At 46.8% G+C, this 71,536-nt stretch overlaps 2 protein-coding genes across 5 annotated transcripts; one reads left to right on the top strand and one right to left on the bottom strand.

The window, feature by feature from the left end:
* The first annotated feature begins 956 nt into the window (after nt 1–956).
* On the top strand, nt 957–25,326 carry LOC115136969 (centrosomal protein of 164 kDa-like). Its single transcript, XM_065024582.1, is given in 31 exon segments — nt 957–1,145; nt 2,522–2,611; nt 2,891–3,002; nt 3,641–3,872; nt 5,493–5,636; nt 5,776–5,892; nt 7,588–7,665; nt 7,946–8,050; nt 8,870–10,241; nt 10,292–11,001; nt 13,779–13,835; nt 13,945–14,022; nt 14,296–14,369; nt 14,645–15,085; nt 15,290–15,421; nt 15,769–15,964; nt 16,205–16,288; nt 16,443–16,565; nt 16,709–16,852; nt 16,978–17,061; nt 17,159–17,227; nt 17,301–17,560; nt 21,516–21,680; nt 21,814–22,012; nt 22,198–22,305; nt 23,196–23,310; nt 23,537–23,662; nt 23,665–23,835; nt 24,001–24,073; nt 24,172–24,294; nt 24,393–25,326. Coding segments are annotated over 30 exon segments (5,874 nt in total). The 5' UTR covers nt 957–1,145; nt 2,522–2,526; the 3' UTR covers nt 24,490–25,326.
* A 959-nt stretch (nt 25,327–26,285) lies between these two features.
* LOC115136971 (SID1 transmembrane family member 2-like) lies at nt 26,286–54,895 on the bottom strand. 4 transcript variants are annotated; one of them, XM_065024579.1, is made up of 27 exons: nt 54,602–54,895; nt 54,141–54,322; nt 53,654–53,778; nt 47,006–47,170; nt 46,616–46,661; nt 46,036–46,137; nt 44,654–44,737; nt 44,343–44,508; nt 44,074–44,167; nt 43,901–43,959; nt 42,934–42,981; nt 42,439–42,513; nt 42,160–42,222; nt 41,632–41,750; nt 40,806–40,879; nt 40,524–40,590; nt 40,243–40,316; nt 40,009–40,132; nt 36,970–37,087; nt 36,583–36,719; nt 31,967–32,075; nt 30,043–30,119; nt 29,400–29,446; nt 28,726–28,831; nt 27,209–27,319; nt 26,683–26,796; nt 26,286–26,449 (listed from the first exon to the last, which is right to left on the bottom strand). In XM_065024579.1, exons 1-27 carry the CDS (start codon nt 54,627–54,629, stop codon nt 26,387–26,389), a joined length of 2,577 nt encoding a protein of 858 aa, XP_064880651.1. In that variant the 5' UTR covers nt 54,630–54,895; the 3' UTR covers nt 26,286–26,386. The 4 variants fall into 4 exon arrangements, with proteins under 4 accessions (XP_064880651.1, XP_029528778.1, XP_064880652.1 ...); XM_029672918.2 differs by having other exon boundaries at nt 54,141–54,894; XM_065024580.1 differs by lacking the exon at nt 43,901–43,959 and having other exon boundaries at nt 44,045–44,167; nt 54,141–54,895.
* Between the last annotated feature and the right edge of the window lie 16,641 nt (nt 54,896–71,536).

A 71,536-nucleotide genomic window follows, 5' to 3' on the forward strand; every position in this document is an offset into this window, starting at 1 on the left:
CAACACCATCATTAAGTTTACTGATGACACAACAGTGGTAGTAGGCCTGATCACCAACAACGATGAGACAGCCTATAGGGAGGAGGTCAGAGACCTGACTGTGTGGTGCAAGGACAACAACCTATCCTCAATGTTATCAAGACAAAGGAGATGATTGTGGACTACAGGAAAAGGAGGACCGAGCGCGCCCCCATTCTCATCGACAGGGCTGTCGTGGAGCAGGTTGAGAGCTTCAAGTTCCTTGGCGTCCACATCACCAACAAACTAACATGGTCCAAGCACACCAATACAGTAGTGAAGAGGGCACGACAAAACATATTCCCTCTCAGGAGACTGAAATGATGTAGCATGGGTCCTCAGATCCTCATAATGTTTTACAGCTGCACCATCGAGAGCATCCTGATGGGTTGCAACACTGTCTGGTATGGCAACTGTTCGGCCTCCGACCGAAAGCCACTACAGAGGGTAGTGCGTACGGCCCAGTACATCACCGGAGCCAAGCTTCCTGCCATTCAGGACCTCTATACCAGGCGGTGTCATAGGAAGGCCCTAAAAATTGTCAACGACTCCAGCCACCCTAGTCATAGACTGTTCTCTCTGCTACCACACGGCAAGTGGTACCGGAGCGCCACGTCTAGGTCCAAGAGGCTTCTAAACAGCTTCTATCCCCAAGCAATAAGACTCCTGAACAGCTAATCAAATGGATGCCCCCCCCACCACTCTGTTATTATCTACACATACTCACTTTAATAACTCTTGTAAGTTTGTAAGTAAGCATTTCACTGTAAGGTTTACACCTGTTGTATATTCGGCGCATGTGACAAATACAATTGGATTTGATTTAATTTTATACTCCAGTGTAGTAGGTAGCGGTAATGCAACATATGTTGGATGCCAACCGCCGTTAATCCTCATTGAAGAAGAAGAAGAAGCAGTCTACGTGGTTGCTAGGGTGTTAGAACCAGATACTGAATAAAGCGTCCCTGGAAGCTCCATCAGCGGATTCTGTTTTGATATGTTGTGGTTGTTTAGGTAGCAGACCCAGTGCAACTGTTATACTCATTTGTAAGGGAAAATGTCGATTATAATCGCACTTGATTGATCTTACCCTTACTGGGACAAGAGAAGAACTTGTAGTTAGAAAGGTAAATCGTATCATTTGTTTGTCTAAGTTTAAGTTTCTAGCTAGCTAATATGCTAACGATAGCTAACTACAGTAACAACTAGCTAACGTTTTCCTCTGAGATGACACCACCCTGCCTTGATCTGTCAGGGAATTTAACGTTAGCCAGCTATCTAGCTAGTTATTCTAATTTAAACGGCCAACTAGCTAATGTAGCTAATTAGCTCATTAGGTAGCTAAACTGACGTTAGCCAACTACATTAACGTACTAGCTAGCTAAAAAGCAAAGTTAAAACTACTATACTGTCGTTTTAACTCGCTAAGTTAGCTAATTCATGTTAACTCCCGCTACCCCGTTTAGTTTTATATTGAAAAGGTTTCCCCTTTTAACTGTGGTAAAGGGTTCTTCATTGTGACTAGATACACTTAGCCAGCTAGCTACCCAACTATTATAGCTAACGTTAACGTTACGTGGATAGAGTTTGCAAAACCCAATAATAGCATAGACCCACATAGGCACTGGTGTAAAGTACTTATATTTTGTTTTATATATATATATATATATATATATATTTAAAAAAAAATGTAAACCCTTATTTTACCAAGTAAGTTGCCTATTCCCCAGCAACGACCTGGGGAATAGTTACAGTAGAGAGGGGGTGTGATTAGGTGGCCAGACTGGGAATTTAGCCAGGACACCGGGGTTAACACCCCTACGCTTATGATAAGTGCCATGGGATCTTTAGTGACCACAGAGAGTCAGGACACCTGTTTAACGTCCCATCTGAAAAACGTCACCTTACACAGGGCAATGTCCCCAACCACTACCCTGGGGCATTTTTAGACCAGAGTGTGCCCCCTACTGGCCCTCCAACTACTTAAGTCGTTTTTTGGGTAATCTGTACTTTACTATTTATATTTTTGACAACCTTTACTTCACTACATTCCTAAAGAATGCTTAGCAGGACTGGAAAATGGCCAAATTCACGCACTTATCAACATCCCTGGTCACCCTCTGATCTGGCAGACTCATTAAACACAAATGCTTCATTTGTAAATGAGCTGCTACAGGCAGTTAGATTTGGGTATGCCATTTTAGGCGAAAATTTAAAGGGTCCGATCCTTAAGAGTATATTTAAAACCAAGTACCTTTATACTTTTACTCAAGTAGTATTTTACTGGGTGACTTTTACTTGAGTGATTTTCTATTAAGGTATCTTTACTTTTACTCAAGTATGACAATTGGGTGCTTTTTCCACCACTGCTCATAGGACTGTACACAAATAGAGGTCCCATATGGGATTTGGTTTGTAGTGATGCATGCGCTACTTGCAAATGCAATTCAACCTAGCTAAAATGTTCAAATAGCATCTACAACATGACTATTCCCCACTTTAGTAACCATGACAGCAGCTGCTGCTCTACAGATTGGAGACCAGCTGATCCTGGAAGAGGACTACGATGAGAACTATATCCCCTCCCAACAAGGTAGAGAGGAATGATACAGAAGGGGCAGTATGGCTCCCTTTCTAGTTAACAGATCAATAGACTGTACACCACATTGCTGAAACAGAACTACACAAGCATGGTGCAAATTATTGTAGTGGGCATCAAACACATAGGCACGTCTCAAAACCAAGCAATGCTCTGTTTTCCATAGACATGCTATGCTTCATGACACAGTCACTAACCTATTTTGGTTGTGTGAGGGGTCATGTAATGTTAACTGGATATTTTCCTCACTGCTTTCTTCCCCTCCCCTGTCAGAGATCCATGAGTATGCACGAGAGATTGGCATTGATCCCAATCAGGAGCCGGAGCTCCTATGGCTGGCCAGGGAGGGCATTGTTGCCCCACTGCCTCCCGAATGGAAACCCTGGTAAGCAGGCAGGCGTCTGCCACTATACCAGAAATGGAGTCTGAACCTGGTGGCGTCGGTCGGTAACATCCACTCAAGTGAATTTGAAACCGAACACAAATATTCTCACCTGTGTGGTGAATTTGTGTATGGATGGTCAACATATTTGTAGAGGGGGGATGCTTTTTGTGCTACCCCAATTAATTGCAGTAAAACAGTACATTTTATTTTTAACAATACTTTTTTGATGGTGATTCATTAAGCAAAAATAACACAGATTTGGTCATACTGACTAGTCACAATCTCACCTTTCTCTTGCATGGATCAGTTGTGTCTTGGTCGGGGTCTCGATTCACAGTCTTTTTACTGTGATCTGAGTTTGAAGACACCTGACATTGACTCCATCTCTGGCCCCTAGCAGTGTATCAACAGTGGTAGACTGCCCAGTATTCCCAGACACCATATACACCTACAATATACCTCTTTAGAGGAAAACCTCTTTCTTACTCTCTAGATCCTTCCTAGCTGGCCTAGTTCAGTAAGTGGTTTCTCAAATCCCACCTATTAGTCCCACTGTTATTTTAACGTTCACTGGTCTCTTCTCCCTTCTCTGGGTTCTGAGGTGCTGAAGTGACCCCCTCCTCTCCCTCCTCTCGCAGTCAGGACGTGTCGGGGGACGTGTACTACTTCAACTTCTCCTCGGGCCAGTCCACCTGGGACCACCCGTGTGACGAGCAATACCGCAGCCTGGTAAAACAGGAGCGCGAACGAGCCGGCACCCAGCCCCACGGGCCCCCCACCACCGCCGCTAAGAAGAAGGAGAAGAAGAAAAAAGACAAGAAGGAGCCAAAGAAGAAGGCAAAAGACCAAGAGCTCCTGAAGCCACCAGGAGTGAGTAGGCGTTGTTATGTTCTGAAATACACCAAGCGCATGAAGTGACTCACAGATGTCTCAGAACTCTGCAGTGCTGTTGTGTGTAGATGTATTGGTCTGGAAATAACTTCAACTCTAAATAATGTCAAAGAAGCACGGCTAGGTTGCAATTGTAAATGAGAACTTGTTCTCAACTTGCCTACCTGGTTAAATAAAGGTAAAATAAAATAAATAAATAAAATTCCACATAGTCACTGAGGCGTAGCAGAAAATACTGTATATTGTAGAGAGGAAACAAAGTACAAAGATGAGGCCTTTTAGAGTGGCTTGGCTGAACCAATATATTATTATATTATTGTCTTGGTCATCAACACGACAGTCACATACTCATGCTTGGTTGCTTCATGGCCCTAAGTTGCTAAGTGATACAGTTATACCGATATAGGGATTGTCGTAGTGATAATAGAGTTGTAAACAAGTAATTGTCCCAAGTCATTCTCCATTTGCTATGTGTATCCTTTCTTAACAGTCTGTAAACAAAGGGGAAAGTCCTGCATTGAAGCAGAGCCAGACAGAAACAGGGAAGGCCACTCTCGGATTACAGGGACCCTCTGCACCCACCCAGCCCCCTTTCTCCCCCCTGAACACCCTCTCTAATACAGCACCCCCCAGCTTGGCTCCACTATCCCACCTGTCCACCCTCCCTCCTCTCACCTGGGCTGTATCTCCTCTCTCCCCACTGGGTGGGTCTGTCCGCTGCAGTAAGGCCCTAGCGGATGCCCAAGAGATCCTGGGCCTTTCTCCTGGCTTCTCTAGAGCTTTCTCTGACCCAGTCCCAGAGACTCAGCCTCCACCTGCCTCCTCACACCCTCCCAACACCCCTGGGAGGGGGTTCGAACTGACTTGGGGGCTAGGCCCATATGATGAGGAATGGGACAGGGCAGTGGGGTTTGGCCTAGAGCCCACTGATGATACACAGAGCCAAGCTGATGCAGTTAGTCATGGTAGTATCGAGGGGGGAACAGAGGGCTTTGTCACTGAGGAGGTGGTGGAATGGAGGGAGGCAGCAGAAGCGGGCAGGGAGAGCAGTAATGATTTCAGTGACAAGGTGGTCTGTTTGGAAGTGGAGGTAGAGGAAGGAAAGGCTATTGAACCCCAATTGCCTTCATGTGGTCATTCTACACCTGGGGCAGTGATGACCGAAACATATGAGGGAATAGATAGCCAAGCCAAGCAGAAGGGAAAGTTCATCCCAGGTGTTCACTTACTTGATGCCAGGGACAGTGAGCAGGACCTCGTCACCTACCTGGCCCCTCTCTGTCTCTCCCCGGGGCCCATGTCCCCCTACCTCTCAGCCGAGAGACAGGGGATGAGAGAGAGCATGACTGATCCCGCAGGGCAGGGCAGTGCAGGGAGTCGGCAGGTAGGACCACAGATTAAAGACAGGCAATAGTAAAACAGGCTCAGAGCGTAAAGGACCTGTTGTAGTCATAGAAGGATTGGTAGAAGCAGGTGAATGATGGGAGCAGTATACCAAATTTGACTCCATGATCCTTGAATATCATGATAATTACTATGAACCTGACCCCTCTCTATACAACAGATTTGTTCACGTGTGTCTCTCTCTGTCTCTCTCAGCCGTTGAGTTTGGCCCTTGGACCTCTGCAGGCCCCATTGGGTAGCCTGGGGAGCCTTGCTCCTCTACGGGGTCTTGATGGCGCAGCCTTGAGGGGGTCCCTGGGCAGCTCTGGAGGGCTGGAGTCCCTGAAGAGTCCGCTTGGGGTAAGAGCTTTCACCTTGACGAAAAATCATGATAGTTATGTACTGTATTACCTTTATGCTTATAGTGTGCTGTTCAGAGTCCTTAACCTTTTACCTATCTCTTTCTCTCCTCCTTCACTTCCTCCCTCCCTCCCCCAAGGGTCCTCTCTCAAGCCTGGGGTCCAGCCTACTGGGAGGGCGACAGGAGGAGCGCGTGTCTTTCTCTCTGCCTGGGTTCGAGGATGATGAGGGTAACATCTCAGAGGATGAGCAGCCGGTACGTCTTTCAACTGGCAATGTGCATACCAGCCCTTTCAGGGCACTTTGAAGCAGAATGTTTTAGAGAACAAAAATGTTTCATTTGTGGAGTATACAGTGCCTTGCAAAAGTATTCATCCCCCTTGGCGTTTTTCCTATTTTGTTGCATTACAACCTGCGATTTAAACAGATTTTTATTTGGATTTCTTGTAATGGACATACACAAAATAGTCCAAATTGGTGAAGTGAAATGAAAAAATATTACTTGATAATTATTATTATTTTTAAATAAATAAATACGGAAAAGTGGTGCGTGCATATGTATTCACCCCCTTTGCTATGAAGCCCCTAAATAAGATCTGGTGCAACCAATTACCTTTAGAAGTCACATAATTAGTTAAATAAAGTCCACATGTGTGCAATCTAAGTGTCACATGATCTCAGTATATATACACATGTTCTGAAAGGCCCCACCAAGCAAGCGGCACCATGAAGACCAAGGAGCTCTCCAAACAGGTTAGGGACAAAGTTCTTGAGAAGTACAGATCAGGGTTGGGTTATACAAAAATATAAGAAACTCCCACGGTGCACCATTAAATCCATTATTCAAAAATGGAAAGAATATGGCAACACAACAAACCTGCTAAGAGAGGACTGCCCACCAAACTCACGGACCAGGCAAGGAGGGCATTAGTCAGAGAGGCAACAAAGAGACCAAAGATAACCCTGAAGGAGCTGCAAAGCTCCACAGCGGAGATTGGGGTATCTGTCCTGTCCATAGGACCACTTTAAGCCGTACACTCCACAGAGCTGGGCTTTACAGAAGACTGGCCAGAAATAAGCCATTGCTTATAGAAAAAATAAGCAAACAAGTTTGGTGTTCGCCAAAAGGCTTGTGGGAGACTCCCCAAACATATGGAAGAAGGTACTCTGGTCAGATGAGACTAAAATGTAGCATTTTGGCCATCAAGGAAAAATGTCTGGTGCAAACCCAACATCTCTCATCAACCCGAGAACACCATCCCCACAGTGAAGCATGGTGGTGTCAGCATCATGCTGTGTCGATGTTTTTCATCGTCAGGGATTGGGAAACTGGACAGAATTGAAGAAATGAAGGATGGCGCTAATTACAGGGAAATTCTTGAGGGAAACCTATTTCACTCTTCCAGAGATTTGAGACTGGGACGGAGGTTCCAGCAGGACATTGACCCTAAGGATACTGATAAAGCAACACTCGAGTGGTTTAAGGGGAAACATTTAAATGTCTTGGAATGGCCTAGTCAAAGCCCAGACCTCAGTCCAATTGAGAATCTGTGGTATGACTTAAAGATTGCAGGACACCAGCGGAACCCATCAAACTGGAGCAGTTTTGCCTTGAAGAATGGGTAAAATCCCAGTGACTACATGTGCCAAGCTTATAGAGACATACCCCAAGAGACTTGCAGCTGTAATTGCTGAAAAAAGTAGCTCTTCAAACTATTGACTTTGGGGGGGGTGAATAGTTATGCACGCTGAAGTTTTCTGTTTTCTTGTTTGTTTCCCAAGAAAAAATATTTTGTATCTTAAAAGTGGTAGGCATGTTGTATAAATCAAATGATACAAACCCCCCACAAAAAATACATTTTAATTCGAGGTTATAGGAAAAATGCCAAGGGGGGTGAATACTTTTGCAAGCCGCTGTAAGTTAGATGTATTACTGTGATGCTGTTTGCAGAGTCCTCTTGGCTCGGCCAGACTGTTACAGAACTTGCACCTGGACTTGGATGCGTTGGGAGGAGGGCTGCAGTATGAGGTACACCCCCTTCTTCACCATGCACAACAACACAGCGCAAGAACATCAAATAGGGGTCATTCCACACTTATACCAGAACACATACCATGCTCATAACATTACATAGCACACCTACCACTCACCTTCAACTGTGAACCATTTCCCTGAAAATGTCTATTTTACAGCATAAACCCCTTAGGACTTTTCACCTACTTTCAACTCCATCAGTGATACCAGTGCAGACAAGTCTGTGTCATTATTACATTAGAAAACCTCTCTGTGTGTGTTGTGTTTCTAACAGGACAGCGAGGCCAGTGGAGTGGCCCCACCAGAGGAGAGGACAGAAGCAGAGCTACGGGACCTGGCCCTGTCTGGAGAGCACAGCCCTGAGCCCCCCCCTCAACAGGTAACATCAACACTACTGATGTGGCTCAATCTATTATGTCTCTCGCTGTCTCTTTCTCTCTTTTCATCCCACTGTCAATCCTGCCGTGTATGTCCGTTGTAGGACATTCTAGTAGTTTAAACTACACACTTAGATATATTGAACCGTCTCAAACTCATGACTATGCTATCAGATCGCAAGATTGCAGACCTAGATAGAACTGCTCTTGTGTACTAGATTGATTGCCTTGAACCAAAACCAACGCTTGAGGGATGGAAAGTGTAAGCTATCATTGGGAAACGATGTAGGCCTGTTCATTCATTGAGACATAAAATCTTTGTCATTTATCAACTCTCATAAGTGTGTGTGTGTGTGTGACTCTAAACACGTGTTTCGGTTCTTGTCTCGATCTCTTCCTGGTTGTGTAGCTGCTGTGTCAGTGGGAGCTGTGCTATGGTCACGGCTGCCACTGTTTCTTTCTGTTGGTCCTCTTGTCCTCATACGGTCACTGTTATTGCTTTGCCGTCTGAGTCGTTCATTTGATCACCCCTCCCCTTTAGTCTTAGTTCTTTCTCTGTGTGTGTGTGTGTGTGTGTGTGTTTAACTGTGTACTTCCTCTGATTTTGTCACACTTCTCTGTGTTGTTTGTTGTTGTTGAGATGACGGTTCTCTTTCGATTACCTCTACCTATGGAATGCGTGAGTGGTTTGCATGCTGCTCAGGTCCCTGTGTCTTCTCCTTGTCACAATATTTTGTCCCCCTACTTTCTTTTTGTGTTTGTCTATGCACGCCTTCCCTCTCTTTCTCTCCGGGTGCCACCATCCTCCTCTTCCAACCAAGGACTCCCTTCGTGGACGCCACCTCCCCTCCTGTCCACCACGCGGAGGCAGCAGGGACTGCCCCCCTACCCCAGACCCCCAGCATGCTAAAACTAGAGACAGTGGAGAGGAGGAGGAGGAAGATTATGAGGGGTGGGGAGAGGATGGAGAGAGTGTGGTTGAGGAGGAAGGAGGTGAAGAGGAGAACCAGGGAGAAGAGGGACAAGCGAGTGAGAAGAAGAAAGGAGAGGAGGAGGAGGAGGGCAAGGACGTTGGAGCTGAGGTCACTGAGGAGGTAGAGTGTGTAGAAAAGTTGGAGGAGGCAGAGGAGCAAAGTGATGAGGTCATAAAGAGGTGTGTAAAAAGTGATGAAGGGGAGGAAGAGGGGACTGGTGACGTAGTTGAGAAAAGTGTGGAAAAAGTCAATACAAAGGAGGAAGAACAAGGAAGTGATGAAAAGATAGAGAGATATCTTGGAGAGCAAGAAGAGAGGGATGAGGTAGTAGAGCAATGTGTTAAAAATGAAGAACTTGATAAACAGGTAGAAAAAAGAAATGAGCTGGTTGAGAGCGGTGTTAAAAGTGAGGGAGAACAAAAAGCAGAAGAGAGTGATGAGGGAGTTGACAGATGCAATACAAGTGAGGAAGAAGGAGAGGAAAAAGAGGGGGAACAGGAGGAAGAGAGTGATGAGGTAGTAGAGAGATATTTGAAAGAGATGGAAGGAGGCGATGAAGAAGAAAGTGAGATAGTGGGGGAGAGAGATTTGAAAAGCAAGCATGTGGAAAGGAAGGAAGAGACTGTCAGAGACAGTGTAGAGGAGAAGAAAGAGGAGGACGATGAGGCAAAGGGAGATGAGGATAGTGATGAAGTGTTTGAGAGGTGGTTGAAAGAGGAGGAAGGCAAAGAGGAGGCTGAGGAGGGTGAGAGTGAGGTGGTAGAGAAATGTGTGAAAAGTGAAGAAGAGGTGGACGAGGAGGGTGAGAGTGAGGTGGTAGAGAGATGTGTGAAAAGTGAAGAAGAGGAGGGTGAGAGTGGGGTGGTAGAGAGATGTGTGGAAAGTGAAGAAGAGGTGGACGAGGAGGGTGAGAGTGAGGTGGTAGAGAGGTGTGTGAAAAGTGAAGAAGAGGAGGGTGAGAGTGGGGTGGTAGAGAGATGTGTGAAAAGTGAAGAAGAGGTGGACGAGGAGGGTGAGAGTGAGGTGGTAGAGAGGTGTGTGAAAAGTGAGGAAGAGGAGGGTGAGAGTGAGGTGGTAGAGAGGTGTGTGAAAAGTGAGGAAGAGGTGGAAGAAGAGGGTGAGAGTGAGGTGTTGGAGAGGTGTGTGAAAAGTGAAGAAGAGGGTAAAGAGGAGGGTGAGAGTGAGGTGTTGGAGAGGTGTGTGAAAAGTGAAGAAGAGGGTAAAGAGGAGGGTGAGAGTGAGGTGTTGGAGAGGTGTGAAAAAGTGAAGAAGAGGGTAAAGAGGAGGGTGAGAGTGAGGTGTTGGAGAGGTGTGTGAAAAGTGAAGAAGAGGTTAAAGAGGAGGGTGAGAGTGAGGTGTTGGAGAGGTGTGTGAAAAGTGAAGAGGGTAAAGAGGAGGGTGAGAGTGAGGTGTTGGAGAGGTGTGTGAAAAGTGAAGAAGAGGGTAAAGAGGAGGGTGAGAGTGAGGTGTTGGAGAGGTGTGTGAAAAGTGAGGAAGAGGTGGAAGAAGAGGGTGAGAGTGAGGTGTTGGAGAGGTGTGTGAAAAGTGAGGAAGAGGTGGAAGAAGAGGGTAAAGAAGAGCATGAGAGTGAGGTGTTGGAGAGGTGTGTGAAAAGCGAGGAAGTGGAGGAAAGTGACAAAGTCTTGGAGAGATGCTCGCCGAGTGAAAAACGAGCTAGTGAAGGAGTGGAGAGCAGTGAGGAGGAGGTGGAGGGGTGCATCAAAAGCCAACAAAAAGAAAAGGAAGGAGACAAACTTGAAGAAGACAGTGATGAGGTGGTGGAAGAAGTGCAAGCCTCACCGAAACCCAAAACATCCACAAGCTCAGACAAAGTAATCGAGAGATTTGAACCACAAACGGTCCAAGTTAGGTCACTGGGGCAGAAGAAGAAGATAGCGGACCTTAAACGAAGTGACAACATGGAGGTGTATGTGGGGAAGAAGAAGAATGTACCCAAACAAAGCCCTCTACCAGCAGAGGTAGGGGTTTGGTGTGCTTTGACCATGTCGTGGCCCCTGCCCTGTGTGCTCCCCCTCTGCATGCACCTCGCCCCTCTCTCAGTCAAAGGAGACACCAATCCACTCCCTGAGGGGCTGTGTGTGTCCCAAGTCCCAACCCTGGTGAATCCAGCCCCCCATGGTCTCCCTCGCACATCACATTGGTGTCTTTGGTCTTTACACGCATTTTTGCCCGTCCAGTAAACCTCCAGCCATTGGGCTTCTAACACTTCAGCCCCTGAGGACTGGATTGGAATATTCTGGTCCCCTTGTTGCCAGTTTTTCCTCCATCCCTCTTCCTCCAGAGCTGAGCACTGCAGCCCCACCCTGTCAGCCAGCCCCATAGGCAGTCCCATCCTCTTCTCCAGCCCCAAAGGCAGCCCTATCCTCTCAGACAAACCTCTTGGCAGACATATCATCTCAGACAAACCTCTAGGCAGCCCTATCCTCTCAGACAAACCTCTAGGCAGCCCTATCCTCTCAGCCATACCCAAGGCAGCCCCATCCTCTGTCAGCCTCCTAGCCAGCCCTATCGTCTCAAACAGCCCACTTTGTGGCTCCATCCTCTAAGTCTACCACCAAGGCACTCTAATCCTTTCATCTAGCCCCCAAGGCAGTCCAACCTTTTCTGGCAGCCCCACCCCCTCTGACATCCCCCAAGGCAGCCCTGTCCTCTCATTCTAAACTTGCAGTACTGTAGCCTTTGTTTCTCTGTCTCTACTACTTGCTTGACCAGCCATGTGTTTGCGTGGTATGGGTATTTTGTCTGACTCTTTGACGCTTGTCTTCCCAAGCTTTGCTCATCAAGCCATGGGATGGCTGCTCTGTGCTGTTGACTAGTGTATTGTCCCTTTGCTGCTGTACTTGCTTTGCCCTACTACGAGAGCCTTCATAGTTGCTGTGTGTCCTCCTGTGTGACTGGGTGTGTATTGCTGAGAATGGCAGCATACAGTGCCTTGCGAAAGTATTCAGCCCCCTTGAACTTTGCGACCTTTTGCCACATTTCAGGCTTCAAACATAAAGATATAAAACTGTATTTTTTTGTGAAGAATCAACAACAAGTGGGACACAATCATGAGGTGGAACGACATTTATTGGATATTTCAAACTTTTTTAACAAATCAAAAACTGAAAAATTGGGCGTGCAAAATTATTCAGCCCCTTTACTTTCAGTGCAGCAAACTCTCTCCAGAAGTTCAGTGAGGATCTCTGAATGATCCAATGTTGACCTAAATGACTAATGATGATAAATACAATCCACCTGTGTGTAATCAAGTCTCCGTATAAATGCACCTGCACTGTGATAGTCTCAGAGGTCCGTTAAAAGGGCAGAGAGCATCATGAAGAACAAGGAACACACCAGGCAGGTCCGATATACTGTTGTGAAGAAGTTTAAAGCCAGATTTGGATACAAAAAGATTTCCCAAGCTTTAAACATCCCAAGGAGCACTGTGCAAGCGATAATATTGAAATGGAAGGAGTATCAGACCACTGCAAATCTACCATGACCTGGCCGTCCCTCTAAACTTTCAGCTCATACAAGGAGAAGACTGATCAGAGATGCAGCCAAGAGGCCCATGATCACTCTGGATGAACTGCAGAGATCTACAGCTGAGGTGGGACACTCTGTCCATAGGACAACAATCAGTCTATTGCACAAATCTGGCCTTTATGGAAGAGTGGCAAGAAGAAAGCCATTTCTTAAAGATATCCATAAAAAGTGTTGTTTAAAGTTTGCCACAAGCCACCTGGGAGACACACTAAACATGTGGAAGAAGGTGCTCTGGTCAGATGAAACCAAAATTGAACTTTTTGGCAACAATGCAAAACGTTATGTTTGGCGTAAAAGCAACACAGCTCATCACCCTGAACACACCATCCCCACTGTCAAACATGGTGGTGGCAGCATCATGGTTTGGGCCTGCTTTTCTTCAGCAGGGACAGGGAAGATGGTTAAAATTGATGGGAAGATGGATGGAGCCAAATACAGGACCATTCTGGAAGAAAACCTGATGGAGTCTGCAAAAGACCTGAGACTGGGACGGAGATTTGTCTTCCAACAAGACAATGATCCAAAACATAAAGCAAAATCTACAATGGAATGGTTCAAAAATAAACATATCCAGGTGTTAGAATGGCCAAGTCAAAGTCCAGACCTGAATCCAATCGAGAATCTGTGGAAAGAACTGAAAACTGCTGTTCACAAATGCTCTCCATCCAACCTCACTGAGCTCGAGCTGTTTTGCAAGGAGGAATGGGAATAAATTTCAGTCTCTCGATCTGCAAAACTGATAGAGACATACCCCAAGCGACTTACAGCTGTAATCACAGCAAAAGGTGGCGCTACAAAGTATTAACTTAAGGGGGCTGAATAATTTTGCACGCCCAATTTTTCCGTTTTTGATTTGTTAAAAAAGTTAGAAATATCCAATAAATGTCGTTCCACTTCATGATTGTGTCCCACTTGTTGTTGATTCTTCACAAAAAAATACAGTTTTATATCTTTATGTTTGAAGCCTGAAATGTGGCAAAAGGTCGCAAAGTTCAAGGGGGCCGAATACTTTCGCAAGGCACTGTACATCCATGTCTGTCTGTCTGTCTGTCTGTCTGTCTGTCTGTCTGTCTGTCTGTCTGTCTGTCTGTCTGTCTCTGTCTGTCTGTCTGTCTGTCTGTCTGTCTGTCTGTCTGTCTGTCTGTCTGTCGAGGTGATACGGTGGCACTATGCTTCCTGTCGGTGACTGAGTGTGTGTTTACATCAGCAGTCCGAGGCCAGCGAGCACATGGAGGTGGCCTCCTCCTCCACCAAGGACCTCAGGGTACTTTCTATGGCTTGACAACATGCTTTGTAATGTAACATTTAAACAGATATTATCAAGGGGTGTGTTTAGTAAACACTAATAGTGTTCTGTTCCATTTTCCCTTTAGTCTGGTTTTGGCTCCAAGTTGTCAGAGAAAGTCCTGGACCTGAAGGATCTCTCCCCTGCTGTTAGTCTACTCTTGCAGGTACCACACTTTCTCCTCCTCTCCTCCTCTTCCTCTCTTTTCTTTTTCTCCCTCGCTCGCCCCTCTTCATCCTGGCTCTCCTCTTCACCTCCTTCCTCCTCAGCTACAGTCTCTCCTTCCTCACTGGGATGTTCTCAGTCACAGTGGTTCTCTGTAGAGTCTGTAGGCACAGTTTGTACCGTTGTTTTATTTTGAGAGTAACACTCACATCATGCCACGTGGAGTTAGATGTTAGCATTTGCTATTCATCTAAAAAAAAAAAATATTCCGCAGGATGAAGAGGGCAAAGTGAAAGTCAGTGCGGCAGAGGAGAAGGAACGGAGGAAGAGGGCAGAAGCTGCAGAGAGGTTGGCAGACAAGACTTTCTGATTCTGATAAATGCCCATACTTCAGTATAATGTCCTCTCTTTAATTTGAAACACACATTGTGATACAAGCCTATTGTCACTGTCACTGCTGCAGTAGTATGTCTCTCGTACAGATCTGCAGTCTAGAGCTGAGCCAAATCATTTATCTGACTTCCCTCCCTCGCTGTCTCTTTCTCTCTCTCTCTCCCTCCCTCCCTCCCTCCCTCCCTCCCTCCCTCCCTCCCTCCCTCCCCCTCCCTCCCTCCACTCTGCAGGCGTCTTCAAGCTGCAGGCAGAGAGGATCCAGAAATGGAGGACAGGCACCCCAGCCAGTCCAGTGAATCCCAACAGGACACAGGGTCTTCCCATTCTGAGCCGGAGCCCCGGCCGCGGGCTGAGGGGGTTAGCACCAGCGCCAGCCTAGGGGTGCCAGGGGTCCAGGGGGTCAAGCGGCCTGACACCTCCAGAGGCCGCTTAGTTAGGAGCCCTCACAACCACTACAAGGAGGAAGCCCCCAGGCAGGGGGCGGACAGCAGAAGGGCCCAGGAGGAGGAGAGGGACAAGGAGAGGAGGGAGACTGAGAGGGAGATAGAGGAGGAGAAGGAGCATGCGCTGCGTGAGAGGCTGGAGAAGGTGCGCCTACTTCAGGAGGAGCTGAGGCGGGAGGAGGAAGAGGAGGAACAGAGGCTGAAGGAGGAGAGCGAAGAGAGGGTCAGGTAGGCATCCAAGCAGCAGGCCCCAGAGTGGTCAACCTCCCTCAATCTCCACTAATGTCCACTTTTATAGTAGTATTTGTGAGCTGTGATGCTCCCTGTGATAGTGAGAGGATATGACTCAGTATTGATGCTTAGTGCTGTGTGACAGTGCTGCTTATCTCACCCGCTGCTATGTGTGTGTTCTGGTCCTGACCGGTCTTCCAGGAGCCTGAGGGAGAGGCTCCAGAGTAAGGGGAGGGAAGAGGAGAACAGGCTGAGTGTGGAGTCTGAAAGCAGGCTACTGGAGCTAAGGGAGATGGCCCGGCGGGAGAGAGATAACCAGCAACGCAACGTTAGGTGACTCATCTCATCTCTCTCTACAATTCATCCATCTGCTTAAGCACACACACACACACACACACACACACACACACACACACACACACACTTATTCGCATGACAGCTATCGCCCTGGAGTGCTCCAATGACCCTTAGATCACACGCCCAGCGACCATAGCCGTATGAATATGACACTACTTCACATAACTATTCTGTGCTAAGGCAATACATTCTTACTACACATACAGTAGGTATACCATACCGCTTGGCCACTGGAGAAAAACAAGACCCCAAAAATATTTGAGCTAGGAAATGATTGTGTGCGCGTGCTTGCTACGTTCGCGTGTGTTTGTTGTTTTTATCAGGGAGGAGGGCGAGGCGATGCTGAGGCAGCTGCGTGCCACCCTGGAGGCGGAGAGAGAGGCGGAGCGAGAGAGGATAGAGGCCCAGAGGAGGCGGGACCTACAGCAACTGAGGGAGGAGTCAGAGGAGGAGCTACATGCGGAGAAGCGGAGACTGCTTGGGGAGCGGGAGGAGCAACTCGACTCCCTCAAACAGGAGGTGGGGGAAGGGGAGGTGGGAGGGGGAGGTGGGAGAGTGGCGGTGGGGGTCGGAGAAGGGAGGGGTGGAGGTATAGGAGAGGGGCCTTCCAATACACACGCGTACTTGAAACAACTGAATGTGTACTGTCTGGACTCATGTGTTTGGGTTTTTGTGTGGGGAATGCGTGGAGGGAGTCTAGGATAGTGTGGTGTGTGTGTCACACTGATGATGGTTGAAGACAGTGTGTTGTTGTCTTAGGGGAGAAGCAGTGCCAGTGAGAGGCGGAGGGAGTTGAAGAGCCCTCGTAGCCCAGAGCAACATCTAGCAGAGTACCAAAAAGAGGTGATAGAGAACACACACACACTACTTCCCACCTTTGGTACACAAACTTTTAGCCCCTCATCTCACTGACGACATATTACCATAACAGTGTCAGTCTAAACCCTATAAAGTGTTGTGACATTATGTATCCCTCCCACTCACTGTCTTGGTCCAGTTGGGAGACGTGCTCCAGGAAGTGAGGGAGGAAGTGCAGCGTGACCACGGCAGGAAGCTGGAGCAGCTCAAAGACGACCACCGCAGAGAACTCAACTCAATCAGAGACAATTATCTGGACCAGGTGAGACACAGTTCAAGGGTCACAGCTTCTTGTAACAGGCCTGCTGCTAACGCATTATCTATTTGTGTCTGTGTGTGGGTCTGTTTGTGTGTGTGTCTGTGCGTCTGGATGTGTCTGCATGTGTGTGTGCGTTTGTCCTCCAGGAGGCTGTCCAAAGGGAGCAGTTGCTGTGTGCCCTGCAGGAGGAGAGAGATCGCCTGCTGGCCACCCACAGCGCCCAGCTGGAGAGACTCCGTACACAGCTAGACTCCCAGCTCTCCAAGAGCCGCCAGACGCACACACGCAAGGTGAGGACAGAGAGACACACACGTGCGGCACGAACACACACACACACACACACACACACACACACACACACACACACACACATACACACCATGTATCATCTCCAAACACCTATGTCATCCCTTAGGAGGCAGGGATTCAGGAGCTGGGGGACAAGCTGGAGCTGAGAGCCAGAGAACTGAAGACCCAGGAGGCAATACTGAAGACCCAGGTAGTCTGGAAGACGTAGGGATGGCCTAGGCTATGGAATGGAATGAACTGTATGTGTGTGGTTGGGCGCTGTTGATTAAAGGAGATGCACCTTTCAGGCAGCGAATTTGAAGAAGAGGCGGCAGCAGCTTGGGGATGAAGAGGATGAGATAGACAGAGGAATAGAGGTGAGGATTCATCACCATCGTCACCACCTCTGTCTTCGTCATGCTGTAGATTTTAAGCCTGTGATGTTTTCAGGCTCTGCCTGGAGTCATGCAGGAGAGAGATGGACTGAGAGAGGATCTGGAGCGGGTGGAAGGACAGAGGGACAGGGCGAGGCAGGAGGCGGAGAGAGCGAGGGAGGAGAGGACCAAAGTGAGAGACGAGTTGGAGACAATTAGGGAGGAGAGGGACAAAGCGAAGGAGGAGAGCAGGAGGATGAAGGAGGAGCGGGACCGGCTAGAGAGCAAGGTGGAGCTGCTGCAGGAGCGCTGTGATCGGCTGTGCCGCAGAGTCAGGTACACACACACACACACACACCTGGCCTGTTAGTTCGGGTCAACCTCCGTTCACTCCTGTTTTATTGTCAACTTGCAACTGACAGTAGCATGTCTTTCAGACTTAGTGGGAGACTTCATGTCTAGCTTGCCAGACTACTGAGCTATTTGTCAAGCGGTTGATCTAGTCATCAAATCAAATTGCATTAGTCACATGCGCCGAATACAACAGGTGTAGACCTTTCAGTGAAATGCTTACTTACAAGCCCTTAACCAACAATGCAGTTAAAAAATATGAATAAAAATAAGAAATAAAAGGAACAAGTAATTAAAGAGCAGCAGTAAAATAACAATAGAGAGACTCTGTACCGGTACCCCCTGTATATAGTCAATGTGCGGGCGCACCAGTTAGTCGAGGTAATTGAGGTAATATGCACATGTAGGTAGAGTTATTAAAGTGGCTATGCATAGATAATAACAGAGTAGCAGCGGTGTAAAAGAGGGGGTGGGGGGGTGCAATGCAAATAGTCTGAGTAGCCACAGGAGTCTTATGGCTTGGGGGTAGAAGCTGTTTAGAAGCCTCTCGGACTTAGACTTGGCGCTCCGGTACCGCTTGCCGTGCGGTTGCAGAGAGAATAGTCTATGACTAGGGTGGCTGGAGTCTTTGACATTTTTTAGGGCCTTCCTCTGACACCGCCTGGTATAGAGGTCCTGGATGGCAGGAAGCTTGGCCCCAGTGCTGTACTGGTCTGTACACACTACCCTCTGGCTTTCGGTCGGAGGCCGAGCAGTTGCCATACCAGGCAGTGATGCAACTCGTCAGGATGCTCTCGATGGTGCAGCTGTAAACCTTTTGAGGATCTGAGGACCCATGCCAAATATTTTCAGTCTACTGAGGGGGAATAAGTTTTGTAGTGCCCTCTTCACAAGTGTCTTGGTGTGCTTGGACCATGTTAGTTTGTTGGTGATGTGGACACCAAGGAACTTGAAGCTCTCAACCTGCTCCACGACAGCCCCGTCGATGAGAATGGGGGCGTGCTCGGTCCTCCTTTTTCTGTAATCCACAATCATCTCCTTTGTCTTGATCATGTTGAGGGAGAGGTTGTTGTCCTTGCACCACATGGCCAGGTCTCTGACCTCCTCCCTATAGGCTGTCTCGTCATTGTCTGTGATCAGGCCTACCACTGTTGTGTCATTGGCAAACTTAATGATGGTGTTGGTGTCGTGCCTGGCCGTGCAGTCATGAGTGAACAGGGAGTACAGGAGGGGACTGAGCACACACCCCTGAGGGGCCAATGTGTTGAGGATCAGTGTGGTGGGTGTTGTTACCTACCCTTACCACCTGGGGGCGGCCCGTCAGGAAATCCAGGATCCAGTTGCAGAGGGAGGTGTTTAGTCCCAGGAAGTCGTCGGCCGATTTCAAGTTTTCATAGCAATCGGTAATCGGCATTTTTGGACGCTGATTACCGATTACATTGCATTCCATGAGGAAACTGCGTGGCAGGCTGACCACCTGTTACGCGAGTGCAGCAAGGAGTCACGGTCAGTTGCTAGCTAGCATTAAACTTATCTTATAAAAAAACAATCAATCTTCACATAATCACTAGTTAACTACACATGGTTGATGATATTACTAAGTTAACTAGCTTGTCCTGTGTTGCATATAATCAATTAATCAAATAATTCATCATCAAATAACAGCCTACTTCGCCAAATCGGTGATGATTTAACAAAAGCACAATCGTTGTACGAATGTACAGTTGAAGTCGGAAGTTTACATACACCTTAGCCAAATACATTTAAACTCAGTTTAAATTCTGACATTTAATCCTAGTAAAAATTCCCTACCTTGGGTCAGTTAGGATCACCACTTTATTTTAAGAATGTGAAATGTCAGAATAATAGTTGAGAGAATTATTTATTTCATCACATTCCCGTTGGGTCAGAAGTTTACATACACTCAATTAGTATTTGGTAGCATTGCCTTTAAATTGTTTAACTTGGGTCAAATGTTTTGGGTAACCTTCGACAAGCTTCCCACAATAAGTTGGGTGAATGTTGGCCCATTCCTCCTGACAGAGCTGGTGTAACTGAGTCAGGTTTGTAGGCCTCCTTGCTCGCACACGCTTGTTTTAGTTCTGCCCACAACATTTCTATAGAATTGAGGTTAGGGCTTTGTGATGGCGACTCCAATATCTTGACTTTGTTGTCCTTAAGCCATTTTGCCACAACTTTGAAAGTATGCTTGGGGTCACTGTCCATTTGGAAGACCCATTTGCGACCAAGCTTTAACTTCCTGACTGATGTCTTGAGATGTTGCTTCAATATATCCACATAATTTTCCTTCCTCATAAGGCCATCTATTTTGTGAAGTGCACCAGTCCCTCTTGCAACAAAGCCCCCCCACAACATGATGCTGCCACCCCCGTGCTTCACGGTTGAGATGGTGTTCCCTCGGCTTGCAAGCCTCCCCTTTTTCCTCCAAACATAATGATGGTCATTATGGCCAAACAGTTCTATTTTTGTTTCATCAGACCAGAGGACATTTCTCCAAAAAGTACAATCTTTGTCCCCATTTGCAGTTGCAAAACATAGTCTGGCTTTTTTATGGCGGTTTTGGAGCAGTGGCTTCTTCCTTGCTGAGCGGCCTTTCAGGTTATGTCGATATAGGACTTGTTTTACTGTGGATATAGATACTTTTGTACCTGTTTCCTCCAGCATCTTCACAATGTCCTTTGCTGTTGTTTTGGGATTGATTTTCACTTTTCGCACCAAAGTACGTTCATCTCTAGGAGACAGAACACATCTCCTTCCTGAGCTGTATGGCGGCTGCGTGGTCCCATGGTGTTTATACTTGTGTACTATTGTTTGTACAGATGAATGTGGTACCTTCAGGTGTTCGGAAATTGCTTCCAAGGATGAACCAGACTTGTGGAGGTCTATCGTTTTTTTCTGAATTCTTGGCTGTTTTCTTTCGATTTTCCCATTATTTCAAGCAAAGAGACACTGAGTTTGAATGTAGGCCTTGAAATACATCTACAGGTACACCTCCAATTGACTCAAATGATGTCAATTAGCCTATTAAAAGCTTCTAAAGCCATGTCATCGTTTTCTAGAATTTTCCAAGCTGTTTAAAGGCACAGTCAAGTTCGTGCATGTAAACTTCTGACCTACTGGAATTGTGATACAGGAAATATTAAGTGAAATAATTTTAAGTGTATAACTACAACCTAAAACTTCTTAACTGGGAATATTGAAGAACTGGGAATATTGAACCACCAACTTTCATATGTTCTGAGGAAGGAACTTAAACATTAGCTTTTTTACATGACACATATTGCACTTTTACTTTCTTCTCCAACACTGTGTTTTTGCATTATTTAAACCACAATTGAGCATGTTTCATTATTTATTTGAGACTAAATAGATTTTATTTATGGATTATATTAAGTTAAAATAAAAGTGTTCATTCAGTATTGTTGTAATTCTCATTATTACAAATGTATATATATATAAATAAATCTGCCGATTTAATCGGTATCAGCTTTTTTTGGTCCTCTAATAATCTGTATCGGCGTTGAAAAATCATAATCGGTCGACCTCTAGTCCCAGGGTCCTTAGCTTATTGATGAGCTTTGAGGTCACTATGGTGTTGAACGCTGAGCTGTAGTCAATGAACAGCATTCTCACATAGGTGTTCCTTTTGTCCAGGTGGGAAAGGGCAGTGTGGAGTGCAATAGAGATTGCATAATCTGTGGATCTGTTAGGGCGGTATGCAAATTGGAGTGGGTCTAGGGTTTCTGGGACAATGGTGTTGATGTGAGCCATGACCATCCTTTTCGAAGCACTTCATGGCTACAGATGTGTTTGCTATGAGTCGGTAGTCATTTAGGCAGGTCACCTTAGTCATACTGAAGGTTCAATGTTATTCCAATGTCAGTACTATTTCAGTTACTAACATGTGATTTTATTGCAGTGATTTGGAGCAGAGTGAGATCAAGAGGCCTACTACTAGACTGGACAGAACAGAGGAGGAGGAGGCGAGGAAGGAGGAGAAGGATAGCGAGGCACCGCCCTCTACTGCTGGACGGGAGAAAGTGCTGCATGTGGAAGATCTGAAAGAACCTCCTGTCTTGGATGAGTATGTGTGTGTGTGTGTGTGTGTGTGTGTGTGTGTGTGTGTGTGTGTGTGTGAGAGCATACATGTTGCACCCTTCAATCCTGACTAACTTCTATGTGTGTGTGTGTGCTTCTCTCTCTCTTCCCTCTCCCAGCTTGCGTCAGTATATCTCCTCTGAGGGGCTGTCCCTGCAGAAAGCCCGGCGCTTCCTGGAGAAGGAGAGTGGTCGTCTGAGTGAGAGACAGGCAGCACTGCAGGCAGCTCAGGCCCAGTCCAGCTCCTCTCAGTACCCCAACACCACCAGCCACGCCCAGGCCACACAGGAGATGTACAGGAACCTGCAGCAGGTGCGTGTAAGTGTGACTCCCTTCCTTATCCCATATAGACTCCTACACCCGGCCCTAGTGCCCTTGTGTCGAACATTCATGAAGTGAGAGAGTATGCATGACCTCCGTGTGTAACTGTCCCTGGATCATTTTTCTCTCTCTCTTTCCCCCACTCTCTGTCTCTCTCTTTCGTTTCCTCTTCTCTTCCTCAGGAGGCCAGTGACGTGGAGGAGTTGAGGGTGACTGTGAAGAGGGGGAACTCGCTGCTACGCAGGAAGGAGGAGAAACTGCAACAGCTAGAGAGCTCCGTAGCTGAAGAGGTGCCTTAGTAGTACACCATAACACATTTATATACCACATATCCTGCCCCCTGTACACCACCTGTACTACATACCATGCCCATAACGTTAGGCATACTGGAATAGCTAATAAACACACTGTACACTGAATGGACAAAACATTAAGAACACCTGCTCTTTCCATGACACAGACTGACCAAGTGAATCCAGGTTAAAGCTGTGATCCCTTATTGATGTCACTTGTTAAATCCTCTTCAATCTGTGTAGATGAAGGGGAGGAGACAGGTAAAGAAGGATTTTTAAGCCATTAGACAATTGAGACATGGATTGTGTATGTGTGTCATTCACGGGGTTGCTGGGCAAGGCAAAATATTTAGGTGCCTTTGAACAGGGTGTGGTAGGAAGGGCCGGGCGCACCGGTTTGAGTGTGCCAAGAACTGCAACGCTGCTGGATTTTTCACGCTCAACAATTTCCTGTGTGTATCAAGAATGGTCCACCACCCAAAGGACATCCCGCCAACATGACAGAACTGTGCGACGCACTGGAGTCAACATGGGCCAACATCCCTGGGAAACGTTTTCAGCACCTTGTAGAGTCCATGACCTGACGAATTGAGGCTATTCTGAGGGCAAAAGGTGGTGCAACTCAATATTAGGAAGGTGTTCCTAATGTTTTGCGAAGCTCACTGTATGTACGCGTTTACATTTTTACGTAACATTTTGGTCATTTAGCAGACACTCCTATCCAGAGAAACTTAATTTACGGTAGTTAGGTAAGACAATCGCATACCACAGTCATTGTAAGTTAAACTTTCAGCGAAGTCAATGATGGTAAGAGAAAACGTGTGTTAGAGTTAATGGCAAGTACAAAAGTATGGAGTTTGTTTTTTCTCTTGCTTTATCTTGCCCAGGTCTCCCCTCATCACTACTATGATGACCAGGACAGACTGGTGACTGATAGGAAGGTGGCCTTTGATGTGACTGAATCGGATATGAGCAGCGTCAGCAATGGCCTTGATGGTCCTGGTGAGAGAGACAGACATACTGGAGTATACTGGAGTATCCTCCTCTGCCAAATTATTATCATACTCTCTCTCCCTCTTTATTATTCATCCTTTCCCTCCCCCCTTTCACCCACTCCTTCCTCTCTTTCAAAGCTCATCCCTGGTTCTTCATGTGTTCTGACATTGCCTCCCTTTCTCTCTTGCGCTCTCTCTCTCTTTGTCTTTCCCTCTCTATCTCTCCTCTCCAGGTGAGGAGCCCACAGTGCCGGCTAAGGTGCAGCACTTAGCTGAGTCGCTCCAGCACATCTCTGGCCAGCTCAGCACAGTCCTGGGGGCCCTGGGCTCCCTGACCCAACGCCAGACCCCTTACCAGCCTCTCCCCTACCCCTGCCCCTCTCCCAGCCCCGAACCCCCACCTCAATGCCTCTTTCACAGCTCTCCATGCCTCTGTCTGGGCCCTCCTGGGCGTGGGCCCCTCACAGCACCTCCATCCAGCCACGGGGTTCTGAGGACCTGCTCAACAGCCGCTGGGCCAAGCTCTTCCCTGGTACATCTCAGCCAAAGAGATTCAATATCATATATGTTATATTAAATACGCGTTCTATTTAGTTCTGTGGACTGAAGAACTCTGTTCTGTGTAGTTTCAGGTAGGGTGAGGAGTTAGTTTATTGGTTTAACAAGACATCACTTCTCTTTGTCCCTTCTTCCATAGGGGCTCCTATTGAGTCCATAGCCACCAGTTCCTTGAGGACGCATACGCTTTATTCAGGGTACAGTCCTGCAAGGTAAATAGGGAAATGATTTGTTATAACCGTCACTCATCCCTTTCACAGTAGTCTGTCTTGTTGAAGGAAGGTACTAAAGACATGTGTGTTTGTGTTAGCGAGCAGGCTCGTAGTCTGTCCTCCATGCAGCCTAAGTCGGTGGAGATGGATGGCCAGAGGCTACAGGGTCTGATCGACGGCAACAAGAGATGGCTGGAGACACGCAGGAAAGACCCCAGTGTGTATCCTTGTGTAAAAATGCTCACACATTACCACATTGCACAACTTTATAATGGAGCTTGGTTCAGTCTTGTAAATGTCCTTAACAGGTTTTCATCAGACCTCTGTTCACACGTTATCGGACCCCCCCAACTATGAGTGGACTGGTCCAGCTGAGCCTGGATGACAACAACCAGATTAAAGTGTACCATTACTAAAGGGGGTGGGTGGAGTTACATACGGAGCAAGGATCAACACAAGCAGATAAAGATGTACTGTTACTGAAAAAGGGCTAAGGACAGGGGTGGGTTTTTTAAATTAACTTGGAGTAATGCAGGGATCCCTCTAGCTCTGGTCCAGGGCGTTACTAGAGGAACCCCGTCGACTATGTGTGGACCAAAGGAACGCCCTGGACCAGAGCTAGGATTCCTCTACAACCAGGTTTATATATCAGATTACTGTAAGAAACATTTTTAAGACGTCTGTCCTCTGGTGAACTCCGCTTTAGGTGTGATTGTGTTTCAGTGGACTCATTTTATTCCATTGGCATGCAAGGGTGAATAGCTTGGGATTATGGAGATAATAGCCCCGTAGTCAACAAACCAGTTTGTTTCCCAATTTTTTGGCCTCTAGCTATTTAAATGTTTCAAAAGCAGATTGCATAGTTGTTACACATACAATAGGTGCTTCACTTTATTAGGAGAGACATCTCGAGGTTGGAGTGAGATACTGTTGATAGCTGACATAAGATCATTGTCATGGTATCAGGTTGTACAAGAGACGCATCACTCATTCCACTGTGTGAGAAGTTCAAGCCATACCATAATAACCACAAGGGCAAGACAATGACTTGTGAGGGATTCGCAGTCTTTATGAAATTCTGGTAAGAGGGACTCTTCCAGTGTTTTACTGTGCATAGACGTGTGACATTTTTACCATATTTTTTTACAAGAAACATTTTAATAAATGTAAAGTGGTGTATATTCATAATGCCAAACTTTCATTCTTTTTCATGTTTCAGTATTTAATTTGTCTACATTAAAAAGTGATCACCAGCGTTGTATTCATTGGGACACCCAACAGAAAGTGTTGCAACTTAAATGAGAATTTCTTGGACAAGTTCAGGTAGTCTCCATGATTGTCAGTAACTTCCGTTTCAGTGCCTAATGAACACAACCCAGGTCCTTAAGTCTGGATTTCCTCATCCTGCTTGTCAGTTACTTAAAATGCAAAACCTAGAGACAGATTGTACTAATGCGAAGGCTACACCTTTATCATCGTGGACACAAACTTTATTCAGTAGTCACATAGTCCCAAGTTCTTATCCTACAGTGCAAAATCTATTTTTCTCACCAGCTAAGGACGTAGTTAGTTTATTTTTTAAACTTTACCTTTATTTAACTAGGCAAGTCAGTTAAGAACAAATTCTTATTTTCAATGACGGCCTAGGAACAGTGGGTTAACTGCCTGTTCAGGGGCAGAACGACAGATTTGTACCTTGTCAGCTTGGGGGTTTGAACTTGTAACCTTCTGGTTACTAGTCCAACGCTCTAACCACTAGGCTACCCTGCCGCCCCGGACGTAGTTAGTAATTAAAATACAATCGTTGATCTCTTTCTGGGACAGATCCATCCAGTATCAGACAGCCATAGAAATACAAACCACGCGCATGATCAGAACATTAAAGGCCACAGACAGACTGGACATGGAGTGTTCTCACTCCCCCCACACACACTTATGCTCAATCATGTATACACAGGCGCACACACACTATACACGTTTAAATGCATTGATGGAGTTGCAGGTGCAATATAAATTAAATTAAATTCAAACGGTTATCAGCAATAAGAAAACACAACGACCACAGTAGTATTGGATGGCAGTAGGGAGAAATGTCAGCATGTCCTGGTGAACCAGACTCATTGATTGGCACGCCAAGTGTCCATACAGATTCCAACTCCGGGGAGGGCGCACCGTCCTTCCCCAGCTCTTTGATTGGCTGAGAGATGCCCAGCCCGCCTACAGTCAGGGAGACATGCCATTGGGTGTCTCAGTTGCCAATGTGTCACTACTGGCCAGCAATAAATGTTAAGGCAGAGCCAGAGAGTAGCTTTCTCAGAAGACGAAAATCTTGTCTCTCTGGACATCGTCCAAGTCATCGTCCATGGTGAGGAGAACCTGGCAGAGAAAGCAGAGGAGTCAGTCACTATATAAGATGTTACTATCTGGGTATGTATGGGTCAGGAATGGGGTCTTCATCAAAGCTCAGCCACTTATGATCTATTGCTGAATGACGTGTGCAGTAACCATGTCCACGGTGTGAAATCTGTGTATTCCCCTCCAATTTATAGTACTATGAAATGAGTCCCACATGGCCCTCCCCAGAGATGTGCACACACATACACACTCACCAGGAAGGAACCAAACATGGCAATGGAGGACAGGAAGTGCCAGATGTCGTGGTCGTCGAAGAAGGAGAGCACGATGCAATCACGGTTGTGTTCCCGGGACTCGGCAGGGGTTTTCTACGGAAGGGGGAGAGGGGACAAAGCAGTCAGCGCCAAAGTGACATGAGAATGTTGGGGTTATGTGACCATAGCATGTGGTGTGTGAGCATGTGATGTTTTCAATGTGGTACTACAGATACCATGAATCCCATTGGGGCAGGAGTTGCCAAACTTCTCGTCAGAGACCCCTAGAACTTTCACTATTTTATTGTAGACCTGAACTAGCATACCTGAATCAACTTACCTACACAGACAAGGGCTTGATGGACTAGTTGAATCAGGTGTGTTAGCTCTGGAACAGTTTGAATACATGGAACGGCTGGGGGGTCCCCCGAGGAGGTCTGAAAACACCCTGTCATGGGGGTGTGTAAGGCTGACGTGTGGTGGAAGCCACTGATCTGTAAGGTCATTGTGTGTGTGTTATGCTGACCTGCCAAGTACTGAGGCCCTGGAAGAAGAAGAAGAGAGCGAAGCCCCACACCACGGCCGTGAAGAGGATACACACCATGGCCATGCACTGGATCCTCTCACCACTGCGGAGCTACACACACACACAACATGTTCTACGTCGTTTCATGTGTCAGATGTGCACTTTCTATATCCAAAACTGTTAGAATATGGCAACAATCAAACAAAGCACATTTGGTAGAATGTTTGAATTTAGAATGTCTGTTGCTAAGAGTTAAAGTCATTCATGATTTCAAATCCTTTCATTCCCATGGTGATTCTAAATCATACAATTGAATAGAGCAACTATAGTGGAATGTTGTGAATTTAGAATGTTTGGTTGTTAGATGCCAATGTTGATTTGGAACTCAGTTTTGGTGGCAACAACGTCAATACTAGAAGTGTGACTTGCTCCTGCTTTTGAAAGATTCATTATTGAGAAATGGATCAGCGACTACATCCAGCGATTTGTGCAGGGTGTACCATGAATGGCATCATGGACAGCACCGGTGGAAGCGGGCAGCCTGGGTCTTGTGGGGGTACGAGCAGTACTGGACAAAACCAGCTCAGACACATGGCCATGTTCCTTGAGAACAGCCAGCACCTGCCTGAGCAGGAGGAGAGCAGTCTGATCGACTTGTACAGGGAGGTGCGGCGAGGGTTTCTCTTTTACAGAGTGACAGTGAGAGAGACCCTGAACACGAGAGGACTAAGGCTTTGGTGTGGGAGGAGTGACGAGCAGTGGCTCTTTGATGAGGAGATGGAGGAAATTGGGAGCTATTCCGAGGGTGTTGGAACTGCAGAGAAGGGCTTCTTGTCTGCCTACGAATCACACGGATTGACAGATCTTTATTTTGTAGTGGATTTAAAATACGATTTATTATCTATTTTTTTTTAACCATTCGCCTACAATTTCCCCCACTGAAATATAATGAATATAATCTGTTTAAGATCGAGATATAATTTTCTTTGCATGGACTGCATCTCAATCCACCCAATCTGCCAATATCGCGGTGAAATGTGGCAGAGCTAGAGCGGTGTTAGTCAGACCGGTCGACATCCCGAAAATTGGTCTTCTCACAAAAAAAGTATGTGGCGTCCGAACGTATTGACTAAACTCTCACGAACACAATGGTGTTCTCCGTTTTGCTCTAGGGTGCCCACAAGCCTCACAAGACGGCCTGAAGGTCCCTGGTACCAGTTAAAAAACAATAATGGAAGTATATACAGTATCGGGATAGTTTAGTGCCTAAAATATGAGGATAAATACATGCCTTTAAAAACTTCAGAACAAACTTCCTTTAGATTTTTTGTGGGACTATCCGTGGTTTTCAAGTTCAAAATCAAATAGCTAAATGATTCTTGGTATGACCATCTTAAAACAATTCCATATGTTAGTTTAGACTCTAGAAGGTTAATGACTTAAAATATACTGTGGCATGTCTTTTTTGAGTGAGATTTGTCTATGGAAAGTTAACACACACACACACACACACCTACCTTCATGATGATGTAGAAGGCAAAGTAGAGTAGCAGGTTGCAGATGGCGATGGCCAGCAGGTAAGAGGCAAAGTCATTGGGTGTCTTTAGTAGCCCATAGGCAGCCCTGGACAGACAGAACAACAAACACACAATGTCAGTGATGAGATGTCTACTCTACTCTCATGGTTGTGGGTGAGTAATGACTATTCTACAGACTAAATGGATACCTTGCCTCATCAGGCTGAGTGGGTCGCAATAAAATCACATTGACAGAAAGGGACATTAATCACTTAAAGTAGTTGTGAAAGACCTTTGGTAAAAAATTTAAAAAACACTGCATGATGATGTCAAACAATGTACAGATCTGCCATCTTAATTTGAACCCGTTTCTCACAGCAGGAAAACAAATCCTGCGGCGACAGGAAATTGTCATTATTACGTGGATTATATTAAATAGATTTTTTTTTAGGGGTTGATACATTTTTCGTTAGGGCACATCAAGTCATATTTTAAAATGGAAATGACAAACTTTAAAGCCCTTTTAAACCCTAATACACTACAATTAGCCTTTCATGCCACGCTGGAAAATGCTCTGCGACAAGTGATCAAATTAAGATATCACATATATAGAACACTGCAGTAAATGCAGTCCAGTCTGAATAAGATAGTGAGTGAATGAAAGAAATACTCACAGAGACCAGTTCACTATGTTTCCCATCACTAGCAGAACCATTCGGTCCTAACAGAGAGAGAGAGAAACATTTACTTGTGGATTTATAGATCTTTCGCGACAGAGTGAGTCTCCATACAGTATGTGTATGTATAGTCTACCATTTACTGTATATATATATATGAATGGACAAAGCCATCGATCACGTATAACCATTCACATAACCATTCACTCAATAGCATATTGAAGCCAAATGAAGGCTGTTAAGATGGTGTGTCATGGAGACACAAAATACGCAATTTGAGCTTCATGAGGTGACATTGCAGCCTAACTAAGTACTGCCCCCTCAATTTGAGTAAATCAAGTGGAAGGCCGACCAGGGTACTGCAGGCTGCCATTAGCAAATAAATTATCCTTAGAACTTCTTATGTGTGCGATTTAAAAAATAATTGGTTCAAGGACATACTGTACATCGGGTGTATTAGAAGCAATTATTGCTACCATGATTGCCTTCTAAACATTTTTTTTACACAAAGATCGATATTTTTCCATTCACTATAATGGGGGATCCTGTTTATGCAAACAATGCCTGCAGTACCGCGGTCAGCCTTGAACCTTCGTGGTTTCAATAAGTGGGCAGTAGTTCTCCCCTGATGTTTACTCACAATATACATGGGGCCACTGCACTGGCGGATACAGTCAGTGTAGATCACATTCACAATCCTGCGCAGGATGCCAGAATCTGAAACACAGACAAGTAGAATAGACTGACACGTCCATAGCCCCTGTAACATTACAAGGTAACATTGCAAAAATCAGAAACTTTCTGTCCAAAAATGATGCAGAAAAATTAATCCATGCTTTTGTCACTTCTAGGTTAGACTACTGCAATGCTCTATTTTCCGGCTACCTGGATAAAGCACTAAATAAACTTCAGTTAGTGCTAAATACGGCTGCTAGAATCCTGACTAGAACCAAAAAATTGGATCATATTACTCCAGTGCTAGCCTCTCTACACTGGCTTCCTGTCAAAGCAAGGGCTGATTTCAAGGTTTTACTGCTAACCTACAAAGCATTTACATGGGCTTGCTCCTACCTATCTCTCTGATTTGGTCCTGCCGTACATACCTACACGTACGCTACGGTCACAAGACGCAGGCCTCCTAATTGTCCCTAGAATTTCTAAGCAAACAGCTGGAGGCAGGTCTTTCTCCTATAGAGCTCCATTTTTATGGAACAGTCTGCCTACCCATGTCAGAGACGCAAACTCGGTCTCAACCTTTAAGTCTTTACTGAAGACTCATCTCTTCAGTGGGTCATATGATTGAGTGTAGTCTGGCCCAGGAGTGGAAAGGTGAACGGAAAGGCTCTGGAGCAACGAACCGCCCTTGCTGTCTCTGCCTTTCCACTGGGATTCTCTGCCTCTAACCCTGTTACGGGGGCTGAGTCACTGGCTTACTGGGGCTCTCTCATGCCGTCCCTGGGGGGGGTGCGTCACCTGGGTGGGTTGATTCACTGTTGTGGTCAGCCTGTCTGGGTCGGCGCCCCCCCCTTGGGTTGTGCCGTGGCGGAGATCTTTGTGGGCTATACTCGGCCTTGTCTCAGGATGGTAAGTTGGTGGTTGAAGATATCCCTCTAGTGGTGTGGGGGCTGTGCTTTGGCAAAGTGGGTGGGGTTATATCCTTCCTGTTTGGCCCTGTCCGGGGGTGTCCTCGGATGGGGCCACAGTGTCTCCTGACCCCTCCTGTCTCAGCCTCCAGTATTTATGCTGCAGTAGTTTATGTGTCGGGAGCTAGGGTCAGTTTGTTATATCTGGAGTACTTCTCCTGTCCTATTCGGTGTCCTGTGTGAATCTAAGTGTGCGTTCTCTAATTCTCTCCTTCTCTCTTTCTTTCTCTCGGAGGACCTGAGCCCTAGGACCATGCCCCAGGACTACCTGACATGATGACTCCTTGCTGTCCCCAGTCCACCTGGCCATGCTGCTGCTCCAGTTTCAACTGGCCTGGGCCCTAGGACCATGTCCCAGGACTACCTGACATGATGACTCCTTGCTGTCCCCAGTCCACCTGACTGTGCTGCTGCTCCAGTTTCAACTGTTCTGCCTTATTATTATTCGACCATGCTGGTCATTTATGAACATTTGAACATCTTGGTCATGTTCTGTTATAATCTCTACCCGGCACAGCCAGAAGAGGACTGGCCACCCCACATAGCCTGGTTCCTCTCTAGGTTTCTTCCTAGGTTTTGGCCTTTCTAGGGAGTTTTTCCTAGCCACCGTGCTTTTACACCTGCATTGTTTGCTGTTTGGGGTTTTAGGCTGGGTTTCTGTACAGCACATAGAGATATCAGCTGATGTACGAAGGGCTATATAAATAAATTTGATTTGATTTGAAGGTAAAAAGCTAACCCTGACCCCAGGCCTGTTCCTAGCCCTTACTCCTAGGTTTCTTCCTTCTAGGTTGTTTTTCCTTGCTTGCTCTTGGGCTTTTGGGTTGGTATCTGTAAAGGACTTTGTGACAACTGCCAATGTAAAAAAAAAAGGGCTTTTAAAAATAACAAATAAATGTGATTGATTGATTGACTCCTTACCCAGTCTCCAGCGACCCATGTAGTAGAGCTGGGTGCTGAGCAGCATGGTGGCCAGGATGTGGAGGACAGAGAAGATGATCCAGAACACCATGTTGCCCTTCCCAAACACCTGGACACAACACACACAGGTAGACACACACCCATCAGGAATGTTACACTTGCTGAATGATGATTCTATGGGTGGGTTGCACCAACATGGTTTAAATTAATCTAGGATTAGAGCTAATCTAGGTTTATAATTAACTCAGAGATGTGTTGTACCACCCAATTTTTTATCTGGATCAGTAAATCTATAATTAACGGTTTTAAACTATGATTATGATTCGTGACATGTTACACCAATATATGATGTATTTCGAGAGTTGAAACGAAGTAGCTAGCCTACTTGTCAAATGAGGCCACAAAGTTTCTGTCATAAAATAATAACAATGGAACTACTACAACTCCATCGTGAAAGGTTCTCATGGGTTGGCTGATTTGAAATAAAATCTGTTATTTTTCAGTACTAGACAGAAAATGAATGTTAGCTACTATATTCATTCGAGACGTGTAGTCCATTTGTCATTCCAATCTCCTTTGCATTAGCGTAGCCTCTTCTGTAGCCTGTCAACTATGTGTCTGTCTATCCCTGTTCTCTCCTCTCTGCACAGACCATACAAACGCTCCACACCGCGTGGCCGCGGCCACTCTAATCTGGTGGTCCCAGCGCGCACGACCCACGTGGAGTTCCAGGTCTCCGGTAGCCTCTGGAACTGCCGATCTGCGGCCAACAAGGCAGAGTTCATCTCAGCCTATGCCTCCCTCCAGTCCCTCGACTTCTTGGCACTGACGGAAACATGGATCACCACAGATAACACTGCTACTCCTACTGCTCTCTCTTCGTCCGCCCACGTGTTCTCGCACACCCCGAGGGCTTCTGGTCAGCGGGGTGGTGGCACCGGGATCCTCATCTCTCCCAAGTGGTCATTCTCTCTTTCTCCCCTTACCCATCTGTCTATCGCCTCCTTTGAATTCCATGCTGTCACAGTTACCAGCCCTTTCAAGCTTAACATCCTTATCATTTATCGCCCTCCAGGTTCCCTCGGAGAGTTCATCAATGAGCTTGATGCCTTGATAAGCTCCTTTCCTGAGGATGGCTCACCTCTCACAGTTCTGGGCGACTTTAACCTCCCCACGTCTACCTTTGACTCATTCCTCTCTGCCTCCTTCTTTCCACTCCTCTCCTCTTTTGACCTCACCCTCTCACCTTCCCCCTCTACTCACAAGGCAGGCAATACGCTCGACCTCATCTTTACTAGATGCTGTTCTTCCACTAACCTCACTGCAACTCCCTCCAAGTCTCCGACCACTACCTTGTATCCTTTTCCCTCTCGCTCTCATCCAACACTTCCCACACTGCCCCTACTCGGATGGTATCGCGCCGTCCCAATCTTCGCTCTCTCTCCCCCGCTACTCTCTCCTCTTCCATCCTATCATCTCTTCCCTCTGCTCAAACCTTCTCCAACCTATCTCCTGATTCTGCCTCCTCAACCCTCCTCTCCTCCGTTTCTGCATCCCTTGATTCTCTATGTCCCCTATCCTCCAGGCCGGCTCGGTCCTCCCCTCCTGCTCCGTGGCTCGACGACTCATTGCGAGCTCACAGAACAGGGCTCCGGGCAGCCGAGCGGAAATGGAGGAAAACTCGCCTCCTTGCGGACCTGGCATCCTTTCACTCCCTCCTCTCTACATTTTCCTCTTCTGTCTCTGCTGCTAAAGCCACTTTCTACCACTCTAAAGTCCAAGCATCTGCCTCTAACCCTAGGAAGCTCTTTGCCACCTTCTCCTCCCTCCTGAATCCTCCTCCCCCTCCCCCCCCTCCTCCCTCTCTGCAGATGACTTCGTCAACCATTTTGAAAAGAAGGTCGACGACATCCGATCCTCGTTTGCTAAGTCAAACGACACCGCTGGTTCTGCTCACACTGCCCTACCCTGTGCTCTGACCTCTTTCTCCCCCTCTCTCCAGATGAAATCTCGCGTCTTGTGACGGCCGGCCGCCCAACAACCTGCCCGCTTGACCCTATTCCCTCCTCTCTTCTCCAGACCATTTCCGGAGACCTTCTCCCTTACCTCACCTCGCTCATCAACTCATCCCTGACCGCTGGCTACGTCCCTTCTGTCTTCAAGAGAGCGAGAGTTGCACCCTTCTGAAAAAACCTACACTCGATCCCTCCGATGTCAACAACTACAGACCAGTATCCCTTCTTTCTTTTCTCTCCAAAACTCTTGAACGTGCCGTCCTTGGCCAGCTCTCCCGCTATCTCTCTCAGAATGACCTTCTTGATCCAAATCAGTCAGGTTTCAAGACTAGTCATTCAACTGAGACTGCTCTTCTCTGTATCACGGAGGCCCTCCGCACTGCTAAAGCTAACTCTCTCTCCTCTGCTCTCATCCTTCTAGACCTATCGGCTGCCTTCGATACTGTGAACCATCAGATCCTCCTCTCCACCCTCTCCGAGTTGGGCATCTCCGGCGCGGCCCACGCTTGGATTGCGTCCTACCTGACAGGTCGCTCCTACCAGGTGGCGTGGCGAGAATCTGTCTCCTCACCACGCGCTCTCACCACTGGCTTCCCCAGGGCTCTGTTCTAGGCCCTCTCCTATTCTCGCTATACACCAAGTCACTTGGCTCTGTCATAACCTCACATGGTCTCTCCTATCATTGCTATGCAGACGACACACAATTAATCTTCTCCTTTCCCCTTCTGATGACCAGGTGGCGAATCGCATCTCTGCATGTCTGGCAGACATATCAGTGTGGATGACGGATCACCACCTCAAGCTGAACCTCGGCAAGACGGAGCTGCTCTTCCTCCCGGGAAGGACTGCCCGTTCCATGATCTCGCCATCACGGTTGACAACTCCATTGTGTCCTCCTCCCAGAGCGCTAAGAACCTTGGCGTGATCCCGGACAACACCCTGTCGTTCTCAACTAACATCAAGGCGGTGGCCCGTTCCTGTAGGTTCATGCTCTACAACATCCGCAGAGTACGACCCTGCCTCACACAGGAAGCGGCGCAGGTCCTAATCCAGGCACTTGTCATCTCCCGTCTGGATTACTGCAACTCGCTGTTGGCTGGGCTCCCTGCCTGTGCCATTAAACCCCTACAACTCATCCAGAACGCCGCAGCCCGTCTGGTGTTCAACCTTCCCAAGTTCTCTCACGTCACCCCGCTCCTCCGCTCTCTCCACTGGCTTCCAGTTGAAGCTCGCATCCGCTACAAGACCATGGTGCTTGCCTACGGAGCTGTGAGGGGAACGGCACCTCAGTACCTCCAGGCTCTGATCAGGCCCTACACCCAAACAAGGGCACTGCGTTCATCCACCTCTGGCCTGCTCGCCTCCCTACCACTGAGGAAGTACAGTTCCCGCTCAGCCCAGTCAAAACTGTTCGCTGCTCTGGCCCCCCAATGGTGGAACAAACTCCCTCACGACGCCAGGACAGCGGAGTCAATCACCACCCTCCGGAGACAACTGAAACCCCACCTCTTTCAGGAATACCTAGGATAGGATAAAGTAATCCTTCCCACCCCCCCCCCCCCTTAAAAGATTTAGATGCACTATTGTAAAGTGGCTGTTCCACTGGATGTCTTAAGGTGAACGCACCAATTTGTAAGTCGCTCTGGATAAGAGCGTCTGCTAAATGACTTAAATGTAAATGTATATCTAGCTAGTTTATAAACCAAGCTAGTTAGCATACAATATTATTTATTATTGCTATTACTTAACGTTATTTAGCCATTTATTATTTGTCCGCTAGCCACCTGATCATGGCACGTCAAAGATGATCAATTTTCTCCGCTTATAAAAAAAAAAAAAAAAAAAGGTTGTCGGGGCTGATGGAGGAATTTAGTAAAGTACTGGAGGATACAAAGACAGACAACACAAATGTCAAAAAGAAGGAAGACACCTGGGCCATTTCGTGCGACAAATGTAATGGATCGACATGGATTAAAGATCAGATCAGATAAAAAGCACACTGGAAAAAACGGACAACCGAAAGCCAAAAAGGATGCCGCAGAGGAGAAGCGGGGGTTATTTCAGACCGGAGCCGGGCCTCCGTCCATGGAAATTGATCCTACTACCCAGAAGATATAGGAGATGATTCCCCAACAGTTTGCCCCTCTCCTTCACCCCTATGATGACGACAGACAACTTGACCCACCAATATTTTGTAAGCATAAATAACTTAAATATCAATGCCTTTAATGCTACTTCACTACAATGTTACCGTTGCAGTTTAGAATTAATCTCCAATCGAAATGTTTTTCTATTTTTTATTCATTGAGCAACAGACTTACATTTTTATCTAGGTTTAAAGTGACTAGACTTAAACCTAATCTAGGTTTAAACTAAATTTAGATTAGAGGAAGGATTTAATTGAACTAGGATTAATTTAAAACTAGGTTTAAAATTGGGTGCAACAAGATGAATAGATAAACCTTGATTTAGCCCAGTTTAAGAGTTAATCCATGTTGGTGCAACCCCCCCTATAGGTTGTGTACGTCAGAGTCTAATGCTGGGTGTTTGTTGTGTTTCTGTCTTGGTCTCTGTGTGGTGAGTATGTCCCTAGTCACTCACCACTCCTAGCACAGAGAAGAAGATGACAGCAGCCAGACAGGCGTAGGCAGTGTAAGCGCTGGCATTGATATCTGGGTGTCTCTTCTGGTACAGCTTTAACACACACAGCCCAGCGATCATATACATGAAGGAGGTGTCTGACCGACAGGGAGATCGAGGAGGAAAGGGTGACATTAATGACATTTCTTACAGTACAAAATATCTTCCAGTAAAGTTATTGGGAAGTAGCCAGAGTCCCAGATCTGTTTGTGCCATCCTGCAGTCACAGCAATGCAGTTGGCATGACAATATGAACCGATCTGGGACTGATTGAGAAAGCCATCTATTGAGGATATGTGTTAGTGTCTTCAGGATCTCCCAATTAGCCAACCACTACATTAGTCTCACCGAACTGGAAGTTGGTGTAGTTAGGGCAAACGTGGTAGCAGGCACTCAGCAGTCCCTCCATCATCAGAGCTGTGCCCATGGCGTAGAACAGCCCAAAGTGCTTAGGGATGCCACACTCCTGGAGACCGGCAGAGAGGGAGAGACGGAGGCATAAATATTATATCAATTCATTGTCACTAGCTAGGTTCCCATCCATGTGGCGGCAGATTTTCATGCAAATATTCAAAAATGTTCATGCAAATATTCAATATGTGCATTTTCCCACCAGAGATCAGTTTCCATCAAATTGACTTGTTGTGGATATAAAAGGCTTTGTCTGATAACGTAGTGAAAAGAGGAAAATATTCACATCCAATGTTCAGGCCTCTAGAGGATAAGTAGGTAGGTGTGTTTCACAGTGATGTATGATGTACCTGACAAAGATCCAACTCGGATGGAAACTTTGTCTTTATTGCGCGTCTGATTAACTCACCCTAGGAGCACACGAGAGTTGTGGACATTCTTTTTTTCATTGATAATGTAATACACATAAAAATAACTTTTGCAGTTAAATTCCCATGTTCGGAATAAAAAAATACAAGTTCAAATGACTTTCCATTGCATTTTCAACCCTACTGATGGTCATGTCACAGAGATGTTTTGCGTTATATATCGAATGTGCCCACTCCGGTCTTGGCACGAGTGCTGTAGCCAACAGCTTGCAGATACAGTGCGGGCCTAGCCTACATGAGATTTTATGGACATTTTATGGCATCGATCATGTCACCACAATAAGATATTTTTTGGAAAGAAGCCTCAAGCTCATCACCGTGCACTTTGAAGTTCATAATTTATTTAACCCGTAGCCAAATAAACCACATGATTTCCCTAATCATAGTGGGAGGACCACACAAGATATCATTGCATGACTCCAAGTTTACTTTGATATGTGAACTCCTCCCGCAATTGTTCCCCGCATAATTCATTTTACCTACACAAAACCACCACAAAAATTCACCTTATCTAGTGTATTTACAGTTGAAGTCGGAAGTTTACATACACCTTAGCCAAATACATTTAAACTCAGTTTTTCACAATTCCTGACATTTAATTTGAGTAAAAATTCTCTGTCTTAGGTCAGTTAGGATCACCACTTTATTTTAAGAATGTGAAATGTCAGAATAATAGTAGAGAATGATTTATTTAAGCTTTTATTAATTTCATCACATTCCCAGTGGGTCAGAAGTTTACATACACAATTATTATTTGGTAGCATTGCCTTTAAATTGTTTAACTTGGGTCAAACGTTTCAGGTAGCCTTCCACAAGCTTCCCACAATAAGTTGGGTGAATTTTGGCCCATTCCTACTGACAGAGCTGGTGTAACTGAGTCATGTTAGTTGGCCTCCTTGCTCGCACACGCATTTTCAGTTCTGGCCACAAATTTTCTATAGGATGAGGTCAGGGCTTTGTAATGGCCACTCCAATATCTTGACTGAGATGTTGCTTCCATATATCCACACAATTTTCCTTCCTCATGAGGCCATCTATTTTGTGAAGTGCACCAGTTCCTCCTGCAGCAAAGCACCCCCACAACATGATGCTTCCACCCTCGTGCTTCACGGTTGGGATGGTGTTCTTCGGCTTGCAAGCCTCCCCCTTTTTCCTCCAAACATAATGGCCAAACAGTTCTATTTTTGTTTCATCAGACCAGAGGACATTTCTCCAAAAAGTACGATCTTTGTCCACATGTGCAGTTGCAAACTGTAGTCTGGCTTTTTTATTGCGGTTTTGAAGCAGTGGCTTCTTCCTTGCTGAGCGGCCTTTCAGATTATATCAATATAGGACTCATTTTACTGTGGATATAGATACCTTGATCCCGTTTCCTCCAGCATCTTCACAAGGTCCTTTGCTGTTGTTCAGGGATTGATTTTCACTTTTCACACCAAAGTACGTTCATCTCTAGGAGACAGAACGCGTCTCCTTCCTGAGCGGTATGACAGCTGCGCGGTCTCATGGTGTTTATACTTGCGTACTATTGTTTGTACAGATGAACGTGGTACCTTCAGGCGTTTGGAAATTGCTCCCAAGGATGACTCAGACTGAGGTCTTGGCTGATTTCTTTAGATTTTCCTTTGATGTCAAGCAAAGAGGCACTGAGTTTGAAGGTAGATCTTGAAATACATCCACAGGTCCACCTCCAATTGACTCAACTTATGTCAATTAGACTATCAGAAGCTTCTAAAGCCATGACATCATTTTATGGAATTTTCCAAGCTGTTTAAAGGCACAGTCAACTTAGTGTATGTAAACTTCTGACCCACTGGAATTGTGATACAGTGAATTATAAGTCAAGTAATCTGTCTGTAAACAATTGTTGGAAAAATTACTTGTGTCATGCACAAAGCAGATGTCCTAACTGACTTGCCAAAACTATAGTTTGTTAACAAGAAATTTGTGGAGTGGTTGAAAAACGAGTTTTAATGACTCCAACCTAAGTGTATGTAAAATTCTGACTTCAACTGTAGTTTTGTCGCCGTTTGGAAAGTTTACTGACAAATTTTCAGTTTACATCTGGCATGTCATGAAATGTTTTATACTACATGTACTTAAGTTTGGATGGAAACCTGCTTACTGGTGTGGAACGTTCCTTAGTGTATAGGAAATATCAATTTGGACAAAACCCTCACGTCAACGTCATGGGTGGTGATACGAATTCCATACATGGAAATACCAATATGAGCATTTCATGTTCTATTGCTTATCCCACTGCTATAATACCGATATGTACCAGGGGTTGGTTTAGAGGTTGGGTTGCCACCCCTGGAACACATATTTCCCCTGGAGGTAGCGGTTCGATCCCTCAGTTCCGCCACTCACACTGTGTACTTCATCCCTGTCATCTTTCTACACATACTCTAATCTACACCTGTCAATAAAATCAAAACTAGGATTATTGCCACCATAAGTGTGTTCTACCCTGTCATCCCAAAAAACTACAAAATACCCCCCCCCAAAAAAAATGTAAAAACAAAAGCACCATCTCAGTCTGATCTCTCACCAGTGCGTTGAGGTCGTGGCGGTCCAGCGCTCTGCTGTGGATGATGTCTCTCTGCAGCACGATGAGCAGGAAGAGGAGGCCCAGCATCACGTAACCAAGGTTACTCAGTATGTTGTTGAAGGCACTGCACACCAGAGGGTAGAGAATGGATGTCATGGATGACACAAGTCATACATTACATGCCCAGCCATAGGTGTTTCCCCTTATTACACACACACACACACACACACACACCTCAGATTCCCCAGGGGGTGTGCACACAGGAAGTTGTAGTAGCAGATGTCCTGATTTCCTGTCACGTTGACAACCTGGAGGAGAGAGGAACATGTCAACAACAACACACTACCCACTCAACAACACACTACCCACCCATTTGAATCATATCTACTCACTCGAAGCAAATTCCTTTACACACTACAAATGCACTCGTTGTAACTCTGTAATAATGTAGCTATAAGTCTGTAATAATGTAGTAAATCCGCAGTTGGAGCGTGAGTGAGGGTAGCACACAGTACCGTTTGATAAGTGATGACCAGCTGGATGACAGGGAGGGCATAGAACACACCTATGGTGGCAATATTCCTGAGGAGAGGAACACTGACATTAACTGCCATGACACTGACAGTTGTATGATTACTGTACAATCCGACTGATACAAAACAAACCTACACCCTATATCCAAAGAAGCAATTGTTATCATGCATTTGACCAAAGTACTGATAGAGTGGAGGGTGCCAGAGGGTTATAGCCCACAGCATTGATGTACAGAATTTGAGGCAACTCTCCGTCCCACTCACCAGAAGTAGATCTGGTACTTTTTACTCAGAACCCTCTTGTCCTTGCGAGCGAGGTCCGACACACACAGGTACTTCTGCAAAAGGACAAGCGACCACAAAGAGTTTCATTGGGAGGGAAAAACTCAACAAAAACAACAGAGGATAAGGATAATATTGAGTGATGCACAGGGGAGGAGCAGTAGAGGGGGGAGGGATGGAGGAGAGGTAGAGGGGGAGGGATGGATGAGAGGTAGAGGGGGAGGGATGGATGAGAGGTAGAGGGGGAGGGATGGATGAGAGGTAGAGGGGAAAGGGATGGAGGAGAGGTAGAGGGGGAAGGGATGGATGAGAGGTAGAGGGGGAGGGATGGAGGAGAGGTAGAGGGGGAGGGATGGAGGAGAGGTAGAGGGGGAGGGATGGATGAGAGGTAGAGGGGGAGGGATGGATGAGAGGTAGAGGGGGAGGGATGGATGAGAGGTAGAGGGGGAGGGATGGATGAGAGGTAGAGGGGGAAGGGATGGAGGAGAGGTAGAGGGGGAAGGGATGGAGGAGAGGTAGAGGGGGAAGGGATGGATGAGAGGTAGAGGGGAAGGGAGGGAGGAGAGGTAGAGGGGGAAGGGATGGATGAGAGGTAGAGGGGGAGGGATGGAGGAGAGGTAGAAGGGATGGATGAGAGGTAGAGGGGGAGGGATGGATGAGAGGTAGAGGGGGAGGGATGGATGAGAGGTAGAGGGGGAGGGATGGATGAGAGGTAGAGGGGGAGGGATGGAGGAGAGGTAGAGGGGGGAGGGATGGAGGAGAGGTAGAGGGGGGAGGGATGGAGGAGAGGTAGAGGGATGGGCCAGACCTTGGTGCGGACGATATTCTTGTCCGAGTCGATGTCGGCCAACGTGTCATAGTCATCCTCCTCTATTGAGCTCAGAGACTCCTGTCGACTACGACCCGTAACGCTCTCCAACGAACGCTCTGAGAGAGGAGGAAACAGAGAGAACAGCAACTACCTTTACAGTATGTCAGTGACTGAGGGTTATATTTTTAGATTTGATTCGTTTTTGTTGGTTTTACAGCTTGGATTTTTAAAAATATGATTTGGGACGTATTCAATAGATTGGTGGTTCTGGCCAAAGACGCATTCCTGATAATCACAAAATGTATCATTGAAATTGTTCTCGACATTCCATCTTTATCTCTGCGTACAGTCAAACATGATTGTTGACCATATGTGATCGTTTTGGTCGCCGTCTGTGGTCATCAGAGTATTAAATTACATCAAAAGGCGGATAGATCTTGAACACATTCCGAATTGATTGACATGGTGCTGATTTATACAGTGAAGGGATGTGATTGGCTGGCTGATTAAGGCAGTGAGTGTCACCAATGCAGATGGCTACGTGGTGGATGGCAGTTAGGAATGGTCTGCGTTTCAAAGTCTCCTGTCCTGATAAACAAACACAGATAAACCAATAAGAAACAAGAGCACTCCGCAGCCCTCCAATCAAGAGCCAGTTTGGTGGTGAAATGCTGGTCAACATTACTTGAAGACAGATGTTGTGCCATGTGGACCCCATTGTGTGTATTTGTACATCTGTGTGTGTACAGTATTAGAGTGTATGTGTCTAATTATGCGTCTGTATTTGGTCATCTTGCTCCATACCCATGTATCCGTAGTTGGCATCTGATGCTATGCTGTCTGTGATGGCCTCTGAGCTCAACGTGCTGGCGTTGTCCGCTGTAGAAACAATAGCAGAGAGAAACAACATTAAAGAGGGCTTGAAGTGGTGTAAGTATTCACTTTGGCTGTGTCCCAACTCTCTCTCCTTCCTCCCAAAGTGTTCACTTCCCCTCGCTGATTCAAAGGAAATGACTGGCAAAAGAAATATGGTGAAAAGTGCAACTAGTCCATGACTCCCCCAATCCAATGCTTTTAGAATTGTGGGAAGTAGTGAAGGAGTGCACATTCACGAGGAGACTCATGTGCAGAAAGAAAAACAACGAGACACACGGCAGAACTGGAACAGTGAAAGCCCTGTCTTACCCAGCTAGCTACATTGATTGTCAATATTTAACTCAAAACCTTTCAAAACATTGTCACACTTGTAATGTAAATGAGCACACACACACACACACACACACACACACACTCACTCACCAAAGGAGCCGTATTCATAGGGGGAGACTGGAGTCACACCTGGCTTTCCTGTGGTAACAGGTAGAGATCATGTCACAAACACACACCAAACACATGCAACAATATTAGTTAGTAGTCTGCACACAACCACAGCATCTAGATGAATGGTTAGTCAGAGAGGACACACCATGCCCTGTGGGCTCAGAGACAATGTTGAAAGTGAGGCAAGGGTTAATGCACGGGTGCTAATCAGTCCCCTTGGGTGTGAGTCCAACGAGAGAAAAGTCCATTTCAGTCAAACTCCCATTGGAACCAAAACACCGTAACCGTAATATCATGACCATGACAAGGGTTTTTGTGACAGGACAATGCTGTGAAGTCAGGCAACTCAGGAAGTGAACTGAAATTCCAATACAATAATTGAAAAAGGGGGTTCTATTTTCAATGACTCCTCAATAAAACTGTGAAGGAGAATACATTGATTTCAAATGTTTTTCCATATTTTAAATTTATATCACTTCCCGATTTCAAATTGACACCCAGCCGTGGTGAAGGTCATTTATTAGACATGCATGTTGATGATTTCCTCATCCTCCCAGATCATACTGGTGATAATGACTGTGAGATGGGTGTAACTATTTATATAGCGTGCACGAAGGGTAATAAGTAGTGTGACATTGTGAGAGAAGCTCAGACACAGGCAATATCTCACAACTCCAACGCCATTCTTACCCAGTAGAGAGGCTGAGCCAAAGAGTAGCATGGGGAGAAAGCATGGGGAGAAAGCGAGACAAATTCAACACACAAAGACATAGAAAACCTAGAGAAATAGATCAGTAATCCTTCATCCGATGGGGCAACTGTTAATGGTTCGCATCCATCTTGAACTCGTTTTAAATCTTAAATACACAGTTCGTTCTCTTCACTGTACACCTCTCTGGAAAAAAAATACAACAGAGTGTGCCGTTGTGGTGGGTTGCTGGGATACCTGTCTCCGCGGGTGACATGTCCGCTGGGTTCAGAAGCCCCTCCCTCCTCCTGTGCATCCTGACCAGAGAAAAGACCCAGAGAGAAAGAGAGACACTTGAGTTCCAAAGCTTCTATATGACAGTGTATGAAATAATGTACTTACTGTATATGACAGTGAAGCGATCGACAGACCTCTTGTTCTCCACACAGGCCACCAGGAAGGTGAGCAGGTAGAAGGAGAGGAAGATGCCCAGGCAGAACAGCATGCCCATCACGTACACATCCGCTGAGACGGAGAGAGGGAGAGGGGGGGTGTAGAGAGAGGGGGAAGAGGGAGAAAGGAAGGAGAGAGGAAGAGATGTTAGAGAGAAACAGAAAGGGAAAGAGAGAGGGACATGAACACTTCTCTCTGCTACATTGGGAATGATGTACTGTTTGGCCCGCCTGGCTGAGTGACTCACAGCTGATGGCGGGCGAGACGACCACGTCCAGAGTTTTACTGCGGTTGCCGGCATCAATGAGTTCATCTGGACGGAGGGGGTAGAAGCGCAGGGGACCCCCACATGCCTCGTCCTCCGTCTTCACCACCACCACCACATAGAAACTGTTACTGGGGAAGTCCTTCCTCTGAGAGCCACGAGAGAAAAGGGGAGAGGGAGAGTAGATGAAATGGTTGCCCATTGTGGCAAGTGAGTTGTAAACATTTATTTATTGATCAATTACCTGATCTCTCCAGTGTGTGTGTGTGTGTGTGTGTGTGTGTGTATTCTACCTGGACAGTGATGGCAGCTGTCTTGGTCATGGTTTGATACATTCCAATGAAGGCCACGTTGTTATCCAAGTCATACACTGGGCACTGATAAGGTAGAACACAGCATTTAGCAATCAGAGAGGAACGAGTGTCTGTCTGTATATGTGTGTGTGTGTCTGCCTGTCTGTCTGAGCAGAGAACAGGTGCAGTCACGGCTAATGTGGTTTCCATGGCAACAGGCACCTCTGCACTCCCCATCAAGTGTGTGGAATGGAGATTTCTATATTGGCCAACCTTTCAGGGACACCCCCAATGTGAGCTATTACACACCAGACAGCTTTACATAGCGTTTTAGTAACGCCTCTCTTTCACAGCTTTAAGCTGCTTTAGGGTAAATCCTGTGCATTTCCCAAGTTCATTCACAGCTGTCTAGTGGTTGCTGGGGTGCTCAGAATGAACTCAACACTGCCCTTGTGTGGTGAATCGGAGGCTAGCCATTGGAGACAGGCTGAGGGAACCACAGTTCAGTGATGTCATGTGAGGTCAGTGGATGCAGGTTGATGTAAGGTCATGGCTGTATTCATTAGGGTACACCATAGCAAAATGTTTTGCAACAGAAAACTTAAACAACTGTTTATTTTAGCGTTTCTGAACAGTCTATCCCTGTTTCAGTTTGCTTACTTCCGATTGGTCTCGAACAGAGTTGTGAACTCAATGTCACATGACTTGAGACTCTATATAAAATAAAATAACTTGAGACTTGACTTGGAGCCTCAAGACTCGGGACTCGACTTTTGACTTGAGACTGATGACTTGAATTTTTCTGGCCAGGTTTTGTATTGTTTTGTCTGTCACTCATTTTGTGGAAGAGAGTCTACATCGATTATTCCACATGCAGCCAGAGACAGTAACCGCAGCATCGCCCTCGCAAAAAACTCTGCCACAGATTGGCTAGTGAAACGCACACTCGGCACTCTGACTGGATCAGCAAACTGTCAATCAACACAGGTTGGGTGAGCTAGCAAACATACTGCTGATTTGCTATACAAGCTATAGGATCAGGTGCAGCGCAAACATCAAACTGTAAATAAATAAATCTGCACCTCCAAAAATTGTTCGGTGATTTTGCAATGACATGGGATTCTTAAAATGTGTCGTAGACAAAATAATGAAAAGGGCTGTCTGGTAGCCTCAATAAATATACACATATTTGTAGCTGAACAAGTCGTTGCATGTATAGATTTTTTTTTACTTGACTTGAGACTTGAAAACGTATGACTTGATCTTAGAACGCACGACTTGGGACTTGACTCGAGACTTAACCCGTTCTACTTGGGACTCGAACCTTCTGACTTGGTCCCACCTCTGGTGCCTAATGAACAGGTTTGGTCAAGTTAGTTTACCTGGATGTCCTGAATGGACATGACAGAGCACGGGAAGGTCATCTCAGAGTTGACCTTGACGATGGCCGTGTCCACTCCGTCAGGGAACACATATTTGAAGTACTGAGAGAGAAAAACAGAGTTAGAATAAAAAAAAGTTCACATATATATTGGAATTAAGTCCTAAATCAGCCGAGTGAATGAAAAATATATTTAAAAAATAAAACAATCTTCCTAACAATACTATTCTATTATGTTGATAGATCTACCGTTTTGAAAGGGCAAATCTTGCTTCGAATACAAACGCACATGTGCACACACAAAATGTATGACATAACAATATACATTTTCTAGTGTCTCTTTCTCTCCATCTCTGTCACGCAACAGCTCAACAGATCAGGCACACACATTTGTTTTTTAATATCAATCCCCTTCTTGGCCCTGGCCTTTAGACTTAGGCACAGTAAAGAGGTAGTACCCAACCGTCTTCTCCACCCACGCACACATCTCATGGTCACGTGCAGTATAAGGGTTTCACGGGAAATATGCTATGTGCGTATGTACGCACGTGTGCATCAGTGTGAGTGGCTATGTTTCTTACCTGGGGTTGGGATGGTGAGGCAGTGAAGCTGAACTTTTTGTCTGTACTGTAATGAAGAAGATGAGAAACACTCAACAAATACAACAGCCATATTAGCCAGTCAGGTCACATATACAGTACGCCATCTCTACTCTATGAGTAATGCTGCTACACAGGGTCTCTTGGCTTGCTGTAGAGATAGGCAGTCACGAGTGTGTGTATGCAAAAAGGCCGCATTCAATGCAAATTAGACCAGCTCTACACAGTTGCATAATAGTGATATAAAATATGATGACTCAGAGTATTGAATACGTACTGCTGTGGGAGGCATGTAAAGCTCTACAACCAGATATCATGTATTCGCTCGGCTAGCTAGCATGAAGCTAATGATCCCTGATGAAGATGACTCACTGCAGGGTGAAGCTGTCCACGCGGCTGATCCTCAGCTGGTAGTGGGTGCCCAAGCTGGACAGGGTGGACACGTCCACAAAGAAGTACTGGGTCTCCGAGAGGGTGCGGGTGGGGGGTTGGCAAAGTGTTCGGCCCACATGGGCATAGGGGTACTTCCTCTGGTACCTGTGTGTGTGGGGGGGGGGGCAAAGAGATATCACTTCTCCACTCATTTTCATCGAGGTATTTTATAAAGGGAGACCTGGCCAAGAGAGTAGCTCAATATACAAATCATGATCACATACTTGGGCTCATAGAACAGAAAAGGCTTATATTAGACTAGGGTCACGTCCAAAATTGCACCACTTTTGAGCAGGGTCCATAGGGAATGTAGGGTGCCATTTCATAAGCCATTTTTTAGGCTGAACTAAACAACCATGACCATTGCAGCAGCCCGCTCATAACAGTTCCTATGGACGGTAAATGATAAGAACAGGAGGATAAGAAGAGCCACTGCTAAAAAAGGGACTGAATTGGCCTGTTGAATTGTGTCAACTACAGTCCCACAAAAAACAGTGTTAATGACAGAAAAACCAACAACTTCCCAAAACACAACAACCTAGCTAGTACTGTAATTATAGCTAGTGTCTATGGGAAATTAGGCCTATGCTTTATGTTTATGTGGAAGTGAAAGCTCAAGGTACAACGATGACTCACTCTCAACTAGATGGCTTTACCACCTGACACAGGTGTCCTGGTATTGCGCAAGTCCGTGGATTATGTTACGCCATGAAAGACGTTCCCCAAACACGGTCCTCGCGACCCCAAGGGGTGCACGGTTCATTTAAAAAAACAACAACCAAAATGTGCACCACTTGGCGTCCAGAAGACAGAGTTTGGAAAAACCCTGGGCTACTGTATAATAGAACAAATTATACACTGATCCAACAGGTAGGTTCTGCATGCAGGCTAAACACTTAGACCTAGGCTATATCATATAATAATTAGGGAGGGCTTATATAGTCCTGTTTGACCGTATGTACAAGTGGGTACCCTGTACAGGTGTGAAGTGAAAAAGTTTTTTTGTTGTTGCATATTCCATTGAGACACCCTCAGAGAGTGGGGTCACGGCCAGGGATCAGCCATTATTGACAAGCAACTCTGGAGCAATTAGGGCTAATTGCCTTGCTCAAGGGAATGGCAGATGTTCACCTCGTTGGCTTGGGGATTCAAACAGCAACCTTTCGGTTACTGGCCAAAACAAGATTTGCTGTTTTATTTTCATGTCTTATTGCCCTGCCGTCACTCCCTTCAGTTAACCCATTCAGTACTTCTACTTCTCTCTGTACTGTTTATAATACAGTGAGCTCCAAACGTTTATGGACAGTGACACTTTTTTGTTTTAGCCGTCTTTGTATCATAGATAATTGCGTAATTATCGTATTTCGTCGTCCTAACGCAGTCTACACCGCCCTGCAGCTAGCTAGCTAGCTAACGTCTACCGATTAGCAGCACAACTTACACTCAACTTAACGACTTGATTAGTGTAGTGTTAGCTAGCCAGCTATTCGTCGTCCTTAACGTAACAGAACTTCCGCACTCAACAATCCGGTCGCATTTCGCTTCGCTCCACAGGTAGTATCACATTTTTCATTTCATTACAGTACAACGGCTTGATTTGTTTGATCGTAGCTAGCTACATAGCTAGCTACATAGCCGTCTTTGTATCAAAGATAATTGTGTAGTCTTGAGCGATTTCCTAGGTTAGCTAGCCAGCTATTGTCGTTCTTTTAACGCAACGTAACGTAAATCAACACTGCTAGCTAGCCAGCTAGCCCCGAATAGCAGCACAGTAGCACAGTAGAAACCATTACACTCTACGGAACGACTTGATTAGTGTAGTGTCAACAACGCAGACACTGCCAGCTAGCCTACATAGTCAACAACGCAGCCTCTGCCAGCTAGCCTACTTCAGCAGTACTGTATCATTTTAATCATTTTAGTCAATAAGATTCTTGCTACGTAAGCTTAACTTTCTGAACACTCGAGACGTGTAGTCCACTTGTCATTCCAATCTCCTTTGCATTAGCGTAGCCTCTGGTGTAGCCTGTCAACTATGTGTCTGTCTATCCCTGTTCTCTCCTCTCTGCACAGACCATACAAACGCTCCACACCGCGTGGCAGCGGCCACCCTAATCTGGTGGTCCCAGCGCACGACCCACGTGGAGTTCCAGGTCTCCGGTAGCCTCTGGAACTGCCGATCTGCGGCCAACAAGGCAGAGTTCATCTCAGCCTATGCCTCCCTCCAGTCCCTCGACTTCTTGGCACTGACGGAAACATGGATCAGCACAGACAACACTGCTACTCCTACTGCTCTCTCTTCGTCTGCCCACGTGTTCTCGCACACCCCGAGAGCTTCTGGTCAGCGGGGTGGTGGCACCGGGATCCTCATCTCTCCCAAATGGTCATTCTCTCTTTCTCTCCTTACCCATCTGTCTATCGCCTCCTTTGAATTCCATGCTGTCACAGTTACCAGCCCTTTCAAGCTTAACATCCTTATCATTTATCGCCCTCCAGGTTCCCTCGGAGAGTTCATCAATGAGCTTGATGCCTTGATAAGCTCCTTTCCTGAGGACGGCTCACCTCTCACAGTTCTGGGCGACTTTAACCTCCCCACGTCTACCTTTGACTCATTCCTCTCTGCCTCCTTCTTTCCACTCCTCTCCTCTTTTGACCTCACCCTCTCACCTTCCCCCCCCCTACTCACAAGGCAGGAAATACGCTCGACCTCATCTTTACTAGATGCTGTTCTTCCACTAACCTCATTGCAACTCCCCTCCAAGTCTCCGACCACTACCTTGTATCCTTCTCCCTCTCATCCAACACTTCCCACACTGCCCCTACTCGGATGGTATCGCGCCGTCCCAACCTTCGCTCTCTCTCCCCCGCTACTCTCTCCTCTTCCATCCTATCATCTCTTCCCTCTGCTCAAACCTTCTCCAACCTATCTCCTGATTCTGCCTCCTCAACCCTCCTCTCCTCCCTTTCTGCATCCTTTGACTCTCTATGTCCCCTATCCTCCAGGCCGGCTCGGTCCTCCCCTCCCGCTCCTTGGCTCAACGACTCATTGCGAGCTCACAGAACAGGGCTCCGGGCAGCCGAGCGGAAATGGAGGAAAACTCGCCTCCCTGCGGACCTGACATCCATTCACTCCCTCCTCTCTACATTTTCCTCTTCTCTCTCTGCTGCTAAAGCCACTTTCTACCACTCTAAATTCCAAGCATCTGCCTCTAACCCTAGGAAGCTCTTTGCAACCTTCTCCTCCCTCCTGAATCCTCCTCCCCTCCCCCCTCCTCCCTCTCTGCAGATGACTTCGTCAACCATTTTGAAAAGAAGGTCGACGACATCCGATCCTCGTTTGCTAAGTCAAACGACACCGCTGGTTCTGCTCACACTGCCCTACCCTGTGCTCTGACCTCTTTCTCCCCCCTCTCTCCAGATGAAATCTCGCGTCTTGTGACGGCCGGCCGCCCAACAACCTGCCCGCTTGACCCCATCCCCTCCTCTCTTCTCCAGACCATTTCCGGAGACCTTCTCCCTTACCTCACCTCGCTCATCAACTCATCCCTGACCGCTGGCTACGTCCCTTCTGTCTTCAAGAGAGCGAGAGTTGCACCCCTTCTGAAAAAACCTACACTCGATCCCTCCGATGTCAACAACTACAGACCAGTATCCCTTCTTTCTTTTCTCTCCAAAACTCTTGAACGTGCCGTCCTTGGCCAGCTCTCCCGCTATCTCTCTCAGAATGACCTTCTTGATCCAAATCAGTCAGGTTTCAAGACTAGTCATTCAACTGAGACTGCTCTTCTCTGTATCACGGAGGCGCTCCGCACTGCTAAAGCTAACTCTCTCTCCTCTGCTCTCATCCTTCTAGACCTATCGGCTGCCTTCGATACTGTGAACCATCAGATCCTCCTCTCCACCCTCTCCGAGTTGGGCATCTCCGGCGCGGCCCACGCTTGGATTGCGTCCTACCTGACAGGTCGCTCCTACCAGGTGGCATGGCGAGAATCCGTCTCCACACCACGTGCTCTCACCACTGGTGTCCCCCAGGGCTCTGTTCTAGGCCCTCTCCTATTCTCGCTATACACCAAGTCACTTGGCTCTGTCATAACCTCACATGGTCTCTCCTATCATTGCTATGCAGACGACACACAATTAATCTTCTCCTTTCCCCCTTCTGATGATCAGGTGGCGAATCGCATCTCTGCATGTCTGGCAGACATATCAGTGTGGATGACGGATCACCACCTCAAGCTGAACCTCGGCAAGACGGAGCTGCTCTTCCTCCCGGGGAAGGACTGCCCGTTCCATGATCTCGCCATCACGGTTGACAACTCCATTGTGTCCTCCTCCCAGAGCGCTAAGAACCTTGGCGTGATCCTGGACAACACCCTGTCGTTCTCAACTAACATCAAGGCGGTGGCCCGTTCCTGTAGGTTCATGCTCTACAACATCCGCAGAGTACGACCCTGCCTCACACAGGAAGCGGCGCAGGTCCTAATCCAGGCACTCGTCATCTCCCTTCTGGATTACTGCAACTCGCTGTTGGCTGGGCTCCCTGCCTGTGCCATTAAACCCCTACAACTCATCCAGAACGCCGCAGCCCGTCTGGTGTTCAACCTTCCCAAGTTCTCTCACGTCACCCCGCTCCTCCGCTCTCTCCACTGGCTTCCAGTTGAAGCTCGCATCCGCTACAAGACCATGGTGCTTGCCTACGGAGCTGTGAGGGGAACGGCACCTCAGTACCTCCAGGCTCTGATCAGGCCCTACACCCAAACAAGGGCACTGCGTTCATCCACCTCTGGCCTGCTCGCCTCCCTACCACTGAGGAAGTACAGTTCCCGCTCAGCCCAGTCAAAACTGTTCGCTGCTCTGGCCCCCCAATGGTGGAACAAACTCCCTCACGACGCCAGGATAGCGGAGTCAATCACCACCTTCCGGAGACACCTGAAACCCCACCTCTTTAAGGAATACCTAGGATAGGATAAAGTAATCCCTCTCACCCCCCCTTAAAAGATTTAGATGCACTACTGTTCCACTGGATGTCATAAGGTGAATGCACCAATTTGTAAGTCGCTCTGGATAAGAGCGTCTGCTAAATGACTTAAATGTAAATGTAAATGTAAATGTTTTGGCTCAGTACTCCAGCAATGAGGGAAATTATACATTGACTATGGGGTTGAAGTGCAGACTGTCAGCTTTAATTGTAGGGTATTTTCATCCATATTGGGTGAACCGTTTAGAAATTACGGCACTTTTTGTACATAGTCTCCCCATTTGAGGGGATCAAAAGTATTGGTACAAATGGTATTAAAGTAGTCAAAAGTTCAGTATTTGGTCCAATATTCCTAGCATACAATCATTACATCAAACTTGAGGTTTGTGTTGGTTGTGTTTCAGATTATTTTCTTCCCAATAGAAATTAACGTTAATAATGTACTGTCATTATGGAGTCACTTTTAAGAATAGAATATGTTTTTAAACACTTCTACATTAATGTGAATCCGACTATGATTACAGATGAACCTGAATGAATCGTGAATACTGATGAGTGAGACACCATACTCCCAAGACATGATAACCTCTCATTCATTCATTATAATAACAGGGGAGGTTAGCATTTTGTTGAGGGGGGGGGTATGATATTTGTGCATCTGTAACTTTCTCACTCATCATTATTCACAATTCATTCAAGATGATCCATAATCATGGTATCAGCCACGCTAATGTAGTGTTAAGAAACATATTATATTCTTATTTACAATAAAACTGACTCCAAAATGACACAATACATTATTTACCATTCATTTCTATTGGGCACAAAATAATCTGAAACCAAAACAAACTGCAAATGCATTCAACAAGTTTGTAGAGTCACAAGCTGGATGTAATCATTGCGTACTAGGAAAATGGGACCAAATACTGAACTTTTGACTACTTTAATAGACATAAATTAATTTATCCCAATACTTAAAATGTGGGGACTATGTACAAAAAGTGCTGTCATTTTTCTAAACGGTTCACCTGATATGGATGAAAATACACTCAAATGAAAGCTGACAATCTGAACTTCATGTATCATTTCAAATCCAAAGTGCTGGAGTACAGAGCCAAAACAAACAAAAAAATGTGTCACTGTCCCAATACTTTTGGAGCTCATTGTATCTTCACCCGTGAATAAGCCAATATCTAGCCTACATAATGAAGAGAAACACAGCAAAAACAGACCCAAGGAGAAACAAAACCTCTACAACATCTAGGCTACACAACTTCAGTTGTTTTCTTTGACTGAACAATTGAATACCAAAGCAGAACCACGTATCGCGCTTCCCTTCCACTCTAGATGAATATGGCCAGCTGTATATTGACATAATAAATTGTGGTGACATAATACAGGGACAGGACCAGGATGTGTCAGGGTTGCGTTCAGTAGGGCACAACTTTGTAGATAGAAATGTCCTGTATAGAGCCGACTTGAGTCCTTATTCTACATGTCAACGATGTATGTTTTTTCTATATAACACATTGCTTCTGTCCAAACGTTCCACAACATTGTGTCCTACTGAACGTGCCCCCCCAGGTGTGCCAGTAGGGTAGGCTACTCACAGTCCACGCAGTATGAGGGGGACCTGGAAGGACAGCACGGCCTGCTTCTGTCTGACCACAAACAGGATGGGACTGCTCTCTGCCCCCTCCGACAGTACATCCACAGTCACACGGACCCCCTCCGTCTGCCAGGGCAGGGAGAGAGAGGGGGAGAGGTTTAGAGAAACTCACGGAATCGAAGTAAAACGACAGTACATACACACACACACACATAAACCTGCACACTCAAGTTTTGTATTGATCACTTTTTGCAATCTTATTTTACCATAAAACCAAATTAGGCTACTCATAGCAAGACAGCTGTTCAATGTTCTTCAATCCTAGTACTGGGGACAGAATGCGCAGGTTTAATTCCAGCCCAGTACTAACATGATTAGTTGAAACAGGTGTGTTAGCAATAGGCAGCAACAAACGCCAGAACGTGGAGGTCTGTGAAAAGCAGGTTCGAAGAACAAAGTGGGATTTGTGACCTGAACTATGTACTCACCTTGTTTCGGGAGACGGTGTGGTTGAAGGCGTAGATGGTTTGGTTGTCACTCGTAACTGTATCGTTGTAGGTAACATCAAACTCTGCATCCGTTTGGACCACCGTTTTAGAGTCTGCCCGTGCGCACCGCAAGTGGGTCACACATAACAACAACAGGGCCACATAACCAAGCCGGAACAAGACTGAAACGGGGCCACATTTACAACAGCTCCTCAAAACCATTTCCTTGCAATTTGTCAACAATAGCTGTGCTAGTTGATCAAAACGACCTAAATGCACTTACTGACACGTTGGATGATAATAAAATAACAATGAATGGCAAACCTACCTAACGTTAGCTAACTAGACTAGAGCTCAGTTGTAATGTATCATTCACAACAGAACAGTTGATTGCGAACGACTAGCTAGTGAGATAATCTAGCCAGCTAGCTACATTTGCTTGCTAATGATTAATGTATTACATTCACACCGCTCCTCCTGTTTCACCATCACCAGCTGGCAAGCTAACCACTCCTCGGTACTGCGACGTAAACTAACGTTAGCTAGACGATAACAACACAGCTACTACTCGCTAGCTAGATCCCGAATGATTTAATGTCCGCGGTTTTTTACAGCTAATGTCATCCGCATTTTATCATTTAGGTTGACATATGCCTGTATAGTGTTGATCATATCGAGTATCGTAAAGTGAACGTTGTTTGCATCTGTTGAATCGACTGACCACGTTTGAGGGGTTAAATCTGTGTCACCCACTCCCTCCCTCCGCACGCAGAAAAAAAAAAAAAAACGGCGTAATGAGGTCATTCTTTACGTCCCAAGCAAAGAAATATAATGCATATTAATTAATGTATTATTTAACTAACAAATTCTTATTTACAATTACGGCCTACCAAAAGGTCTTCTGCGGGGACGGTGTCTGGGATTTAAAAAATAAATACAATATACATATAGGACAAAACACACATCACAACACTACATAAAGACAGACCTAAGACAACAACATAACAAGGCAGCAACACATGACAACACAACATGGTAGCAGCACAAAAACATGGTACAAACATTATTGGCCAAAGTCAACAGCACAAAGGTCAAGAAGGTAGAGACAACAATGCATCATACAAAGCAGCCACAACTGTCAGTGAGAGTGTCCATGATTGAGTCTCTGAATGAGGAGATTGAGATAAAACTGTCCAGTTTGAGTGTTTGTTGCAGCTCGTTCTTGTTGCTAGCTGCAGCGAACTGAAAAGATGGATGTGTGCGCTTTGGGGACCTTTAACAGAATGTGACTGGCAGAATGGGTGTTGTATTTTTTAAATATAATATTAGTTTAAATTTCACCTTTATTTAACCAGGTAGACCAGTTGAGAACAAGTTCTCAATTACAACTGTGACCTGGCCAAGATAAAGCAAAGCAGTTCGACACATTCAACAACACAGAGTTACAGATGGAATAAACAAACATACAGTCAATAATACAGTAAAAAAATAGTATATATACAGTGTGTGCAAATGAGGTAAGATAAGGGAGGTAAGGCAATAAAATAGGCCATAGTGGCGAGGTAATTACGATATAGCAATTAAACACTGGAGTGATAGATGTGCAGAAGATGAATGTGCAAGTAGAGATACTGGGGTGCAAAGGAGCTAAATAAATAAATACAGTATGGGGATGAGGTAGTTGAATGGGCTATTTAAAGATGGGCTATTTACAGGTGGTCTATGTACAGGTGCAATGATCTGAGAGCTGCTCTGACAGCTGGTTCCTGAAATTAGTGAGGGAGATAAGTCTCCAGCGATTTAAAAATATATATTTTTTACATGTTTTTTTTGCAGTTTGTTCCAGCATAGGGGCGGCATGGTAGCCTAGTGGTTAGAGCATTGGACTAGTAACCGGAAGGTTGCAAGTTCAAATCCCCGAGCTGACTAGCTACAAATCTGTCGTTCTGCCCCTGAACAGGCAGTTAACCCACTGTTTCTAGGCCTTCATTGAAAATAAGAATTTGTTCTTAACTGACTTGCCTAGTTAAATAAAATAAAATAAAATAAAAAAAATAGAACTGGAAGGAAAGGCGGCCAAAGGAGGAATTGTCTATGGGGGTGACTGGAATTGGCTTTGGGGGTGACCAGTGAAATATACCTGCTGGAGCGCGTGCTGCGGGTGGGTGCTGCTATGGTGACCAGTGAACTGAGATAAGGTGGGGCTTTACCTAGCAAATATATTTGTAGATGACTTGGAGCCACTGGGTTTGGCGACAAGTATGAAGCGAGGGCCAGCCAACGAGAGCATACAGGTCGCAGTGGTGGGTAGTATATGGGGCTTTGGTGACAAAACGGATGGCACTGTGATAGACTGCATCCAATTTGTTGAGTAGAGTGTTGGGAGGCTATTTTGTAAATGACATCGCTGAAGTCGAGGATCGGAAGGATAGTCAGTTTTACGAGGGTATGTTTGGCAGCATGAGTGAAGGATGCTTTGTTGCGAAATAGGAAGCCAATTCTAGATTTAATTTTGTATTGGAGATGCTTAATGTGGGTCTGGAAGGAGAGTTTACAGTCTAACCAGACACCTAGGTATTTGTAGTTGTCCACATATTCTAGGTCAGAACCGTCCAGAGTAGTGATGCTGGATGGGCGGGCAGGTGCAGGCAGCGATCGGTTATAGAGCATGCACTTAGTCTTACTTGCATTTAAGAGCAGTTGGAGGCCACAGAAGGAGAGTTGTATGGCATTGAAGCTTGTCTGGAGGGTTGTTAACACAGTGTCCAAAGAAGGGCCAGAAGTATACAGAATGGTGTCGTCTGCGTAGATGTGGATCAGAGAATCACCAGCAGCAAGAGCGACATCATTGATGTATACAGGGAAGAGAGTCAGCCTGAGAATTGAACCCTGTCACACCCCCATAGAGACTGCCAAAGGTCCGGACAACAGGCCCTCCGATTTGACACACTGAACTCTATCAGAGAAGTAGTTGGTGAACCAGGCGAGGCAGTAATTTGAGAAACCAAGGCTGTTGAGTCTGCCGATAAGCATGTGGTGATTGACAGAGTCGAAAGCCTTGGCCAGGTTGATGAATACGGCTGCACAGTATTGTCTCTTATCAGTTATGGTATCGTTTAGGACCTTGAGCGTGGCTGAGGTGCACCCATGACCAGCTCGGAAGCTAGGAGAAGGTATGGTGGGATTCGAAATGTCGGTGATCTGTTTGTTAACTTGGCTCTCGAAGACATTAGAAAGGCAGGGTAGGATAGATTTACAGTATATCATAAAAGTGAGTACACCCCTCACATTTTTGTAAATATTTGAGTATATCTTTTCATGTGACAACACTGAAGAAATTACACTTTGCTACAACGTAAAGTAGTGAGTGTACAGCTTGTATAACAGTGTAAATTTGCTGTCCCCTAAAAATAACTCAACACACAGCCATTAATGTCTAAACCGCTGGCAACAAAAGTGAGTACACCCCTAAGTGAAAATGTCCAAATTGGGCCCAAAGTGTCAATATTTTGTGCTGTACACTCACTACTTAGAAAGGCCTGCTCGCTGAAGTGTTTCAGGGAGCGTTTGACAGTGATGAGGGTTGGCCATTGACCGCAGACCCATTACGGATTTGGGTGAAGGAGAAATGTGGGAGGCTTGGGTGAGTTGCTGTGGGGGGTGCAGGGCAGTTGACCGGGGTAGGGGTAGCCAGGTAGAAAGCATGGCCAGCCGTAGAAAAATGCTTATTGAAATTCTCAATTATTGTGGATTTATCGGTGGTGACAGTGTATCCTAGTCTCAGTGCAGTGGGCAGCTGGGAGGAGGTGCTCTTATTCTCCATGGACTTTACAGTGTCCCAGAACTTTTTTGAGTTTGTGCTACAGGATGCATATTTCTGTTTGAAAAAGCTAGTTAGCTTTCCTAACTGCCTGTGTATATTGGTTCCTAACTTCCCTGAAAAGTTGCATATCACGGGGGTTATTTGATGCTAATGCAGAACGCCACAGGATGTTTTTGTACTGGTCAAGGGCAGACAGGTCTGGAGTGAACCAAGGGCTCTATCCGTTCCTGGTTCTACATTTTTTGAATGGGGCATGCTTATTTTAGATGGTGGGGAAGGCACTTTTAAAGAATAACCAAGCATCCTCTACTGACGGGATAAGGTCAATATCCTTCCAGGATACCTGGGTCAGGTTGATTAGAAAGGCCTGCTCGCTGAAGTGTTTCAGGGAGTGTTTGACAGTGATTAGGGTTGGTCATTTGACCGCAGACCCATTACGGATGCAGGCAATGAGGCAGTGATCGCTGAGATCTTGGTTGAAGACAGCAGTGGTGTATTTGGAGGGCAAGTTGGTTAGGATGATATCTATGAGGGTGCCCGTGTTTACAGATTTGGGGTTGTACCTGGTAGGTTCATTGATCATTTGTGTGCGATTGAGGGCATCAAGCTTAGATTGTTGGATGGCCGGGGTGTTAAGCATGTCCTAGTTTAGGTCACCTAGCAGCACGAGCTCTGAAGATAGATGGGGAGCAATCAATTCACATATGGTGTCCAGCTGCTGGGGGAAGAGGGTGGTCTATAGCAAGCGGCAACGGTGAGAGACTTGTTTCTGGAAAGGTGGATTTTTAGAAGTAGAAGCTCGAATTGTTTGGGCACAGATCTGAATAGTATGACAGAACTCTGCAGGCTATCTCTGCAGTAGATTGCCATTCCGCCCCCTTTGGCAATTCTATTTTGTCGGAAAATGTTATAGTTAGGGATGGAAATTTCAGGGTTTTTGGTGGTCTTCCTAAGCCAGGATTCAGACACGGCTAGGACATCCTGGTTGGCAGAGTGTGCTAAGGCAGTGAATAAAACAAACTTGGGGAGGAGGCTTTTAATGTTAACATGCATGAAACCAAGGCTTTTACAGTTACAGAAGTCAACAAATGAGAGTGCCTGGGGAATGGGAGTGGAGCTAGGCACTGCTGGGCCTGGATTAACCTCTACATCACCAGAGGAACAGAGGAGGAGTAGGATAAGGGTATGGCTTAAGGCTATAAGAACTGGTCGTCTAGTACTACTGTTCAGTACAGAGAGTAAAAGGAGCAAGTTTCTGGGCGCGATACAATAGATTCAAGGCATAATGTACAGACAAAAGTATGGTAGGATGTGAATACAGTGGAGGTAAACCTAGGCATAGAGTGACGATGAGAGAGATATTGTCTCGAGAAACATCATTTAAACCAAGTGATGTCACCGCATGTGTGGAAGGTGGAACTGAAGGGGGTTAGCTAAGGCATATTGAGCAGGGCTAGAGGCTCTACAGTGAAATAAGACAATAACTAACCAGAATAGCAATGGACAAGGCATATTGACATTAGGGAGAGGCATTCGTTGCCAAGTCATCATAGGGGTCCAGTGAGTAGTTAAGCTGGCTGGAGACACGGCGATTTAGACAGCTAGCGGACTGGGGCTAGCAAGCTAGCAGAAGGGCCTTAGAGGTACGTTGCGACAGAAGAAGTCTGTTGTAGACTCCTCGTGCAGATCCATTGGCAGACCAGCCGTGATGGATTAGTAGGGTTCCGTGTAGTAAAGGTACCCAGTCCAATTGGCAAAATAGGTGTAGTGGTCCAAGAAATTGTCCAATGGACCTATTCAGCTAACAGTCCAATATGCTCTAGACAGCTAGCGGGCCGCGGATAGCAGGCTAGCAGATGGTCATTCAGGAGACGTCGCGAAGGAGGGGCCTGTTGCAAAAAGAACCCTCGGGCAGATTGCGTCGGTAGTCCAGTCGTGATGAATTAGCTGGGCTTTGTGTAGTAAAAGGGGTCAGGCCAATTGGCAAAATATATATTGTAGCCCAAGGAGTGGATGATGGACCTATGTGGAGAATGAGGGCTGCAGTAGATATCTCAGATAGGGGGTCACTCTAAGAGGGTTTTATAAATAAGCATCAACCAGTGGGTCTTGCGATGGGTATACAGAGATGACCAGTTTACAGAGGAGTATAGAGTGCAGTGATGTGTCCTATAAGGAGCATTGGTGGCAAATCTGATGGCTGAATGGTAAAGAACATCTAGCCACTCGAGAGAACCCTAACCTGCCGATCTATAAATGATGTCTCCGTAATCTAGCATGGCTAGGATGGGTCATCTGAATCAGGGTTAGTTTGGCAGCTGGGGTGAAAGAGGAGCGATTACGATAGAGGAAACAAAGTCTATATTTAACTCTAGCCGGCAGTTTTGATATGTGCTGAGAGAAGGACAGTGCACTGTCTAGCCATACTCCCAAGTACTTGTATGCAGTGACTACCTCAAGCACAAAACCCTCAGAGGTAGTAATAATACCTGTGGGAAGAGGGGCATTCTTCTTACCAAACCGCATGACCTTTGTTTTGGAGGTGTTCAAAACAAGGTTAAGGGTAGAGAAAGCTTGTTTGACACTAAGAAAGCTTTGTTGTAGAGCATTTAACACAAAATCCGGGGAGGGGCCAGCTGAGTATAAGACTGTATCATCTGCATATAAATGGATGAGAGAGCTTCCTACTGCCTGAGCGTTGTTGTAAATTGAGAAGAGCGTGGAACCTAGAATTGATCCTTGGGGTACTCCCTTGGTGACAAGCAGTGGCCGAGACAGCAGATTTTCTGACTTTATACACTGGACTCAGAGACGTAGTTAGCAAACCAGGCCAAAGACCCCTCAGAGACACCAATACGCCTTAGTCGGCCCACAAGAATGGAATGGTCTGCTATATCAAAAGCTTTGGCCAGGTCAATAAAAATAGCAGCACAATATTGCTTAGAATCAAGGTCAATGGTGACATCATTGAAGACCTTTAAGGTTGCAGTCACACATCCATAACCTGAGCGGAAACCAGATTGCATACCTTAGAGAATACTATAGACATCAAAAAAGCCAGTCAGTTGATTATTGACAAGTTTTTCCAACACTTTTGATAAACAGGGCAAAATAGAAATAGGTCTATAACAGTTAGGATCAGCTTGATCTCTCCCTTTAAATAAAGGATTAACTGTGGCTGCCTTCCAAGCAATGGGAACCTCCCCAGAAAGGACAGACAGGTTACAAAGGTTGGAGATAGGCTTGGCGATGATAGGGGCAGCAAACTTAAAGAAGAAAGGGTCTCCAGTTTCAACTGACCTGAGCCCTAGGACCGTGCCCCAGGACTACCTGACATGATGACTCCTTGCTGTCCCCAGGCCACCTGACTGTGCTGCTGCTCCAGTTTCAACTGTTCTGCCTTATTATTATTCGACCATGCTGGTCATTTATGAACATTTGAACATCTTGGCCATGTTCTGTTATAATCTCCACCCGGCACAGCCAAAAGAGGACTGGCCACCCCACATAGCCTGGTTCCTCTCTAGGTTTCTTCCTAGGTTTTGGCCTTTCTAGGGAGTTTTTCCTAGCCACCGTGCTTCTACACCTGCATTGCTTGCTGTTTGGGGTTTTAGGCTGGGTTTCTGTACAGCACTTTGAGATATCAGCTGATGTACGAAGGGCTATATAAATAAATTTGATTTGAGTCTAAACCATCTGACCCAGATGGTTTTTTGGGGCCAAGTTTCAGGAGCTCCTTTAGCACCTTGGACTCAGTGACTGCCCAAAGCGAGAAACCTTGTAGCGGGGCAGGAGAAAAAGAGGGAGAAGCATCAGGGATAGTTGCATTAGAAGGGGTGGGAGATGAGGAAATGTTGGACGGGCAAGGAGGCATGGCTGAGTCAAATAGGAATCCTGACTAAATGAAGTGGTGATTAAATAGCTCAGCCATGTGCTTCTTGTCAGTAAAAACCACATCATCAACATTAAGGGACATGGGCAGCTGTGAGGAGGAGGGTTTATTCTCCAGGTCTTTAATTGTTTTCCAGAACTTCTTGGGGTTAGACCCACAGAGAGAGAACTGCTCCTTAAAGTAACTAACTTTGGCCTTCAGTATAGCCTGAGTGCACTTATTTCTCATTTGCCTGAACGATAGCCAGTCAGCCTGAGTATGCTTGTGCCAAGCCTTTCGCCAAATGCAATTCTTGAGGTGGAGTAACTCTGCAAGATCACAGTTGAACCAGGGGCTGAACCTGTTTTTAATTCTCATTTTCTTTATGGGGGTGTGTTTGTTAACAATACCACTGAAAATATAAAAAAGAAGGTCCAAGTGTCTTCGACAGAGAGGATCAAGCTGATTTTATACCATTTTACAGAGGCCAGTTCATGAAGGAGGGCTTCCTCATTCAAATGTTTTTGCAAGCGTCTATGACAAATCAGGACAGGTCGTTTCACTGAGCAGCCATTACGAACACAGGCTGTAAAACAGTGATCACTAAGGTCATTACGGAAAACATCAGACTGATACCTATCAGGATTATTTGTGAGGATAACATTGAGGAGAATAGCTTTTGGAGTCATATACCTTGTGGGATTGGTGATAATCTGAGAAAGATTTAGGGAGTTCCATTGCTTTAGGACTTGGTCAGGTGGTTTAAGCATGTCCCAGTTTAGGTCACCTAGCAGGACAAATTCAGACTTAGTGTAAGGGGCCAGGAGAGAGCTTAGGGCAGGTAGGGTACAGGCCGGTGCTGATGGAGGACAGACTTGGTAGAGACAACCGAGCACTGAAGATGATCCTTGGTAAAGATTGCCACTCCCCCACCTTTTATCTGTCTTGCCGAAAAGGCTTATAACCAGAAAGGATAACATCAGTATTCAAAACACTCTTCCTTAACCACGTCTTAGTAATGACCAACACATCTGGATTGGAGTTATGAACCCACACTTTCAACTGATCCATTTTAGGTAATAAGCTTCTAGTGTGAACATGCAGAAAAACCAGGCTTTTACGAGAGCATAAATCAGTGAAGCAGATATCAGAGCACAAGTCAGAATTGGGGCTAGCAACAGTAGATGGGCCAGGGAGTACATCCACATTTCCAGATATCATCAACAGTAATACAATCAGGGCCCAGCATAGGACAGGGAGAGCTCTGCAGTGACGATTTATGACATCTGAATGTGCATCAGATGGCAACAAGATCATATTGTACAGCAATTTCATCAGGTAACATGAATACAAAGCCGGCGAGAGGTGGTTAGAATAGGATGGGAGGCCAAAAGTCTGTCTAACCAATAGAGAGTCAGAGTCCTGAGTGTGGGAACAAACAGTATGTCCCACAGTGGGTTAAAGAACGTTTGTAGTCAACAAAGTATACAGGAGTCATGAGGCAAATAGCAAAATAGCAAGATGCACAATAAAATAATAAAATATATAACGACTTGGGGCTAGCCATTGTAAGTTCAGAGTCACTCGCCCCAACAGTGCGTGTGTGCTGGAGGTGAGCGAAAGCTCAGGAGAGAGGGGTGAGTGTGGTGGAGGTACCTGTACCAGACAGGGGGAGACAACCAGGGCAGACGGTGAACAGATCGCCAGGTGGAATCCAAGCAGAAGTGCAGCAGGCAACGGGAATAGGTGTGTGTCACACCCACTTGGGAGAAGCTTTTATTTCTGGAGGAAGAGATATCTTGTAGAAAATGCCAGTGAATGGTCTTTGAACAGCAGGGGTCTTCAGAGGACGCTTCAAAGACTCCTGGCACTTGTTGGGCCAACAGCCCTTTTACTTCACACCTCAGTGCTAATTGAATTTGTATCTGGTCTGTCCTTTCAAGCCTGGGAGCTCAGTTCCAGGTTGGAATGGTGTCCTTAGGTCTCTGCTATTTGTTTGCTAGAGCACCCTCTGTATAGCTTGGAAAAAGAAAACCTTGGAAGCAGTAATCTCTCTAGTTAATTTTGGTCAAAATTAGGTTGTAGATTTGGAGTTTTGATCTGGAGCATATAACCTAATGTACTCCAGTAAATTCTGACATAAGGAATAGATACAACATTCCTTTGAAATAAAAGCACGTATTAGATATATTATTGTTCTGAGGGAGTAATATAATATATAATATATATAATATATATATATATAATATAATATGACATTTGTAATGTCTTTACTGTTTTGAAACTTCTGTATGTGTAATGTTTACTGTTAATTTTTGTTGTTTTTCACTTTATATATTCACTTTGTATGTTGTCTACCTCACTTGCTTTGGCAATGTTAACACATGTTTCCCATGCCAATAAAGCCTTTGAATTGAATTGAATTGAGTAAGGGGAAACACATTTTTCCGACTGGAGAGTCAACTGGACAAAGCGAAAGTATCTCAAGAAAGTGAGGTTTGACTGGGTACACATGCGCGTTGCAGATGGAATACATCAAAGACTATAGCGAGCTCTAGGGGCGCGTTCGTAAATTCACTCTGGCTATCTACTCCGATTTCAGAGCGCTCTCGTCTAAGTGAATAACTGATGAATTTACAAACTCTCAACACCCGTTGAATTTGGCCGCTGTCTGTAAACATCAGCAAAAAAAGCTTAATTAAAGTGTTGCCAGCAGCAGTTAGTCACCACTCTAGATAACAATGAAAACAGCCAAACCAGCTCTGCTAGGGCAAGTAAAATGGTGTTCTCTCATTTGTTTGACAGTAGCTATAGCGCAAGCTAGCTAACATAAGCCAGCTACTTGAGCGTTCTCTGTCACTCCAGAGTGAATTTACGAACGCACCCATAGGTGTCACAAGAGATGAACAATTGTCATAATGAAAAACAACACTTCTGCATTCGAACGTTGACTTTGTCAATTCTGTCTGTTGTGAAAAGGTATGGTTATTACCACACAAATACCTGCTTGCTAACAAGGTCAAAGAGGTCTCTTTCAGAACTATACATAAGTATTTTCCTGTGAATCATTACCTGAATTTATTTTTACATTAACTGTACTTTTTGTGTTGAGCATCCAGAAACATTTTTTGCATTTATGTTGGCATTGTCTACATGTAAAGTGATTATGGCAAGATATTTGTAGATTTATAATTGATTAATATTCTTGATTAATTTGGTTTATTATGGGAGCATGTGCTGCTCAGTTTCCTTAACTATAATAACGATAAAGAAAAACAATTTTACCTCTGACATTTAATTTTGCTAAAGGGAAAATTTTATATTCATAAATATAAATTCACTAATAAAAAAAACTCTTCCTTGTTTTCTGTAAGGAGTTTGAGACCATTCTACATTATTCGAATGAGAAAGCTGTAAAAGCAGTCAATATGTGTCTTTAAAGGCCTTTGCATAATCTGTAGTTTGTTGTACCCCCTAGCATATATGTTGTTCTTGTTTGTTTGTTTGTATATTTCCTGTAGGTATACTGGTGTTTTGTGCAAAAAAAAATATTATAAAAACATAGAATTCAAAGCACCAGAAAGTTTATCATAACACTGTCAAAAATGTCTTGGCATCAAAAATGCACCCATTTCCAGAATATTATGATTGCCAAATACTGCACAATTGAAACACTCCCCCTCCCAAACATCTGTAAATATTGAACCATAAAGTGTTCGTTCCTGTGTACATAAGCTAAAATGTTTATTCTATTCTACTGAGGCATTTACTTTATGTTCAAATTCGTATTCTTAACTTAATTTTTTTTTCTTATTGTTGTTGCATTGTCGAGAAGGAATCTGCAAGTAAGCATTTCGTTGGACGGTGATACCACGTGTATCCTGTAGGCCGACATACGACTTATAAAACGTAAAACTATAGGGATAATTTATATAATACATGATCGATAGCAAATGGGAGAGAAAATACTGTAATGACCTGACTAGATCATAAATGAACAATTGTCCAGACAGAGGCCTGAGCTTGCGAATTGACGGTTTATTGAACCAACTTTACACAGGCTACTGTTTGGGCCGTAGCACACGCCAAATAGATAACCCACAATCCAACCGTGACCTTCTCTTGTGAAGCCCAGATGTAAGAGAGAGAGAACAAAGGCTGAACCTGGTCTTAACTTCCAATGCCCAACCCCCCCTCCACGCCACTCCGCCAACCACCAGGATGCCCGGCATCAGAACATTCCAGGCATTCCCGTGATTGGCAGATAGCAGGTTGATTGACATGTCGGACCCGCGAACACCGGGTACTGGTCAGTACAACACAACCACCTCCTAGCCTAGCACATAACACACAGCTGTCTGTGCGGGTCGCTACACAGCCCCCCCACCACAAAGTCCCTCGTCCCCGAGGGAACAAACAAAGTCTCTGAAGCGACCCGGAGGTCTCCTTTGCCTGCGTGGCCGTGATGGTCGCAGAGTGCCCCTCTGGGAACCAGGGGATGAAGGCAGGGATATGGGGGACAAGGAAGCGGGAACGGGTAATACAGTCCGTGGTTCTGGGGAACCACGCGGTGACACAGGGGGGGAGACAGGGGGAGTGGGCTGTCTGGAGCCTTGTCTGCGGCACCTGAGGGTGGGTGCCTGGAGAATGTCATTGCCAGAGAGGGGAATTGTGGGGGTTCCTGGGGTTTGGGGAGAAGAGGCCCCTCTGTATGGGGCTAACCTGTCCCGGTGCAGTGCCACCTTTCTCCCCCTGGGAGGAAGCTGCACCCGGTACACAACCTCCCCTACCCTCTCCAGGACACTGCAGGGTCCCACCCAGTGACTGTCCAACTTGGGGCATCTGCCTTTTTTTTTTCCTTAGGGGCTGTAGACCCAGACCAGCTCCCCAGCCACAAAGTGCCTTCCCGGGTGTGCACGTCATAGTTCCTTTTCTGCCTCACACCTGCATTCACCAGCTGCTCTCTGGCGAAGGTGTGGGCTGTCTCCAGGCGGTCCTGGAGTCTCCGGGCATACTCCGGCCCCGGAGGAACATGAGGGCTATCCAGGGGCCGACCAAACGCCATCTCCGCAGGGGTGCGGATCTCTCTCCCAGCATGAGGAGGGCAGGCGTGCAGGAGGTGGAGTCTTGGACAGCGGAGCGGCATGCCATGAGGACCATAGGCAGGTGCTTGTCCCAGTCACGCTGGTGTTTGGAAGAGACGATGGCCAGCTGCTGTCCAAGCGTTTTGTTGAAGCGCTCCACAAGGCCATCACTTTGAGGATGGAGAGGAGTAGTGCGGGTCTTGTGCATACCCAGCCTCTCACACATGGTGGCGAACACACGGGACTCAAAGTTTCTGCCTTGGTCGCTGTGGATGGACTCTGCAGCTCCAAACCTGCTGAACATCCCCGCTGTCAGGGCGTCGACGATGGTCTCTGCCTCCTGGTCAGGCAGAGCATAGGCCTCGGGCCATTTTGTGAAATAGTCCATGGCCGTGAGCACCCAGCGGTTTCCACTGTCTGTGGTGGGGAACGGCCCAACTACATCCACTCCCACCCTCTCCATGGGAGCCCCCACTGGGAACTGTTGGAGCTGAGCATGAGAGCGGCCTGGGGGCCCTTTCTCGCTGTGCAGTTGTCACAGCGGCGACAAAAGTCCTCCACATCCCTCTTGTGCTGCCCCCAGTAGAAGCCCTGACGGAGACGGCGCAGTGTTTTTGTGACCCCAAAGTGTCCAGTCCCCACCCCCCATGAGTACTCTGGAGCACAGCCTCCCGCAATGCTTTTGGGACCACCACCTGCCACCTCTCCTCTCCCGTAGCTGACTCCTTCCATGCCCGCTGTAGCACGCCATCAGCCAGCCGCAGTCTCTCAAACTTCGACCACAACCCTTTGGTCGCGAGTGAGAGCGCTGTCACCTCTTCCCATGGTGGCCTCACCTGCGCCTCTACCCACTGTAGCACTGGCTGTAGGTCTGTGTCCCGTCCCTGCTGCTGCCGCCATTCAGCCACGTCGACAGTCTGCAGCTCACAGCAGACAGGCCCGCTCGCCCGACACACTGTGGCACAGACACCCTCCTCTGCCCGCAGCTCTCTCTCCCGTCCCTCTCTCCGTTCACAGTGGCGGCAGCCGTCTGCAGTACAGGGCCGACGGGACATGGCGTCGGCGTTGGAGTGGCGTGCCCCTGCCCTGTGCACCACCGTGAAGTCATACGGCTGAAGCTCCTCCAACCAGCGTGCCACCTGCCCCTCTGGCTCTCTGAAAGACATGAGCCACTGGAGAGCAGAGTGGTCAGTCCTTACAGTAAAGGGCAGACCACCCAGGTAGTACTTGAAGTGTTTGACGGAAGCCACAACAGCCAAGAGCTCCCGCCGGGTGACACAGTAGCGGCGCTCATGTTTGTCAAATGTTTTGCTGAAGTACGCCACCACTCTCTCCCCTCTGGCCCCACCTGGGCCAGCACCCCACCCATGCCCACATTGCTCGCGTCTGTGTCCAGGATAAAGGGCAAGGTGAGGTCAGGGGGCAAGCACGGGGGCCTCTATCAGTGCACGTTTGAGGGTGTTGAACGCCTCCTCACACTCCACTGTCCAAGTGAAAGCCTTGTCCTTCGGCAGCAGGCGGTTCAGTGGAGCAGCAATGCTTGAGAAGCCCCGTACAAACCTCCTGTAGTACGAGGCCAGGCCCAGGAAGCTCTTCAGCTGACGCTGGTCGGTGGGGGGGTGGGCCAGTCTCTGACAGCCCCTACCTTGTCCTCCATGGTGCTGATCCCCTCCTTCCCCACTCGGTGGCCCAAGAAGGACACCTCTCTCCTCATGAAGTGGCACTTCTCGGGGTGGAGCTTCAGACCTGCGGCAGCCACCCTCTCCAGCACACGCCGTAGCGCCCCCAGGGCTGACTGGAAGGAGCTGCCATGGGCCAGGATGTCATCGAGGTATACCAGACACTGCTGTCGGGGGATGCCATCCAGCACCCTGTCCATCAAACGCTCAAAAGTAGCTGGAGCGTTGCACAGGCCAAAGCACAGGACCTTGAACTGCCAGTGTCCTCTGTTAGTGGAGAACGCAGTTTTGGCTCTGGCCTCTGGGGAGAGGGGCACCTGCCAGTAGCCACTGCGGAGGTCTAGTGAGGAGAACCAGGAGGACCCCTAACCAGGTCCAGCGACTCATCGATACGTGGTATGGGGTATGAGTCCTTCCTGGTTACCTCATTCAGCCGCCTGTAGTCCGCACAGAACCTCAGCTTGCCCCCTTCTTCGGAACCATGACGACTGGCGCCGCCCAGGGGCTGTCTGAGGGCTCAATGAAGTCTGCCCGCTGCATCTCCAACACAGCCTTGTCTGCCGCCTCCTGGCGTGCCAGCGGGATACGCGGGGACGCATCTTGATGGGTCGAGCATCACCTGTGTCGATCTCATGCTGCACCAGAAGAGTCTGACCCACCTCTTCCTCACTCAACGCAAAGCTGTCTCTGAATTCAAACAGCAACTGCCACAACCGTTCCTGCTGCTCAGGGTCAAGACCAACACAGTTCCTCCCCCATATCTCCCTCACTGCAGACAGTGTCCTCTCCTCTCCCATCTGGGGTAGCTGGGCTGGGGGTGCGGCCCGGGCTCACAGAGGGCTGTGTCATGGGGGTAGCTGGGGGAATGTAACACACCGCCGTAGGTGACAGGGGGACTGGGGAAAAGTCACACACAGCTGTGGGGGAGGGGCGCAGCCATGAGTCTCTGCTGCTTTAACTGTTGGAGTAAAGGGTTTGTTGGGTTGAGTGAATGTGACATTAGGGGGCCATGGTGACTTCCGTCCCTCCCTGGAAGCTCAGTGTGCCCCTATTTAGGTCTAACTGGCAGCCTGTGCTCCTAAGAAAGTCCAACCCCAGGATACAAGGGTCCTGCACAGCCGCCACCCACACAGGATGATGCACAGTCCTGCTCCCTACTGTCAGAGTCATTATTCCCTTCCCTTTCATGGGTGCCAGCTCACCTGTGACTGTGCGGAGCTGCACAGTTGTAGGCTCACACTGAGTCCAACCTGGCACAATATCTGGCCTCACCAGGGTTACTGTGGACCCAGTGTCCACCAGGGCGGAGCAGGGCACCCCCTCCACAGTGACAGGGACATGACAAAAGTCCCCAACACAGGTCCGGCCCACCACAACAACAGGCTCCCTCCGCTTGCCCTCGTCTGCTTCTGGGGGAAGTGGAGCCTTGCTTCCCCGTCTGTGCCGGTGGGCTCCTCCTGAAGATGATGGTGGTTGGGATAGAAAGCCAGGGGTCCGCACTACCCGGTCTATGCGGACCCCGAGCCGTTTCCCTGAGCTCTGGGGGACATGGGGCAATCTCGGCGCAGATGGCCTGGCTGGCCACAACCCCAGCAGACCCTGGGACCAGGGCTTGTGTTTCGTGCCGCCTGTAGCGACACAGCCCGAATGAGTTCTGTCATTTCGGCCACCCAAGCAGGCTTTTCCGGCTCCGGGCTGCTCTGCCCCCAGCTCGCACAGAGGGTGTGTCTCCCTGCACCCCCACCAAAGCCCCAGCTGAAGCCCCAGCCCACACCAGCTCCCTCTCCAAAGCCATCTCCAAGGCTGTCTGCAATGACTCAGGATGAGCCAGCTGGGTCTGTATGCGCAGCTCCGTAGGGGAGAGCGCCTGTATGAACTGGTCCCGTGCTAGCTCGCTCTGCACGGAGGGGGCATGTGAGCATATGCCCGCCGAGAGAGGCTCTCAATGTCATTAGCTAGCACCCGTAGAGGCTCTCCAGGCTGCCTGCGTCTATTCCTCAGTTCGGAGCGCAGTAGCCCGGGCTGTACACACTGTCCATAGCGCCTCCTCAGTGCTCCCACTAGAGCACCATAATCATGCCTGTCCTCGGGGCTAATCAATATCAAACAGGACAGAGCTTCATCCGTGAGGCATAAAGCCAACTGCAGTGCCCTTTCTTCATCCGACCACCCCCCTAAAATGAGCTAACAGTTCAAACTGAGCATGAAAAGCTTCCCAATCCGCCTTACCGGAATACTTCGGGGTCTTAACAGATACGGACGCAGCCGGGAACTGGGCGCCGCCATGTTTGTTTACATCCTGAGCCCCAGAATCCTCGTCACGCCGCGTCGACGTCGCCACTTCGGTCCGCCCACCAGAATCCGCGCGAAATACACTCGACGAAGCACTCATGCCCGCTTCAGCCACCATCACTCTAACGTCCTCCCTCAAGCGGCCTCTGCGCTCCGACGCCCTGGCGATCTCCTCAGACAGAACCCCCGACGTCCATTCACACGCACCTCCTTGGCCATAATCGTCCCCTACCTCCACCTTCACTTTCGGATTCCCTCGAAGCATTTTCAATCCCGTTCTCACCTACGGTAGCTAGCCACATAAGTCAGCTAGCTAGCTGGCTAACTTGTATCAACGTTTTTACTTCTGACACCAATGTAATGACCTGACTAGATCATAAATGAACAATTGTCCAGACAGAGGCCTGAGCTTGCGAATTGACGGTTTATTGAACCAACTTTACACAGGCTACTGTTTGGGCCGTAGCACACGCCAAATAGATAACCCACAATCCAACCGTGACCTTCTCTTGTGAAGCCCAGATGTAAGAGAGAGAGAACAAAGGCTGAACCTGGTCTTAACTTCCAATGCCCAACCCCCCCTCCACGCCACTCCGCCAACCACCAGGATGCCCGGCATCAGAACATTCCAGGCATTCCCGTGATTG

The sequence above is a fragment of the Oncorhynchus nerka genome, linkage group LG11, assembly GCF_034236695.1.
Source record: "Oncorhynchus nerka isolate Pitt River linkage group LG11, Oner_Uvic_2.0, whole genome shotgun sequence".
Taxonomy (NCBI): Eukaryota; Metazoa; Chordata; class Actinopteri; order Salmoniformes; family Salmonidae; genus Oncorhynchus; species Oncorhynchus nerka.

Bases quoted from the DNA above. Each gene is read 5' to 3' on its own strand.
- LOC115136971 (XM_029672918.2), bottom strand. From the start codon at position 54,362: ATGGTTTTGAGGAGCTGTTGTAAATGTGGCCCCGTTTCAGTCTTGTTC. The intron at 40,591-40,805 runs GTGAGTGGGACG...TCCTCTCCTCAG, and splicing joins AAGTACCAGATCTACTTCTG to GAATATTGCCACCATAGGTG. The intron at 30,120-31,966 runs GTAAGGAGTCAA...TCTGTGTTTCAG, and splicing joins CATGGGTCGCTGGAGACTGG to ATTCTGGCATCCTGCGCAGG.